The 71,943-nt window shown below is 38.8% G+C and overlaps 4 protein-coding genes and 2 pseudogenes across 7 annotated transcripts; 5 read left to right on the forward strand and 1 right to left on the reverse strand.

Moving 5' to 3' along the window:
* Positions 1-4,229: 4,229 nt before the first annotated feature.
* LOC104420912 lies at positions 4,230-6,243 on the forward strand (annotated as a pseudogene).
* An 11,274-nt stretch (positions 6,244-17,517) lies between these two features.
* On the forward strand, positions 17,518-19,744 carry LOC104420916 (flotillin-like protein 4). The gene is made up of 2 exons (XM_010032689.3): positions 17,518-18,493; positions 19,074-19,744. Exons 1-2 carry the CDS (start codon positions 17,567-17,569, stop codon positions 19,599-19,601), a joined length of 1,455 nt encoding a protein of 484 aa, XP_010030991.2. The 5' UTR covers positions 17,518-17,566; the 3' UTR covers positions 19,602-19,744.
* An 8,178-nt stretch (positions 19,745-27,922) lies between these two features.
* LOC104423307 lies at positions 27,923-29,697 on the forward strand (annotated as a pseudogene).
* Positions 29,698-32,862: 3,165 nt separating this feature from the next.
* Positions 32,863-38,243, forward strand: UXS1 (UDP-glucuronate decarboxylase 1). 4 transcript variants are annotated; one of them, XM_010032692.3, is made up of 13 exons: positions 32,863-33,017; positions 33,537-33,669; positions 34,620-34,706; positions 34,891-34,978; positions 35,521-35,612; positions 35,797-35,861; positions 35,942-36,030; positions 36,417-36,494; positions 36,602-36,695; positions 36,820-36,886; positions 36,988-37,051; positions 37,135-37,175; positions 37,672-38,243. In XM_010032692.3, the coding sequence occupies exons 2-13, from the start codon at positions 33,580-33,582 to the stop codon at positions 37,855-37,857; spliced, it is 1,041 nt and encodes a 346-aa protein (XP_010030994.2). In that variant the 5' UTR covers positions 32,863-33,017; positions 33,537-33,579; the 3' UTR covers positions 37,858-38,243.
* A 213-nt stretch (positions 38,244-38,456) lies between these two features.
* Positions 38,457-45,523, reverse strand: LOC104420917 (methionine--tRNA ligase, chloroplastic/mitochondrial). The gene is made up of 12 exons (XM_010032690.3): positions 45,137-45,523; positions 44,392-44,535; positions 44,129-44,278; positions 43,766-43,933; positions 42,618-42,742; positions 42,075-42,168; positions 41,038-41,136; positions 40,562-40,742; positions 40,348-40,463; positions 39,593-39,748; positions 39,094-39,222; positions 38,457-38,973 (listed from the first exon to the last, which is right to left on the reverse strand). The coding sequence occupies exons 1-12, from the start codon at positions 45,428-45,430 to the stop codon at positions 38,851-38,853; spliced, it is 1,779 nt and encodes a 592-aa protein (XP_010030992.2). The 5' UTR covers positions 45,431-45,523; the 3' UTR covers positions 38,457-38,850.
* A 19,414-nt stretch (positions 45,524-64,937) lies between these two features.
* Positions 64,938-65,855, forward strand: LOC104423310 (enoyl-CoA delta isomerase 1, peroxisomal-like). The gene has a single exon (XM_010035820.2). The coding sequence runs from the start codon at positions 64,973-64,975 to the stop codon at positions 65,723-65,725; it is 753 nt and encodes a 250-aa protein (XP_010034122.2). The 5' UTR covers positions 64,938-64,972; the 3' UTR covers positions 65,726-65,855.
* Positions 65,856-71,943: the final 6,088 nt, after the last annotated feature.

Below are 71,943 nucleotides of genomic sequence, written 5' to 3' on the forward strand. Positions count from 1 at the left end.
TTACTCTTTATCATGGAGACGAAAAATAAAGCAATTATGGTAGAAAGGATTCGTAGAAAACTCAAATTCCAGAACCTTTATTTGGTGGATCCAACAGGAATAGCGGGGGGATTGGCAATCATGTGGCAAGAGGAAATCGAATTGAAGGTGCAGGCAAGCTCAAAGCAATTTATAGATGTGCAGTGCATTGACCCTGATAGTAAACAAGGTATGCAGATTACCTTCGTCCACGCATCTACAGATTTTGGAGAGCGTCTGGCTTTATGGCAAGTGTTGGGAACCCTTAAACCTCCAACTTCTCAACCATGGATCCGCATGGGAGATTTCAATGAGATACGTTTGGGAGAAAGTTGGGAAAAAGAAGCGAGATAATAGACGAATCACAGCTTTCAGAAACATGATTAATGATCTATCTCTGATGGATGTCGACAGTCATGGATGCGCATACACATGGACAAATAAAAGGGAAGGGGCTGAATTAGTAAAGAAACGACTCGATCGAGTGCTCTGTTCCCTCGAGTGGAGAGTTACCTTTCATGAAGCAGAAGTGCAAGCCCTTCCAGCAATCGGTTCAGACCATAGCCCCCTAGTCCTTCGACTGCACCCTGGAGTAAAGACAAGAAAGAAACAGGTTCAAATTGGAAGCTTTCGGGACAGACAGAACATGCATAGTATCACGAACTCATCCAGCAAGTATGGGCAGAGAAAACAACTCCAACCTCCCCTTTTGCAGAGAAACTAGTGAGGACATCACAACAATTAATCAAATGGAGCAGAGAGAAGTTCGCAAATGCTTACACACAAATCAAACAGCTTAACCAAACCCTCACAACACTAACAAATCAAACAGAACAGCACACGACAAAGCAGAAAGTGCAGCAGATCATCAATCAAATCGATACATTGAGAAGGCAAGAAGAATAGTTCTAGGGAATGAGGTCACGCATCAAATGGTTGCATTGGGGAGATCAGAATACCCGGTTTTTCCATGCTACAACAGTCAACAGGAGGCAACAAAATCGAATCACAATGCTGCAATTAAAGGATAAAAGTTGGTGCAGAGAACCCCGGATGTTACAGCAACATATTCAATCTTACTATGAGAACCTATACAAGACTGAAGGGTCACGATACTACCAACCTATCCTACATCAATGCCCCTCCCCGATAACAGAGAATATAAATGAAGAACTGGTGGCAATACCTTCATTGGAAGAAATCCATGCAGCTGTTTTTCAACTGGGAGCTCTCAAGGCTCCTGGCCCTAATGGTTTCAATGGCACTTTCTACCAACAATCCTGGGAAAGCATCAAAGATGATCTGGCTCAGCTAGTACAGGAGTTTTTTCAGAAGGGTGTTCTCGACAATCGGCTAAATCAGACCCATATTGTGCTGATCCCAAAAGTTAAAAGCCGTGAAAATATCAGCCAATTTAGACCCATTAGCCTGTGCAACTTCAGTTATAAAATCATCTCAAAAATCTTGGCAAACAGACTTAAAAAGTGGCTGCCACTTATCATTGAACCGGAGCAGGGTGCGTTCGTTTCAGGGAGGCAAATTCAGGACAATATCTTCATCGTCCAGGAAGTTCTGCATCAACTGCGAACAAAAAAACAGGAAAAAACATCAGGCTATTCTGAAGCTTGATATGCAGAAAGCATACGATAGAATAGAATGTGATTTTGTGAGGGATGTCATGCTGCATATGGGGTTTCATGCCAAGTGGGTCTCCTTAATCATGCAATGTATATCCACCGTCACTTATAGCGTGAAAATCAATGGAGAACCTACCTCTTTCTTCCATCCTTCGCGAGGCCTCAGACAAGGTGATCCACTCTCACCTTATATATTCATTTTGATATCCAATGTGTTAACCTGGATGATGAAAAAAGCATTAGCAGATGGAACACTCAAAGGCATACAGTTAACCAGAAATTGTCCCAAATTATCACATCTAATGTTTGCCGATGATGCGATATTCTTTCTGGATGGAAATCTGACAGAGTGTCAGAATCTTGCCCAAATACTCAGTCAATATTGCTACGCTACAGGACATGCAATTAATCTAAATAAATCAGGGGTTTCTTTCAGTGGCAATTGTCCAAAAGTATTGAAACACAACTTGGCCACACAATTGAGAGTACCTGTTCTACAGAAAACAGGGAAGTACCTGGGTATACCTACCGAGTGGGGTCAATCCAAGAAAGAGTCTTTTGCGTGGATCCCTGGCCGAGTAAATGCAAAGTTAGCAGGTTGGAAGGAAAAATTACCGACAAAAGCGGGAAAGAAAGTGCTAATCAAGAGTGTTGTGCAATCCATACCTACTTATGCAATGTCTATCTTCAAGCTGCCTGTGTCCATTTGTAGAGCCATAGAACAACGTATTGCGTCATTTTGGTGGCAGAACGAAGATGCTAAAAGAGGGATGCATCGGAAAAGATGGGAAGTCTTGAAAACTCGAAAAGATGTAGGTGGCCTCGGGTTTAAAGATCTGCTCACCTTTAATAGAGCCATGTTAGGCAAGCAAGCATGGCGACTTGCCACCTCCCCATCAGCTCTATGGAGCAAAGTGTTGAAAGGGATTTATTTCCCCCACGGTGATGTCTGGACAGCTTCAAAGGGACACCGACCATCATGGGGTTGGCACAGTTTAATCCTCGGCAGAGACATCATAAAGAACAACACTAAATGGTTAGTAGGAGATGGAAAATCTATTCGAATCAGAGAAGACAGATGGCTCTCACAAGGAGTAATTGGCGGGGAAGTAAACCAAACAGAACCTATTTTAGTATCGGAATTGATCAACGCAGAATCCAGAGAATGGAAACAACAACTCATCCATCAACTGTACGAAGAAAATGTTGCAAAAGAGATTCTAGCAATTCCCTTAAGCCAACATCCACAGCTAGATATGCTTATATGGACGGGTAACAGAACAGGGCAATACTCTGTCAAGAGTGGATACAACAGAGCAATCATAAATACAAGTAAAACAGATCACAATCGTCCCTCGTGTTCATATCAACCACCACGCACCTTATGGACTCAAATCTGGAGTCTTGATGTGCCACCAAAGGTCCGATCTTTCCTCTGGAGCATATGTCAAAACGCCCTCCCAACGAGAGAAAACCTATATACAAGGAAAATAGTCAGCGATCCCCTATGTCCGCTATGCAGTACAAGTCCAGAAACCATAGAGCATCTTCTGTTTTTATGCAAATGGACCAAGAAAATCTGGGAAGACCCGGTGTTTATAACAATCAGACCAAGACGCAACATTAAACGAATAGATCAGTGGCTGGTTAACGCCTTTCGAAAAGATCAAGACTCACCTGATCTAGAGCTTACTGGTATGGTCTTGTGGAACGTCTAGAAGGCGAGAAATAGCTGGATTTTTGACAGAAAGCACCTAGACCAGAAGATCTGTTGACCACAGCACAGGACCAACAACTTTTGTTCAGCAGCAGAAAACCAAATCGAAATGAAAGGAAACCCAACCGAAACAAACCTGCTCACTAGAAGCCTCCTGTAGGGACGGATGTGAAACTAAACGTGGATGCGGCTTGGCGAGAAGGCGAATTTCTCTGTTCGGTCGCGGGCGTGATGCGCGATTCCGAAGGAAGAACCCTTAAGGGCTTCGCGGCCACCACTAGGGTTTCTTCGGCAAGTGAAGCTGAAGTAGAGGCGATTTCACATGGGATATTGTACACACACGAACTGAAGACGACGCACGTAGAGAACTCTGGAAGTCGAACTGATATGTGCTTCATTGAAAGTGACTGTTCCGCGATTGTTGAAATGGTGATGGGCCGGGCCGAACCTCCATGGAACCTAAAAGAAGTCGTCCAGCGATGTAGGAATGGGCTAGCCCGAAATAAAAATATTACGGTTATCCATTGTCCACGCCAAGCAAATGCCGCAGCGGATTGGATCGTTCGGAATCATCAACTCAACACTCTACCTACTAATTGGCTGCTTTCTCCTCCTTTTCCTCTCTGGAATATTTTATGTACCGATCTTTCTCCATCGATATTATGTAAGACTCCGAGTTAATCTAGTAAATGTCAGTTCTTTTCGACCAAAAAAAAAAGGATGTGGAAGATGATGCGAAGGTCAATCGATATTCCTTTCCTACTGATCAGCAAAGCCTACGAATGAATAACCTACAACCACTTCACACAACCTACAAGTAAGCCTTTCAGCTTGTTTTTGAGTAGTGAGAAGAGAACATGTACCGAGTAGTGAACGCTTCGGAATTCTTGGTCATCACCGGCTTTGGCATCTCCGACATAAAGATAGTGAAGAAGGGATGGGTCCTCCTTGGACAGTCCTGCGCTGTCTTCGATGTGACGCCAGTAAACTACACCTTCGAGCTCCAAGCCATGAGCACCGGGAAGCTCCCTTTCGTCCTCCCCCCGGTATTCACCATCGGGCCCCGTGTCGATGACGAGGCAAGCCTTGTGAAGTACGCGAAGCTCTTGTCCCCCCACGACAAGCTGTCCCACCACACCAAAGAGCTCGTCCAAGGGATCATTGAGGGAGAGACTTGAGTCCTCGCAGCCTCGATGACCATGGAAGAGATCTTCCGGGGCACCAAGGAGTTCAAGCAAGAGGTGTTCGGGAAAGTCCAGCTTGAGCTCAACCAATTTGGCTTGCTGATCTATAACGCGAACATTAAGCAACTGGTGGATCTCCCAAGGCATGAGTACTTCTCTTACTTGGGCCAATAGACGCATGTGGAGGCGGCGAACCAAGCAAAGGTTGACGTGTCGGAGGCCAGGATGAAGGGTGAGATTGGGGCCAAGCTTAGCAAAGCGCAAACTTTGCAAAACGCGGCAAAGATTGATGCAGAGACAAAGATAATTGCGACACAGAGACAGGGGGAGGGGAAGAAGGAGGAGATCAGGGTGAGAACACAAGTGATGGTCTATGAGAACGAAAGAGAGGCCAAGGTCGCGGAGGCTAACGCAGAGTTGGCAAAGAAGAAGGCAGGTTGGACTAAGGAGGCCGAGGTGGCGCAGGTGGAGGGCGCTAAATCAATGGCGCTGAGAGAGGCCCGGCTGCAGTGGGAGGTCGAGAGGATGAACGGCCTGACGCTGACGGAAAAGCTCAAGGCCGAGTTTTTGAGCCAGGCCATTGTAGATTACGAAACCAAGGTAAACCCGACATCTCTCTTGGCATAGTCTATTGATAATGTTAGGATTCTCTCTAATGGGATTTCGCTTTCAATGCGAATGCATCCTCTAGTCATCGGCAAGAAAGAATAGTAAAGTAGGACTAGAGAGAACAAAGGAAACTGTCATGCTTTATTTGGTTTACATTAGAAGACGCTTCGCTTGATGTTTGTAAAAAACATTACATCGTTCGTCTTGATCAAGGACCAATACCCCTATGTTTATATTCGAGCTGTTCCACATGTATAGGCGAGATGGAGCAAGAGTACCATAGGTTAAGTTAAAGGTACGTAAAATTAAGCAAACTATGTTTATATTCGGGCATGTAGCCTGGCATAGCAATTTAAAAGGCTGGTGACCTTCTAGAATCTCAAAATAATTGGTACTATGCTGGAATGTTGCTTCACACGTACGAGAATGTTGATGTTACATTTGGTGTCTCAAGAGGAGTCGGCCATAGTTTGTCAAGTAGATGGTTGGTTGAGGGGATGGAGACTGTGGTTATGATTGAACTCTCTCAAAGGACACTTGCATTTTTGAATCTAAATCTAAGGTACAAGAAGCAAACTGGGAGCTCTACAGGAAGCAGAAAGACATGGAAGCAGTCTTGTACGAGAAGGAGAAGGAGGCGGAGGCCTAGAAGGTGATTGCTGTGGCTGGCTTGTTCGCGAGGCAGCAGCTTGCCGATGTAGAGTTCTATGCCAAGAAGAGAGAGATCGAGGTACTTGTGGCATTGGCCCAAGCCCAGGGCACTTATCTGCAAACGCTGCTCGAAGCACTGGGGGGCGACTACGCCGCCCTCAGGGATTACATGATGATCAACAACAGTGTGTTCCAAGAGATGGCGAAAGTGAATGCGTAGGCCATCATGGGGCTGCAACCAAAGATCAGCATTTGGACTAGCGGTGAAGAAGGGGGCGACGGAAGCGGGAGCCGGACCGGCAATGCGATGAAGGACGTTGCTGGGGTTTACCTTATGTTGCCACCACTATTCAAGACGGTGGAGGAGCAAACTGGGATGCTCCCACCGGCGTGGATGGGCATGTCAAGTCCGTCCAATCCAAATTAAGTGGGAGTCAATTGAAAGCTAAGAGTTCTGCTTCAGCGTCACAAATAATTATGTTGAATTATGGAGGTGTGTTAATTTGGTCTTCTGGTTTTGTGAAGTACTAGAACGTGAATAATTTTTTTATTTGCGCACTATACTATCCTTATCAAAGTTTTATTGCTTGAAAAGCTTTCACGAATTTATTTCTGAACGATAATAATCATATTTCGTCGAAAATAAGACATCCTCGAAGCTTTCCTATGAAAATTGTCTCCCTTTCATCCAAGTTCAGCTCTCTCGTGTATGCGAGCTCTCTCTACCCTCTGGTAGTGATGTCTCCTCCCCAAAACCTAGACTCAGTCTAAATACCACAAATCTCTACTCCTTTTTGTCCTTGTTACAGATTGATTGACAAAAAACAAAAACCCTAAAGAATGTTTCGCCAGTTCTTTTTTGTTGAGTATGGTGGCATTCTACTCTTCACATAGTGCAGTAGCCTCGCTCGATCGGCAGGATCTACGACTTATGTGGCTTCAATCAAGGTTGGATTTCCTCCCTTTCGATCTGTGGGTAGAGTTAATGATGTCTGGATGAAGAAGCTCGTAATCTGGCTCTGGACTTCTGGCGTAGTGGTGGGTTGTTGAATACGATTCTGATCTGGAACAAATTCACCGTAGATGCTTCTGTGAAAAGGTGTGGATCCGGCTCTGATAAGGAGATATACTGAAAATCTTATTGAGCTCTCTGTCAGTAAGATGTTTGATAAAATGTCTGAGAGGGATTTAAGAAGTACTCAGAAATATTGACTGTTGCTATTAAGTTTTTTTTATGGTTTTTACATAGCATGGATAGAAAAGATGACAATGAGTTGCGGGTTGCAGCATTATGTAAACGATTAGGTCATTTGTGGTATGAGGAAGATGTAGTTGAAGTAAACCCGAAGATATCATTACAGAAAAGAGATGAATGTAAGAGAACAATTTTGGGTAAACTTTACTCAAAACCCAATGTCAACTTTCCAGCATTCTTCACAACTATAAAGAAAGCATGGAAAGTAGAGGCAGTAGAATGTGCACAAAAAGGACTAGGTCTCTTTACCTTTGTATTTCAATCAGAGGCGGAAAAGGATAGAATCCTAAAATCTGCACCTTGGTGTTATTCCAGTAATCTGCTTGTTCTAAAACAATGCGAGCCTAAAATTACAGAACACTGTTATGATTTTTCTAGAGCAGCCTTCAAGGTAAGAATTGGAGGAATCCCCCCTGGATGGAGGGTTGAAACAATTTACCATGATTTGGGGAAAAAACTCGGCCAGGTCCAGGAAATTAAGCTTGAAACCATGGGAAACCTGCAGCAAAAAGGAGGAAGAGTCAGAGTGGAAGTAGACTTAACTACTCCTCTGAAAGCAGGAACTATCTTGGATATTGGCCATAAATGGCTGTGGGTTGAATATAAATACGAAAGATTACCCCATTATTGTTACTCCTGTGGAAGAATAGGCCACTATGCACAAGATTGTTCAGAAATACCTTATGCAGAATCTCCATGGGCAATCAACAAAATTGGCTCCTACGGACCATGGCTGAAAGCAGAAGTCAGTGATCACAGCCCTTATTGGGAGGCCTTTTATGGCAACATTGAAGAAGACATTATAATAGAAGAAACCATACCTGAAGAACCTTCTCTAGGCAGCAAGCATGATCTAATTATAAGAGAGAAAGATCCAGAAATACGTCTTGAAGTATGCAGCAAAAGAAGAGCAGAAAGTTCCATGGAGCCGGAGATCTTGGAAACCCCTATCACAAATCAGCAGGTTATCAAAGATCATGGAAAACAGATCATTTGCTCAGATGCTTCAATACAAAATTCTTTGAAGATAGGAAAAAGCAGCAAAAAGAATATGAAAGTGTAGAAAACCAAAAAACAGAAATGCCTACCTGAACCTATACCTCTTATCATAGATGACTCAGGCATGACGGAGACCCCAATGAAGTTGCTTAAGGATGGCACAGATTGGGCTTTGGTGGCTAGCCCTAATAAGCCACCAAAGAAGACATGAAAATTATTAGCTGGAATTGTCAGGGGCTAGGCAACCCCCTGACAATCCAAGAGCTAAGAGCATTAATTGCTCTGGAAAGGCCCAGTATAGTTTTTCTAATGGAGACTAAAAACAAAGCAACGAGGGTGGAAAGTATATCCAGGAAACTTCAATTTCAGCACTTATTTTTAGAAAACCCAACGGGTATAGCAGGGGGGTTGGCGTTAATGTGGAATGAGGAAGTATCATTGCAAGTGCAAAGCAGTTCAAAACAATTTATAGATGTCAAATGCACTGAACCAGCCAGGAAATCAGTGATGCAGATTACTTTTATTCATGCATCCACAAATTTTGGTGAGAGGATACAACTATGGCAGCATTTGAAGACATTGAAACCCCACAGTTCCCACCCATGGATATGCTTGGGTGATTTTAACGAGATTCTATATGTATGGGAGAAGGTTGGGAGAAGGGAAGCAGATAATAAAAGAATCGCAGCATTTAGAGACATGCTTAATGAGTTATCCCTGATGGATATGGACAGTCAAGGATGTGCATTCACGTGGGCAAACAACAGAGAAGGGACGATCTTGTTAAAAAAGATTGGATAGGGCGTTATGTACCTTGGAATGGCGAGTACTCTTCCATGATGCAGAAATTCATGCTCTTCCAGCAATAGGCTCGGATCACAGTCCTCTTGTTCTGAGGCTATACCCTGCACAAAGGAAAAGAAGAAGAGAATTTAAAATGGAGGCTTTCTGGTTAGAAAATGAAGAATATCACGATGTTATTCACCATGCATGGACTAACACAGTCTATCCTCAGCCAACTTTCTCAGACAAGCTTCAGGAAACAGCAAAAAAATTGACACAGTGGAGTCAAAAAAAGTTTGCTCATGCACCCAGTAGGATAAGAGAGTTAACTCAGGCCCTAACAACAATAACCAATCAGTCACATTCAAACAGAAAGGAAGAGAAAAGCATCATCCACCGGATCGACACATTAAGAAAGCAGGAGGAACAATATTGGGGATTGAGGTCAAGAATTAAATGGTTACAGTGGGGAGACAAAAATACACGTTTCTTTCATGCTACAACAGTCCAAAGGAGGCGTCGAAATCACATTACGATGCTGAAAGTGGAAGAAGACAGATGGTGTCGGGATCTAGCAGAAATCAGGATTCACATTAAAAATTATTACAGCACCTTATATACAACAGCAGGGGAACATCATTATCAGCCAGTCTTATGCCAATGCCATACTCCTATTGATGATCGCATAAATGCATCGCTGGTGGCTAATCCCACGATGGAGGAAATCAAAACAACAGTTTATCAATTGGGAGCCTTGAAAGCGCCTGGCCCTGATGGGTTTAATGGTATGTTCTATCAAAATGATTGGGATATTATTCAGACTGACCTATTCCACCTGGTACAGAGCTTCTTCAACACAGGGGTTTTGGATCCTCATCTAAACCAAACATATATTGCCTTGATTCCCAAAGTGAAAAACCCTGAGACAATTTGTCAGTTTAGACCTATCAGTCTTTGCAATTTCAGTTATAAAATCATATCAAAACTACTTGCCAATAGATTGAAGCAATGGCTGCCAGAGATAATCGAACCTGAACAGAGTGCCTTTGTATAGGGGAGACAGATACGGGATAACATCCTAATAGTGCAGGAAGTGCTACACCAGCTGCGCATCACCAAAAGAAAGAAGAAACATCAGGCAGTACTTAAATTAGATATGCAGAAAGCATATGACAGAATTGAATGGGATTTTCTTCGGGATTGCATGCTGCAAATGGGTTTTTCAGAGAAATGGGTGGCTTTAATAATGCAATGCATCACAACAGTGACTTTCAACGTTAAGCTTAATGGAGAACCTACCCCGTTTTTTAGTCCTTCCAGAGGTCTAAGGCAAGGAGACCCATTGTCGCCTTATTTATTCATCCTAATCACTAATGTGTTAACTTGGTTGATGCAAAAAGCAGTAGCAGAAGGCAGCATACAAGGTATACAGCTCAACAGGTTCTGTCCTAAGCTTTCTCACCTTATGTTTGCGGATGATGTTATTTTCTTCATGGATGGGACTTTAAAGGAATGTCAGAATTTGACACTTACAATTAATCAGTATTGCTATGCAACGGGGCAAGCTGTCAACTTAAACAAGTTAGGCGTTTATTTTAGTAAGATTGTCCCCCACTACTTAAGAGGAATATGGCTCAAGAGCTGAGAGTGCCCGTTTTTGACAAGACAGGGAAATACCTAGGTATCCCTACAGAATGGGGACAATCTAAAAAAGAATTATTTGCATGGATACTCACCAGAGTGAATTCAAAGCTGGAGGGTTGGAAGGAAAAATTACTTACCAAAGCAGGAAAGGAGGTCCTGATTAAGAGTGTGGTGCAGGCCATCCCAACCTATGCCATGTCGATCTTCAAGCTACCCTTGTCCATCTGCAGAGCAATATAAAGGCGAATAGCGTCATTCTGGTGGCAGAAAGGAGACTCAAAGAAAGGAATTCACTGGAAGAATTGGGAAGCTATGAAGACAAGAAAGGATGAAGGAGGGATGGGGTTCAAAGACTTAATTACCTTCAATTGTGCAATGCTGGGCAAACAGGTCTGGCGTCTACACAAGTCCCCGGATGCGTTATGGAGCAAAGTTCTAAAGGGCACATACTTCCCTTATGGAGATATATGGAGTGCACAGAAGGGCCAGCGATCCTCTTGGGGCTGGCAAAGTATGCTGTTGGGGCGAGACTCTATGAAATCAGATGTGAAATGGTTAGTTGGGGATGGTAAATCAATCAAAATAAGGGAGGATAAATGGTTATCACAGGAGTTAACAGGGGAATCAGTAAACCCAACAGAACCAACTATGGTTGAAGATTTGATAAACGAAGATACCCGAACTTGGAAACATACTCTTATTCATCAGTACTTTGAAGAGAAAGTAGCAAGCGAGATTCTAGCTATTCCCTTGAGTAAAGATCCCAAACCAGACAGTAGAATATGGATAGGAAATTGCAAAGGAGAATTCATGGTGAAAAGTGGATACAATAGATCCCAATCATCGACTATTAGACCAAATTCACGAAAGCCTCGTGTTCTTACTAGCCCCCACGATCTTTATGGAGCAGATCCGGGAGTCTCTCGTCCCACCGAAAATCGAACCTTCCTCCGGAGCATTTGTCAAAGTGCCATTCCCACAAGGGAGAACCTCTACAAAAGAAGATCAGCTCGGATCCATTATGTTAGATATGTCATACGCATATTGAAACCACCGAACATCTCTTCCTATTCTGCAGGTGGACTAAAGAGATCTGGAAAAATATCCGGCTACAGGGGAAGAATATGTTGAAACAAATCAAAAGGATAGATCAGTGGCTTTCGGCAACATTCGCATCACGAAAGGGTTCACCTGAAAGAGAATTCATCGCAGGGATCCTATGGCAGATCTGGAAGGCTCGAAACGCACGGATCTTCAGAGGAAAAATCCCAAGCCCGACGGACGTCCTCGATCTCGCACAAACCCAGAATTTAGCTTTCAGCAGAGGAAGAAAGAAAAACACAAATCAGACCACATCTCAACGCTTATCAAAGGTCTGGACTCCATCGGGAAAATGTCAATTGAAAGTGAACGTCGACGCCTCATGGGTATCGGGAGAAAACCTCTGTTCTGTGGTCGGAATCGCAAGAGATGAAGAGGGATCTGTCGTTGATGGCTTTGCGGCGAGAGGCTAGGGCTTCTTCGTCGGCACAAGCGAAGCGGAAGCCCTTTTACACGGATTACGCTTTATCTTGAACTGGAAGTCGTCGTACGTGAAGACACGAAGTGAAGCAGTTTACCTTACCTGTGAAAGCGACAATTTAGCGGTGGTGAATTTCGTCATGGGCCGGGCCGAGATTCCATGGAATTTAAGAGAGATAATTCAACGCTGCCGACAAGAGCTCTTTCTGGGCCAAAACGTAACAGTAATCTACTGTCCGCGGGAGGCAAATCAGGCTGCTGATTGGCTAGTATGAAATCATCGTGCAAAGAAACTTCCTCCAAATTGGGTTCATAGACCCCCTCTATCTCTATGGAATATTTTAGTTTCCGAATGTAACCCATTGTTGTGTTCTAAGACTACTTAAGATAATGCATCAGTATCTTTTTTGACCAAAAAAAAAAAAAAATCCTGATGAAGATGGCGAGCATCGCAACCGTGACGTTGGTGTTGCATTCCAAAAGAACTAGGGGGCCAGCTTCAATCGTTCTCGTGCCAAGTGATCCACAGCTTATTGCCCGGTGCCTCCATCCAATGCAAGAGGTCACGCCTTGGATAACTGTTGCCCCCTTCTTTTTCGCAGGATTCCTGGGAATTTACTTACCCTTCATGGAGAAAAGATTGAGAAGCTCCAGAGAAATTCCTCTAATACGTCAGGACCAAATAATCTAATTCTGAAAAATAAAAAAGGAAGGAAATAAGGGGACCTATCGAGACCCAAACAAAAATATAAAGTGAATATAAATAAAAAAAATTTACTCTCACGGGCGAGTGGGCCCGCTTCCGCCTGCTAATTGGGCCTAAAAATTCAGCCTAGACATTTTAGTGGGCGGGTGCGCCGCACGCCCATGAGCTGCCCACCTGTTGATCAAATGTAGTTTAACACACCAAAGTTTGGCTTTTAGTCGCTCCTTTATTAGTGCCGTATCCTCATTTTATTTTTTGCATAGAATCATTGTTGTAATTATGGGTTAATGGATCAACGAAAGTGAGCAAAATGAGATATATTTCTTCATGTCATGTATTTCTTTAATTTGTGTATCTCTTGTATTCCTGTATTTTTAGTTCATGTATATCTTCAATACATGACCTCTCAAACTTTACAAATTGATTTGAACTATTTTTCATTCACAAGGAAAAAAAGGAAGAACGACACATCTCTTCACTTTATTTTTGTTTAAGTGTGCTGGTTTCATGAAAAGTTCAATTATCCTATTTGCATTGATTATAATATTTAAATAATAAAACACACATTTATCTAATAGCTTAAACTTTTACAATAGTTAGTAATGGTCTGACCAAATTTAACATGGTATTAGAGTTGGAGATCTTGAGTTCGAATTTTCCAGGCCATATTTGCCTCACAGTTAAATTTGGTGCTAATACAAACAGCTTCAAGGTGTCATATTTTGGGAGGTATAGTTCGTGAATATGCATATCACCATTTGTAAGAACTAATTGCTTTAAGAAAATTCAATAATTTATACCCCACCTCCTGTTTAATACTATTGTAATTGTATAAGAGCTGTGCAATTTCAAATTTGGTTTGTAATTGTATCTTCTTTACTTGTTAAGAAGAAATATTCAATATTTTTATCGCTTTATCAAAGTTATTTTTCCTGTTTAATGTTTTCAGGTTACAACAAACAATATTACGTATATATATTTTCCAACAATCTTATAGCGATTTGTTTCTTTACTGTTAATGGGTTTATTAGAAAATCAAGATGGCTAATAACAATCAAGTGCATAATAATGTCTAGAATGTTTCTAGAGATGTTCCTTTAGTCGGTTCGACCACAGCTATTGGAGAGATTCAGACCTCAAGGCCTAGTTTTGTGGCAATAAATGTTGCGGGCCTTCGGGTTAAGACCATTTATGGTGTTACACGCACTATTCGCATGGCTGATATATCCGGTATTGGTTTTTAAAATAGTATAGGTCAAATGACATATGATTCGATTTCTCAAGGGGTGGCTCAATAGACTTTGCCCACTTTGCTGGTACTACCTCTAGTAACACCAAATGAGAAAATTGGAGAAATTCACCACTGTAAGTTTTAAGCAGTGGTAGCAAAATATGTTTTTTCATCTGGTCATGCTGAATCTGATTAAGTACTTATAGGAGGTGTGCTTGTAATTAGTTTAGATGAGTGAGATGTCACAACACTCGAGGTGTTGGAGGCTTGGAAGCGCGGTGACTTTCTTATACCAAAACTATATTCTTAATTGTTTACTATTGGCCAGTGCAGGTTTCTTTCTTCATGCAATTAATATGTTCCGGTGACATTTAACCGGAGGCCATTTCTTTAACTAGATTTTTCTATGTCAGGCCGTTGTCAAAGACCGTGAGGTTTAATGTGTTGAAGGTGATTCTGGCGGGATCATCAGGCGGCGGTGGGAAGAAGGCCTTCACTGGAATGTAATTGAGTCAATTTTTACATTTTGGTTTTACATGTTGAGAGAAGATACTAGATTTGCTCTACTTGGAATTTACTATTGTTAGCTATCAAATTTTTGTCTGACCTTTTCTACCTCTTTCTTAATTGTCGATTTTTGGTTCACTTTTGGCCGAACCTACAAATTTTATGACATGGTGAATTCGTGTTTGTCTGATTTGCTTGTTATGTGGTGTTTGCTGTGATCTTTTTCTGGAAATAGTCATGAAAAGTCAGGTATTGCCTAATACCAAGCAAAATAATCGAAGATGGTACACTTAGAAGTTTTTTAGGCTGAAGTGGCGATACTGAGGATGTGTGGCGGAACATTTATTGTTTTCTCGATCAAGATGCTAACGGAATTCGTATTGTCTTTTACTTGGCTAAACCCCCTGAAGGTGTTCCAATATTTATGTCATAGTTCATGAATCATGTGCGAAAATCAATTGTTGCATGTTTTTATTTCTTGAATTCTCTGGTGGACCCTTTAGTTTTACTTGGACATGAAAAAATTGCCTCATTTCTATTAATTGGGTGCTTGTCCATCCCCAGCCTCTTCGGGATATTTTATAGGGATATTTTATATTCGGAATTATGTTTACCTTTATCATGTGCCTATCGTATTAATGAATGAAAGTAATCAACTGTTTTGTAACCAAAAAAAAAACCTTGAAACGATTTCTCTCAACAATGTGACACCAATTGAATGGCTTGCTGGATTAGTTTGCCAAGCAAGCCTGATTATCTGATGATTTTAAAGATGATGTGATGAATTATAATTCTGGGTACTTTGATTTGTTGATGGGTGTTCTCTGAAATGAAGAAACTTCTGCAAAAATGATGAAGTTGTGTGCACTTTTCCATGAAAAGGAAAGGTCATTGTGAATTACATTTGTTGATTTCTTAGGGTGTATGAGTTTGTCTGCTGGATATTTTACTAAAATCTGCAATAACTTGTATAAAGTAGAAACCACTTGTCATATTTGACCCCTAACTGAGCAGGTTTTGCCCCCACCGCCCCCCCCCTCCCCCCAAAAAAAAAACAAAACAAAACAAAAACCCACCCACAAACCACCAAAAAAAAAAAGAAAGTCAGCTGTGAGGGATCGGGACCTTCCTCCTATAGGAAATGGCGTTTGATTGTCAATGCTAGAGGAGCTTTCCTTTCAATTTCTCAAGTCAATGCATAAGATCTTGAAGAGCAAGCAGCTTCCTCAGACTGACCTGATAATCAATTTTTCTTTTTTTTGGTCAGAACCTGATAATCAGTTGAGGTGTTGACAGTATGTTTGTTTTTCATACCGAGATATCCTCTCTCTCTCTCTCTTTTTTTTTTGTTGCAGCAATCCGCTCCCATGCTGCAGAGAGTCAAATCTGAATGTCTCTGTTAATTACAAAGAGAAGAAGAGAAAATGCTCATAAATATTTTTTTTATGCAATGTGCGATCCATATCGAAATTAAGCGAGTCCTCTCGTCCACTCTGAATAAAAGTGAAATTCCTCCTCCTTTTCCCTATATATATATATAAAGGAAGATTTGAGGGAAATCTCGAGTTCCTAATTCCGATTTTTCCCGATAAAAGAAATCGGCTAAAACAAGTTAAAGAGGTATCCTAGACAAACTAGGGTTGGTGGAGAAGTCGTGCTTGACCTACCTCCTAATTTCCCTTTTTAGGATCGAGGAAAACGCGGAAACAGTTGGCAATTGCTATGGCGACCCAGACATGAATTGAATTGGAGTTCCTTCGTCGTTTCAAGATAGTTAATTTTTTTCCAATGGAACAAATAGCACACAATGCAGTTGAGATTTCATTATAAGGACTTGCGATATTTAATTTAGGCGAAGATGTGGTTCAACGCTATAATTAATCTACAATCCTTTTATTAATACGAAGGCAATATCTGTTGACGTGGGCTCCGTTTACCCGGTTGTAAAAAACACCCAACTTAATTCTTTTGAGATTTTTTTTTGAATTTTTAAGTTCGAATTATGTTATGCTAAACGGCGCTGATAGCTAGAATTTTTAATGGTACTGTTTTGACCAATAATTTTGAGTTTGCAAGAGGTGGACAACCCAAGGTGGATCCTTATTTTTCTAGTTTATGTAAGTCATAACATTCAAGTAATATGATATTCATAAGAAATTTGAGTGTGACTTTCAGATACATGATGGGCGTTGCTTCACTAGATAATAACAATATTTAATGAATGATAACATCTACTTACCTTTTTTCTATTTAAAGATACGGATTTAAGTGATTACATTCAAATAATAAGATATTTATGAATGTTTCAACTGTAACTTTTAAAATGGTAGATATCATTTCTGCCAAAAATCAATATCGGCCGATATTCCTCCAAATTTGGAAAGAAAATAAAAGCTAAGAACTCAAAGAATGCAAGTGCCATTTATACAGATTCTCAAAGATTTTAATAATATCCGCCAGATAATTGTGCGGTTGGTGCTAGCGCTAATCCATCGTTAAAATTCGAAAATTACCTAAAATAGAAAAGGTCAAATTGAAATCGCCAAAGATCACTAGGAGAAGATTACTAGGAGAATTCCATAGATAATGACGATGCCCAAGTCCGATGTTTCTTTTCCTACTGATCAACAAGGTGGAGTGAACCACTGGGGGTTCGCCCCAGTGGCCACCCTTCCAATATGGAAGGGGGAGGTCGGGTTCAAATCCCTCCACCTAGGGAGATGAGATGGGTAGTGAGACGCGTAAGTGACAAAAAAAAAAAAAAAAAAAACAAGGTGGAGTGGGTTGCGATTTCCACGCCCTTCCAATATGGAAGGAGGCGGGTTCAAATCCCCACCTCTCGGGGATGAGGGGTAGGAACGCGTAAGTTTCGAGTGTTGCGACTCCCACGCCTAGTGAGTGTAGAGTAGGCATAAAGTAGAACTGACAAAAAAAAAAAAAAAAAAAAAAAAACAAGGTGGAAGGCACCCGTTCTTATCTCCTCGTCTTCCTCGCTCATCACTTCTGTATAAATCCAACCTCCACAGCCTGCAGACACTTCACAGTTCACACAGCCTACGCACAAGCCCCCTTCTTAGTTCGTTTCCGAGACAGCGAGAAAAACCATGTACTGGGTTGCAAGCGCCTCCGAGTACCTGGTCATCACCGGGGTCGGCATCGCCGACATCAAGATAGCGAAGAAGGGATGGGTCCTTCCCGGTCAGTCCTGCGCCGTCTTCGACGTGTCGCCGGTCAATTACACGTTCGAGGTGCAGGCCATGAGCGCCGAGAAGCTGCCCTTCATCCTCCCAGCCGTGTTCACCATCGGTCCCAAGGTCGACGATGATGAGAGCCTCCACAAATATGCCAAACTCATCTCCCCCCACGACAAGCTCTCCAACCACGTGAAGGAGCTCGTCCAGGGGATCATCGAGGGGGAGACGCGTGTGCTGGCGGCCTCAATGACCATGGAAGAGATCTTCCGAGGCACCAAGGAGTTCAAGGGGGAGGTGTTTGAGAAGGTCCAGCTCGAGCTCAATCAGTTCGGCCTGCTGATCTATAACGCGAACGTGAAGCAGCTGGTGGATGTCCCGGGGCACGAGTACTTCTCTTACTTGGGCCAGAAGACGCAGATGGAGGCGGCGAACCAGGCCAAGATCGACGTGTCTGAGGCCAGGATGAAGGGCGAGATTGGGTCCAAGAGTAGGGAAGGGCAGACCTTGCAAAACGCGGCAAAGATTGACGCAGAGACGAAGATCATCGCTACGCAGAGGCAAGGGGAGGGGAAGAAGGAGGAGATCAGGGTGAGGACGCAGGTGAAGGTCTACGAGAATGAAAGGGAGGCCGAGGTCGCGGAGGCCAACTCCGAGCTGGCGAAGAAGAAGGCGGGTTGGACCAAGGAGGCCGAGGTGGCGCAGGTGGAGGCCGCCAAGTCGGTGGCGCTGAGGGAGGCCGAGCTTCAGAGGGAGGTCGAGAGGATGAACGCCCTGACACGGACCGAGAAGCTCAAGGCCGAGTTCCTGAGTAAGGCCAGCGTAGAGTACGAAACCAAGGTAAACCCCGCATCTCTCGGCGCCCTGCAAGTCAAGGGAACAAGGTTCCTAAACTGTCTTATAATCCGCATAGTCTATCGATAATGTCAGGATTCTCTTCAATAGAATTTCGCTTTCAATGCAATTGCATACCCTAGTCATCGTCAAGAAAGAGTTATAGGTACGACCGGATGGAACATAGGAAACTGTCATGCCTCATTCGGTTTACATCGGAAGATGCGCTTGATGTTTATGAATGACATTGCAATGTCCGTCATGATCAAGGACTGATACGCCTTAAGTCTATAGGCTAGTTTTTCGACATGTATAGGTACAATAGGTTAATTTAAAGGTACATAAAAGCGAAAGTTGAGGGCATATAGCCCGACATGTCAATTTGAAAGGTTAGTGACCTTTTAGAGTCTCAAAATAATTGGTTATATGCTGGAATGTTGCTTGACAAGAATGTTGATGTTACGTTTGGTGTCTAAAGAAGAGTCAACCATAGTCTGTCAAGAAAATAGTTGCTTGAGTGAACGGAAATTTCGGTTATGATTGAACTCTCTCAAGTGACGCTTCCTTTTTGGAACCTGAATCTAAGGTACAAGAAGCAAACTGGGAGCTGTACAGCAAGCAGAAAGCCGCGGAAGCAGTCCTGTACGAGAAGGAGAAGGAGGCGGAGGCCCAGAAGGCGATCGCCGAGGCCAGCTTCTACTCGAGGCAGCAGCTCGCCGACGCGGAGTTCTACGCCAAGAAGAGAGAGGCCGAGGCGCTCGTGGCATTGGCCCAAGCCCAGGGCACCTATCTGCGGACCCTGCTGGAGGCTTTGGGGGGCAACTACGCCGCCCTCAGGGATTACATGATGATCAACAACGGCGTGTTCCAACAGGTGGCGAAGGCGAACGCGGATGCCATCAAGGGGCTGCAGCCGAAGATCAGCATTTGGACCAGCGGCGGAGAAGGGGGCGACGGAAGCAGGAGCGGGACTGGCAACGCGATGAAGGACGTCGCCGGGGTTTACCGGATGCTGCCTCCGCTGTTCAAGACGGTGGAGGAGCAAACGGGGATGCTTCCGCCGGCGTGGATGGGCAGCTTGACCGACTCGTCCAGTCAGACTAATCCAAAATAAGTGGGAGCCGATCGAAGGCCAAGAGGTTGTGCTGCTTCGGCGCCATGTGACTCGAATATTTATTTGAGTTTTTGAGATTGTGTTAATTAGGTAGGTCTTTTGGTTTTGTGAAGTAGGAGAACATTTTGATGGAATATTTTCTATTTGCGCACTATACTATCCTGTTCAAAGTTTGAAAAGCTTTCACGAATTTAATTTTCGACGGACATATTCTGTGGAAAATTAAGAGATACAGTTGAAGCTTTCCTAGGAAAATTGTCTACCTTTCATCATGACGAAGATGGCGGAGCATCGCATTACCGATGTTGGTGTCGCATACCCACAGTAAGCCAGCTTCAGTCGTGATCATGCCTAGCGTTCCACACCTAATTGTCCAAAACCTCCATCCAATACTGAATGAGTGAGTAGGTGTAATTGGAAATCGGAAAACATTAAGAGAGTATTTGAGTGATTATAATTTCTATTATATCGCTTGTCTCTATAATGATATTTTGTGCTGCTCTATCGCGGACATATGTGCCGGTATTTGGACCGATCTACGTTTCATTTCCTTCATTCCATCTATTATCTGACTTGCTTGTCGTCCCAAATTTTCGTAATACTTATCATGTAGTAAAGATTGAAAAATCCTACAGAAAATCCTTTAATTCGTCAAGGACCAATAATCTATCTGGAAAAAAAAAACGGAAATTGGGGGGGACCTACTGAGACCCAAACAAAAATACGAATGGAGTGTAAAAAACAAATTTGCTCTCGTGGCCGAGCCGGGCCTCAAGGCCCTGGCCAAGGTCCGCTCCCGTCCACTGACCGGGCCTAAAAAGTTTAGCCCAGTTCGCTCATTTTGTGGGCGGGCCTGGGCAGGCCCGTGACTTGCCTCCCGCCCGCCCGCTGATCATGTGTATTTTGGACGCACCGAAGTTAGGCCTTTGACGGTTCATTCGTTAGTGTCGTGTCGTCATTTGGCCTCGAATAATAAGGCAATGAACTGGATTTTTAACACAATGTCGTGTAATGACTGTTGTCCCTCCATTGTGCATATGGAGAGCAAAATTAGAGGGATAAGTTTATTAGAAATTCTAAATCTTGTCACGAAATTATAATTGAGTTTTAAAATTTTCAATAAGTATAATTAAGTCCTAAAACTTGTTTAATTATTTTGATCAAGTCCTTCTGTTGATTGCACATTTTAACTTTTAGGAATCAATTGAATTTTCATGATAAATTTTAGAATTTGATTGTACTTTTTAAAACACAAATTTGGTCCATTACTTTCAACCAAATTTGTACTGTACGAATGCTTTCTAGTCCCAATCACGATTCTTTAGCAAAACGATGAAGCTGCTATGGTTATTCGATATCTGCTGTTTATTGACAATTGCCAACGTGGTAATTTTTATTTTTTATTTTTATCAATTTTTTATTTTTTCTCCCTTTTCTTTCTTCAATCACCATTTCTTCCTCCTTGGCACCATGTGTGTAATACATTCCTTTAGTGGCCAAGGGTGGGGAAAAGTATCAAAAATGTCATAAACTTATGATATTAGTATTAATTTAGTTATAAACCTTTCAAGTAAACCAATTTAGTTCTAAACCTTTTTATATTTGTGTCCAGGCAAATTTGTCGACCATGGTCATCGGCTGGTTGACGATTGCTAAAGTGGTAATTTTTAATTTTTTTATTAATTTTTTTCTTTCTCCCTTTATTTTCTTCAAGCTCTTGATTCATTTAGTTGTCGAAAAGGGTTGCGGCGAGGGCCACCAAGCCCTTGCCTAGTGGCAAGGGCGAGCTGCTAGAGGCTTATTGGCCATTGTCGGAGAAGAATGCGAAGAGGAAAAAGAAAAGGAAGAAGAAAAAAAAAAAAAAAAAAAAAACAGAAGAAAAGGAAAAAATGGCCATGTTAGCATTCATCAGCCGATCGACATTCACGTTAGAGTTGATAGGCCAAATTTGGTCAGATGGATTAAATTGGTATTAATGTAAAAATATTGATCCAATTGAAATATTTATAACTAAATTGGTACCGATACCATAAGTTTATGACTTTTTTTGATACTTTTCTCCATTTTGTGTATTTCTTAATATAAAATAACTTCTCTCCTACCACGCCACCACTTAAAAGGGTGGTGCAAATCTTCTTGCCAAATGCCCCCGTCCTTATTTATTTGCCCAGTCTTTTTGGGAGATGCCGATAGTCTCCCTAATGTATAGATGGACTAGGTTGATATGAGTTTTGGTTGAAGCTTTCGGGAACAAACTTATATATATATATATATAGCTAGATTTACGATCCTATTTTTGAGGTTGAATAAGGTATATCTCAGAATGCATCTTCATCACCAAGAAAGTTGCTCGTTGCGTGATATGATCACTCGAAATGTCTGGTGACCTCTACTCCCCTGATTAAGATCTAGATTTGAGAGTTTTTCTTCACTAAATCCATCCAGGCTTCTCCTATGCCTAGCCGTCCACCACCTCCTCCTCATCCGATCCCAACCCTTCTTCCTTCTTTGACTACATCGATGAGGTTGATTAGAGTAGGCGTTGATCGCCAATGATGACCGAGCTCAATGACCATGTCATCCGCGAGCTCTTCGCTACGCTCACCACCAGATCACCACGTCGCAATCCCTACGAAGCCGACCTGTTCCACGGGTTCACAGTGAAAGACTCACGTGGTTTGTTTTGCAGCCTCCGTGTATCTCTCATGTATCATTTGAGAAATGAATAAAAATTCAGACCGAAAAAGATCTTCCGAGATGCTCAATTTTCCTTCATCAGCGACGTCTAAAACATAATTAACATTGCGAATCAGAACTCGAGCTCCCAAAACAGAACTCACCAAATGCACATTAAGAGGGAACATATGGGGGCGACGACTCTTATTATGAATTTTTTAATAAAAAAAAGATTTCTTCCTAGTTTAAATTAGATAGAATCTTAATCTAGCTCCATAAAATTTGTCTTAGGATAAAAAACAATTCGCCTCTATAATCGCTGAGTTTAGTGCAATTCAAAGACCATATCCAAAAGCCATCACGCGGTTGGACGAAAGTTTAGAAGAATCGCACAAGCAGCCTCGGACAAGAACATGGGAAGAATTTTGGGATATTTTGTTGGCTGAATACCAAAGACCATATATCCAAAAGCCATCACTGACAAGAACATGGGAAGAATTTTGGGATATTTTGTTGGCTGAAATACCACGACGAAAGTTTAGAAGAATCGCAAAAACCTCATACGATATATATGTGACAAATTTATTTTAAATTAATCTTTCGATAACAAAAAAAACCCCAAACTAGTATGTCTCGACAAATTTACCCTCTATAAGTCTTCGTTAAAGCTTATAATCATATTGCTTAGTTAGTTGATATTTGGTAGTTGATGAATGCATTAATTTGAGGTTTTACCATACATTTGTTACGAATGTATTAGTTTGAGGCTTTTTGTTGCTGAAAAATTAGTCTGGGCGTTCCCATTTGAATTCGAGGATCCAAGAAATTTGATTTGCGAATACAAACCTAAGATTTCTGTTCTTTCTATTTTGTTCTTTTGTTGGGCGCTTTTGGGGAGAATCAAGTGACGAGATTGCACACTTATCTTTGTTAAATAGCTTCTCTCTAGACTCGTAGAATTCCATTCTCATTTTTTTTTTTGATTTTTTTCTGTGTCTCTATGTATAAGTGTTGCTGCTGATACTTTTTGTTTTGAAAATTTTCTTTTTATTTGATGGGAATTTGCAGGTCGCTCATGATTTATTCAATTTTTTAAGCGGTGGTTGTGAAATTTCTCATTTGGTTGGTGATAGTTTCTTAAATTTCTCATTAATCAATACTTTTTCAATGGACTTAAGCAAGTTCTTAAATGCTACATTTGACGGTCGGGATAAAATTTAAGATAGTATAAAATTTATCCTATCATGCATTTGGTACCTACTCAAGATATAATAAAGTCAAATATAAATGGGATATAACTTGTATAAAATTATCTTATATGAGAGGTGGGATAAAAGTGGATAAGATTTAGTTTTTCTCAAATAACAAATTCCCTAAATAAAAAAAAATTATATTTCAATATAAATAATATTTCATTTCTAATTTAAGAAATTCAAAATAACACAAAAAATAAATTTTTTAATTTAATCTTATTTTTATTTATATATTCGAATTTAATTGTATCTTATAATATAAATTCTATATATAAATATGTATTTATTACATATTTTAGGTGTTTGAGTATTTTAGGTATATTAGTACAAATATATATATATATATATATATATATATAATTAATAAGATATAAATATATATGATTTTGTTATTGCAATCATTAAACAATAGATAAGATATAACAAAATTTCCCAAATTTTATATCTCATCTTATCCAGTCTTATCTTGATTAGAAATTGAGATGACTAAACATATCCAAAAGGCTTTATCCCAGTTCAATTTCAACCTTGAGACTTTCAAGATGTAAAGCAACTGGAGTGTATTCCCTCTTCCCAAGGAAGAGAAAGATACATAAGGGAATTAGGAGGAGCGGGGCGTGTGGGCGCTAACACATTAAAAAGAATGTAGCCTAATAGTCCTCCTTATTGGAGAATAGGTGCAGACAATCCCTATTGGTTGGAAACAACCCCTGTCTTGGTGAGGTTACCCTGTGATCAAATCCTATGATCCAAGGCAAGCCGAGAAATTTGATTTGCGAAGGCAAACCTAAGATTTTTATTCTTTTGTTGGGCACTTTTTGGGAGAAGCAATTGACAAGATTGCAGATTTCTATTTGTTGAATGGCTTCCTCTAGACTCCTAGAGCTCCATTCTCAATTTTTTGGAATTTTTTTGTCTCTATGTTTAAGTGCTGCTACAGATAATTTTTGTTTTAAAATTTTCTTTTTGTCTGATGGGAATTTGCAGTTCTTCATGTGGTTGCTCATGATATATTCAATTTTAAGCAATAGTTGTGAAATTTCTCATTTGGTCGGTGAAAGTTTCTTAAATTTCTCATTAATCAATTTTTTTGCAATGAAGTCGCAATGTGGACTCCGTTTTTGCTTTTCTTCCCATGATGGCGCACTCCCAAGTTGAACCGGACGTTGCTCTTGCTCCTCCGAGGATGTGATTGAATCCCTTATTCGCACACGAAAACGCGTCCGGGGTTTTAATTTGTTTTATTCATTTAATTCTCCTAATTTTTTCTTTTATCAACCTTTTCTTTCTTAAAATTTTTTCCCTTCTTTTTTCTTTTAAAAAATTTAAAGTTCTTTTCTGATGTGGCACTTGGTGGGCGCCACATCACCATCATGTGTTTTAATAAAATAACAAAAAAAGCCATATCTGCATTTTTCATTAGTCAAATTATATAGAATTAACTGAGGAACTTGATTACACCAATTTAAAGAATTTCATTATTTAATGATTATTTTTAAATTTTTATAACTTAATTATACTTTTGCCACAAATTTTTAAAACTTCTGGTACAATTACCCCTTTATTTTGTTCCTTCTTTGCGGGGAGAGTTTCTAAATGTATTTTGTCCAAAAAATAATCAACTAAACATGTTAAGCAGTTTTCTTGAAAATTAGGGGTGGGGAGGCCGTGTGAGCTCCTCATTCCCTTTAAAGACCAAGGTTTGGTTTAATACTCTAATAATTTAACATCTGTGTTTAATAAGAAGGGAATATATATTGACGTGGGCATCGTTTATCTGATCCTTCCAACGGAATTTCCTTATTATTTTCGACAATTTTAAAAAAAAACTGACTAATTCTTTTTGAGAATTATCAAATTTTGAGGATGTATTGCGCTAACATAACGGGTTAGTTAGCTAAAATTTGTAATGGTGCTATTTCGACCACAAACTTTAGTTTGTAAGAGGTGGGCAATAGAAAGTGTATCTCTATCTTTCTAGTTTATGTAAAGAAACAAATTAGAAGTCACAATATTAAGAAATTTTAGTGCACTTTTAAATGCATGATGTATATTTCTCAATCAAATAATAATAATATGTAGTACGGAAAATTTTCAAATAAGGGTCCGAAGTGTTCTCATTTTTTCAAATAAGAGTCTAAAATGATCCTTATTTCAAATAAAGATCTGAAGTTACAATGTTAGTCTCTTTTTTTTGGTCGTCAAACATCAGCGCTTTGATTACTCATTCAGTCTTGGGAATAAAACACCCATTACATCAGTGCATAAAAGATCAAATAAAGCGGGGGGGATTTGATATCCAGTTCGGGGGTAAGGAGTTGTTCCGGCAAGCCTTGGCTATCCAATTTGCGGGCCGATTTGAGCTACGATGGCAGTGGGCCAGGGAAAGGCCCGGAAGTTGGGCGAGTTTGGCTTGGGCCCGGCTCACAATCAGTTGCAGTTCCCAGTTGAGTTTAGTCGAAGACTTCAACGCGTGCACCGGAGTTAAACAGTCAGAATGTACTTGAGGAGAGAGAAAGTGTCGGCTTGCGATGTACTTTAGGGCTTCGTCCATTGCAATCGCCTCCGCTTGAGGAGCCGAGGCCGCAGGAACCTACTTCGCGAAGCCATCCACCACGATGCCGCGGTGATCTCGACAGACACAGGCGATGGCTACTCTGTGTCGAGGAGGGTTGCTTCCATATCTTTCATCCGTGGATGTTGTTTCGTTGCCGGATCGGTTTCAAAGGAGGCGTCTTCTCTGTTGCGAGGGGGATTTGTTCCATTAGTGGGAGAGATGTTGATTGCCAGATCTGGATCAAAGGAGGCGTCTACGTTGATTCGAATCTTGCCTGGAGGAGGTGGATGCCATATTTCAGATAAGTGTTCTGTTTCCTTCTCTCTTTTGGGTGGTCTGTTCATGGCCCTATAACTCGCTGAGATCGCCTCTGCTCTGGCGATTGTTGAGTGCGGCCTCGGGTTTTGATGGCTGAAAATGAACTGATTTCTCTCCTTCCAAACGCTCCAAAGCAACACCGCAATGTTGTTAAATTTGCCCGAAGTAATTGGGTTCTGTTTGATTCTGCAGATCCATTCTTCGAACCGGGTGAGGCCAAACCTGGAGATTCGAAGATTCAGGGGAGATGAATTCCATACCTTGGCAGTCCATGGACATAGAAGAAGTGTATGCTTGGGCATTTCACAATGTCAGTCTTAAAGGACCTAACCTCACGGGCTAATCAATGGCATTTTCATCATTTAATTTTTTGAACTTGTTTTCCTTTTTTTTCCCTTTTTTCTTGTATTAGATGAAAAATAAATTAAAAAAAAGGAAGAGGAATGGAAAACGGCAAGCGCTTTGCAGGTCCCTATCATTACTGCCCCCACCATCGCCAGGAAGGGCTGGCCATGGTGGGATATAGTCGATCAACGGTCGGCAAGGGTCGCCGGCCCTCCCCTAGATTTGGTTGAGGGTTGCCACGAGTGAGGGTCAATCGGTGAGATTAGATCTTTATTTGAAACTGTTATGACTACTTCAGGTTTTTATTTAAAACTGTTATAACCACTTTATGCCCTTATTTAATAAAATGAGAGCACTTAAGGGTTTATTTGGAATTTTTCCTAATTAGTATGATAAAATCTATTTTCCTTTTTTTATATAAAGAAACATATTTAATTGATAACATTTAAATAATGAGAGATTTATGAATGATTCAACTGTAACTTTTAAAATAGTGCATATTATTCTCCGGCCAAGAATCGATCAAAGTGGATATTCCTCCAAATTTGGGGGAAAAAGAATTAATAACTCAAAAAGTTAAGTGCAACTTTTGACCTTGGCTTATGCTACCTAAGATTGATCTTGTAATATTTTTTAGGTCCTTGAATATCTTCATCCGTGAGAATCGATTCAACGGGGCTAATTTCACTTAGATTTGTTTCTTCTAAATAAAATAGGGAAATAGATCATATCATACTATATGATGTTTTTATTTGATCGAGCAATATCTATTGCGTGTTTAAAAGTTGCGCTAAAATTTCTTATGAATTTTGCATTAATTCGGTTTTTTACATAAAATAGAAAGATGGATTCGCTTCCGGTTGCCTACCTCTTACAAACTGAAATTAATGGAAAATATAGCACCGCCAAAATTCTATCTGACTGTACCGTTTTGCGAGCGCAAATCCATCCTCGAAATTTGGAAAATTCCCTAAAAGGAACGGATCAGATTTTTTCGGAATTGCCAAAGATAACAAGGAAAATTCCATTTCAAGGATGAGGAAGACGATGTGAAGGTCAATCGATATTCCTTTCCTACTGATCAGCAAAGCCTACGAATGAATAACCTACAACCACTTCACACAGCCCATGAGTAAGCCTTTCAGCTTGTTTTTGAGGAGTGAGAAGAGAACATGTACCGAGTAGCGAACGCTTCGAAATTCTTGGTCATCACTGGCTTTGGCATCTCCGACATAAAGATAGTGAAGAAGGGATGGGTCCTCCCTGGACAGTCCTGCGCTGTCTTCGATGTGACGCCGGTGAACTACACCTTCGAGCTCCAAGCCATGAGCGTCGAGAAGCTCCCTTTCGTCCTCCCCGTGGTATTCACCATCGGGCCCCGTGTCAATGACGAGGCAAGCCTCGTGAAGTACGCGAAGCTCTTGTCCCCCCACGACAAGCTGTCCCACCACGCCAAAGAGCTCGTCCAAAGGATCATTGAAGGAGAGACTCGAGTCCTCGCAGCCTCGATGACCATGGAAGAGATCTTCCGGGGCACCAAGGAGTTCAAGCAAGAGGTGTTCGGGAAAGTCCAGCTCGAGCTCAACCAATTTGGCCTGCTGATCTATAAGCGAACGTTAAGCAACTGGTGGATCTCCCAGGGCATGAGTACTTCTCTTACTTGGGCCAATAGACGCAGGTGGAGGCGGCGAACCAAGCAAAGGTTGACGTGTCGGAGGCTAGGATGAAGGGTGAGATTGGGGCCAAGCTTAGCAAAGCGCAAACTTTGCAAAACGCGGCAAAGATTGATGCAAAGACAAAGATAATTGCGACACAGAGACAGGGGGAGGGGAAGAAAGAGGAGATCAAGGTGAGAACACAAGTGATGGTCTATGAGAACGAAAGAGAGGCCGAGGTCGTAGAGGCTAACGCAGAGTTGGCAAAGAAGAAGGCAGGTTGGACTAAGGAGGCCGAGGTGGCGCAGGTGGAGGGCGCTAAATCAGTGGCGCTGAGAGAGGCCCAGCTGCAGTGGGAGGTCGAGAGGATGAACGGCCTGACGCTGACGAAAAAGCTCAAGGCCGAGTTTTGAGCCAGGCCACTGTAGATTACGAAACCAAGGTAAACCCGGCATCTCTTTTGGCATAGTCTATTGATAATGTTAGGATTCTCTCTAATGGGATTTCGCTTTCAATGCGAATGCATCCCCTAGTCATCGGCAAGAAAGAATAGTAAAGTAGGACCAGAGAGAACAAAGGAAACTGTCATGCTTTATTTGGTTTACATTAGAAGACGCTTCGCTTGATGTTTGTAAAAAACATTACATCATTCGTCCTAATCAAGGACCAATACCCCTATGTTTATATTCGAGCTGTTCCACATGTATAGGCGAGATGGAGCAAGAGTACCATAGGTTAAGTTAAAGGTATGTAAAATTAAGCAAACTATGTTTATATTCGGGCATGTAGCCTGACATAGCAATTTAAAAGGCTGGTGACCTTCTAGAATCTCAAAATAATTGGTACTATGCTAGAATGTTGCTTCACACGTACGAGAATGTTGATATTACATTTGGTGTCTCAAGAGGAGTCAGCCATAGTCTGTCAAGTAGATGGTTGGTTGAGGGGATGGAGACTGTGGTTATGATTGAACTCTCTCAAAGGACACTTGCATTTTTAAATCTAAATCTAAGGTACAAGAAACAAACTGGGAGCTCTATAGGAAGCAGAAAGACATGGAGGCAGTCCTGTACGAGAAGGAGAAGGAGGCGTAGGCCCAGAAGGCAATTACTGTGGCTGGCTTGTTCGCGAGGCAGCAACTTGCCGATGTAGAGTTCTATGCCAAGAAGAGAGAGACCGAGGCACTCGTGGCATTGGCCCAAGCCCAGGGCACTTATCTGCGAACGCTGCTCGAAGCACTGGGGGGCGACTACGCCACCCTCGGGGATTACATGATGGTTTTATTAAAGTGATGGGCCTAAGTTGGCCCGTTCGCCCATGTTGGGCCTAAAAGCCTGGCCCACAAGATTAAGGCCCATGGATGAAGGGATATGATGAAGGGACATGTTTCTTTTTTGGAGGGAACGTATATAAGAGGAGATAAAGAGGGAGGAATGCACCCTTTGTCATTATGTACGTTCCTCCTTCCTCTCTCCCTCCAAAAGAAAAACAGTGAGAAAAAGGCGACCCCATCTTCCCCTCAAGACCAATTGACGTCATCGGATCGAACATGATCGGTTTTTCTTCCTCATATTGGCGTCGGTGTTTAATCTGTGGTTAACAAGGTACGTTCAATTCTGTGATGCGCCTTAGGATCGATGATGCATGTGTTTTTCCCGGGCTTGTCTTCCGCATTCGTTTTAGGGGTTCGATTTAGTGTCGAATCCGATTTTTGGGAATCCGACAATCCCAACATTGGTATTAGAGACTTAGTTCATGTTTTCCCGACCCCTTTCATGTTTATGAATGATTTTTAATTGAATTTTCGCGAAATTAATCGGCCAACACCGATCGGGGCAAAAAATCCCGACATCCGAGCACTGTTCATCCATTTTTTCGAGTTTTTGTAATTTGAAATCGATTTCTTATGGCGTTGGATGGAAGGTCTCGTCAAGACGATCGCGACAAGTGGTGAAACGCCGCCAAAGGCCGCCGGACACGCCCCCACGCCCAATCGGAACAAACCGGTGCACGCGCCGATTCGCAGGGGAAGGCGCGTGCGAGGCACGCGCCAGCTGACGTCATGGTGACATCAGCTGCACGCGTGCCACACGTGCCAGATGGTCCATTCGACCGTCCCCGATCGTCCGTCCATCCGGTCCGACCCAATCGTGACCGTTGACCATTGACGCCCGCGACTATTGAACGTTGACTTTGACCGTTGACCAAAAAAAAAAGAGGAAAAGAATGTGTTTCTTTTTCCAATTAAGTCTATGTGGGTTATATGTGATCCCTTATTTGTTCTGCATTTGTTGCAGGAACAATGCATTCCCTTAGGTTGCGCACACCTGTTTGCGCAATTACCGATGAACAAAAGGAAATGCTTTCTAAATTGATAGCTGAGCTGAACTGATAGTAGCTTGCATAGAGCTTTAGCTACCTCCGAAATTCTACTTTAACACTTGATAAGGCTACATCCTTCTGCATTTTGCTCCTCCATGTTACCAAGTTTCCTCCCACAAATGTGAAATAGCCTAACGTAGACCTCCTATAAGAGACACTACTTGCCCAATCCGCATTCATAAATCCCTCTACCTCTAGGTGAGGTTCTTCACAAAAGAACAACCTTTTCCTAGAGCTAACTTCAAGAAGAGTTGAATCCGAACCACAACGTTCATTTTCATGGAAAGTAAGTATTTAACTTACGTAACATTACCCCTTTTTTTAGTGGAGGGAAAAAAAAAAGAAGATAGTTGTCCTTTCCTCGGATAGTAAGGCTGCGTTTGTTTTTACTTCTTTTTTCTGTTTTTAAACACTTTTTTTGTTTTTTTGTTCCTGGGAACAAAAAAAGAACAGAAATGCGTTTGGGTGCGTTTTTGTTCCAAAATTGTTTTTTTGTTTAAACACATCTGAATGTAAAACAAGAAACAAAAAAAAAGTTGTTTCTTGTTTCAAACAAAATTTAGAAACACTTTTTTTTTTTTCTTCTTTTTTCTTCTCTCTTTTTCTCCTTCTTTTCTTCTTCTTTTTTCTTTCTTTTTTCTTTGGCCGGTCGCCGGCCTCGCCCAGCCACGGCGAGGCTCGCCGACCCCCGGCGAGGCCGAGCCTCACCGTAGTTGGGCGAGGCCAACCTTGCGCTGGGTTGGGCGAGCTCGATCTCGCCCAAATCCGGTGAGGCCGAGCTCGCCCAGTGGCCGGCGAGCCTCGCCGTGGCTGGGCAAGGCCGCCGGCCCTCGTCGGCCGGTCGCCGGCCATGGCCGAGGCCGCGACCGGCCAAAAGAAGAAAAAAGAAAAAGGAAAAAGAAAAAATAAAAAAGAAAAATAAGAAAGAAAATATAAAAATAAAATAAAAATATTAAAAAATAAAAGAAATAAAAAAATTATACAAATTTACCAAACGTGTTTCTGTTTATTTTTTATTCCCGGAATAAGCTTACCAAACGCGTTTTTTTGTTCAAAAATTATTCCCCGGAACAGAAATAATTTTTTCTATTTTTGTTCCTGGAACAATTTTTAAACAGAAATGTTACCAAACGCGCCCTAATTCAATGAGCGGGTAGGTGGGTATTTGGGTTGTGTATAGAAATTTAATAGTTTGATTATTCTTTACCATTTTATGGAAAGTAGCTTGGAGAGGATTAAAAAGTGGATCGGATGAATTTATTTTTGAACCAAAAGTATAGATATATATCTATTAATTAGTTTCCTTTGTTTTTTTCTCCCTTAATGATGATCCTTCCAAGTAAGGATGATAGGTTTCATGGTAGGTAGGTTCTAGACTTGACCCTTGAAATTTACCATATTAAAATAGATTTCCAATTTTTGAATTCCGAATCCAACCTAATTTTTCCGCTTCGATTCTAGGATGTACTTGAGAATCTATTTTTATTTTGAACCTTTTCATTTTTTTAAAGCAAAATAATTTAGTAAAAAATGAACAAAGGCAAGCAAGAGAAGGCAAGTTATGAACAAGTTAGGATAAGCCACAAACAAGTAAGGAGGGGGAGGAGTCAAGAGTGAGAAAGAGTTGTGAAGTGATGAAGTGAGGTTAAAGAAAACAAGGAAAAAGAGAGAATGGAGAAAAAGATTTCAAGAGAAAAATTAAGATTTTTAGACTTTATGAAATCAGTTTCAAATTCAATCCGATCGGTCCGATTCTCGAATGATTTTTCGCTCGAAATTGAGAATTGGGAAGTTAAGAACTGGACAAGGTTCAAAGGGAATCAGAAGCCAAACCGGTTTTCAGAGTGGTCCGATCTAGATCTCTAGGAAAACCGGTTCAGTAGGACAGCCCATCCAAGAATATGCCATGGACAGGACAGGAAGCACTGGAAAACAGATAGGCCCATGACGTGTCGGGTGAAGATCGACTAGACCGGCATTTCTGACCGTCGGATCACCTCAGCCTCGCCGCCTGGTTCCCGCATTACACGGCCGCGATTCGCTCCATGTCGTCACGCAAGAGAGAGGGGAAAAAGAAGAAGTCCGTTCTAATCGCAGAGTATAAATTCGCGCGAGTCACACTCTCGTGTCGTCGCTCGTCCTCCCCGAATCTCGCGAATCTCTCTGTCTCGATCGGCGAAGACTTCGCCGTCGTCGTCGTCGTCGTCGTCTCTCCCGATCCCTCTCGAAGGTGAAATCTCGACCGGCGATCTCGCTCCGCAACTCCCTGAGTTTCCCCTCGTGCATGCGAGATTCAGATCTTGAAATTATTTAGAGTTCGGTGGCAGCTTTGACGTCGCTGCGGTGCGGTGGCGCTTTCGGCGTTCGCTGTCTCTCTTTTTTTCTTCTTTTTTTTGGGTCTTTGTTTACCGTGCGTTTTGAGACCTCGTGTTCATTTGTCAACTCGCTCGCCAACCGAAGGGTCGGTGTCGTTTGGTGGTGAATCGGCGATGTGCGAGCTAATTCCCCTGTTCTTGATCTGCTTATAAAGTAGTCATTTCAGCGGTTGGGTTGATGAGAGGAAAAAATAAGAAATCCCCGAAGATCTGAGAACCCTTTTGGGAGAGGTTTCGTGGGTTCTCGATTTCGATCAGGAATCTTTCTTGTTGGTTGTGCATTTTGGTTAGTTGGGTGTGTCTTCGTTTCCTGCGTGGGAAGACGAGCTCGCAGTGGTTGCTTTAGCCTTGAGATTGAATTGTTGTCGCTGCAGGGTTTGAAGTAGCAAGAGGAGGAGAAGGAGAAGAATCTGAAGAATGGCTAAGCAAGCTTCCAACGGTGAGAACCACTCGGTTGCGAAACCGCCTCCGACTCCGTCTCCTCTGCGTTTCTCCAAGTTTTTCCAGGTAATTGTAATGATGAGGCGGTATGTTATTTCCTCGCCTTGAGTTCGTCATTACTCTTGACCATGATATTTTTGTAGTCGTGGAGTGTGTCGGTGAAGTTTATTATTAGCTGTTTTTCTTTTTGGCGTCTTTTGTCTCTGTCTATCTGCTGAGACACATTCGGTATTTTTATGCGGTGGGACAAACATTTTTGAGATAGTGTTCTGTATTGGAATATGAGAACATGAATTTTGAGAAGTTTGCATATCGCATGCACTCTGTTTCTCTAACTGAAATAGTGAATGCGCTTCTTTCGATGGATCAGCAAGGTGTTACTCAAAGGGCACTGAATTTAGGGATCCTGAACTAGTCAAGTTCATCTTTTTATTGGAACTTAATGGTTTTATGGGTTTCAATAAGGAAGATAAATCACAAGTAGAATTATTTGCGTATTTCCAAAATGGAAGGTTCCTCTCTGCCCTCCTTGCCATGATTGGATGTTGTCTTGGTGGATGAACTGATTTCTTTCTTTGCATCTGAAATTTGCAATTTGAAGTCAATTAGCTTCTATTTTGAAATGGCTTCCAGTTCTTCCGAGAGTATGTATATATCAACTTTTCATGATATTAGAATTGGTGTCATAAATTAGTTTTAACTGAAATAGTTCTCTTCATCATTTACTAACCTTGGTTTATCTTTAAAATCATTGTACAGTTCTGTCTACTTGGTGTGTCTGGGATGGTATTGTTGCTGAAAGTTGGTCATTTTCCATTGGCTTTTTGTCTGCCATGTCTCTTGTTTATTTTGGGCTGCTCTTGTTCTGAAGTTTTTGTCTATTTGTGAATTTCTCTTATTAATTCATATTCAGGTGTATGTGTTTTTGGGCTACATTAGCCATTTATGAACCAAATGATTTTGGTCATTATGGTATATTTTTTTTTTACTGGACCTGTGGGGTTTTTGGTGTGCAGCCAAATATGAGGATTCTCGTTACTGGAGGAGCTGGATTTATTGGCTCTCACTTGGTGGACAAGTTGATGGAAAATGAAAAGAATGAGGTGATTACTTTCAGCAACTAAAGTGCAACCTTATATATATAGGGACCAATATTATTGAATTTGAACTTGGATTTGGGATTGATGCCTTGAAATAGCAGGCTGGGATTGGGAAAATCCGTTTATAAGGCAAGATAAATCAGATCTTATTGAGTTTTTAACTGATGCACATGCTTTCATGATTCAGGTTATTGTGGCTGACAACTTCTTCACTGGTACGAAAGAAAACCTTAAGAAATGGATTGGTCATCCAAGATTTGAGCTTATTCGTCATGGTATGTCTTATTTTGGATGTCATAGGTCTATGGGTTGCAGTTGCATTGTTAGAAGTCCTCTATGTTGTTTTTCAGACTAAGAGAAGTGCTGTTATATATGACATGCTGCCACTGCAACTCAGAGGAGCGTGTAATAAGATGCTATAATGTAATTTCCAAGTCAAACTAGCATTCATGGCAGGCATAAAAAGCATTTTGAATCCAGCAAGTGATGCTATCTCCTTGTTCTATACTCACCTTGCTCATGATGTCCTAATAAATTAAAGGACCGAGAATGACATTGCCTGAGAAAAGCTAAAAGAAAATACTTTGTATGCTTGAAAGTGTATCACCTAAAGGCGATTTAAACACTGACTTTTGCCAATTTCTTTACCTTTCATCCCAACACTAAGTTCCTTAGTGAGCAATTGGCTATTGCAATTGTGAGAGATAGGCTTAGCCATCTTTTTTAATTCTACTTAAGAAAGTGAATGGCGGTGATCCCTATTTGTCAATTGAGGTTATTTGAAGATTTCATTTTATCAGGCTATGTTTTAATGCAGATGTGACAGAGCCATTGCTAGTTGAGGTTGATCAAATTTACCATCTTGCCTGCCCTGCTTCTCCAATTTTTTACAAATATAATCCTGTAAAGGTGTGTAAATTTGTCTTGTCAAGCGGTAGCCTCCTGGAATTTATTTTATTCTATTATGGGCTACAGCCTCCTGGAGTTTGAGTTTTTAGTTTTAAATCCATCTTCATGTTAATAACTTGTCAAGTGTACTCTCTCAATTTGCCATAGTATCACTGATCTGAGGTTCTAACTATCTGATATGCAGACCATAAAGACCAATGTGATTGGAACTCTGAACATGTTGGGGCTCGCCAAGCGAGTTGGAGCAAGGTTCATACCTTCAATACCTTTTTCATTGAGATATCTTCCATTGATTGGCTGCTTTTCTCATCGAATAACTATGGCTGCAGGATTTTACTGACATCTACCTCAGAGGTGTATGGGGATCCTCTAGTGCATCCTCAAGATGAAAGCTATTGGGGAAATGTCAACCCAATTGGTAAGTCTACTCCACTGACTTACTAGCTAGTCTCTTTTACAATAGATAGATAATGTTGTTGTGCATCTACATATGAATACCTCTTTTAGCAGGTTCAGTTTGTGAAAGATTGGTGTGTGCTGATTGCACATCTATATTTGGCTTCTATAACTTTATGACATTCGCTTGAGAAGTTGAAAATCTACCAACATAAATATGCTGAATAGAGATTGTTTTGAGAAGTTTTCAAAATAGTAGTGGTACTTTATGCGGAATATATGTAGGTGGAAAGGGAAGCCTGCCAGGCCGATTATTCCCTAACCAATCCACCTTTTAAGACCAGGAGCATCAGTATTCTCAGAGACTCCTATTATATTGCTAGTGACTTACTCTTTAATTTCCTTCAGGTGTTAGAAGTTGCTATGACGAGGGGAAGCGAGTAGCGGAAACCTTGATGTTCGACTATCACAGGCAACATGGTATAGGTAAAGTGCTTTCTGCTTTATCCTCTTATACTTGGTTTGTGTTTTACTTTGTTTCAGGTTTCTTGTACTAAACTATTTATACTCTGAACCTACTTATTCTGTAACAGAGATAAGGGTTGCTAGAATTTTCAATACCTATGGCCCTCGCATGAACATCGATGATGGTCGTGTTGTGAGTAATTTCATCGCCCAAGCTGTGCGGTAAGTTTCTAATGCAATGGCGGAATTTGGTTTAGACCATCTTGAAGCTGCTCTTTTTAGTGCTGGCCTTTAGTACATGTATTATTCTCATGACCATGTATTACTTTGTTAATCAATTATACAGTGGCGAGCCGCTGACTGTGCAAGCTCCAGGAACACAAACTCGAAGCTTCTGTTATGTTTCTGACATGGTAAAAGCTTTTTTCCTCTTTTTTGTGGGAATTTGGGATGCAGAGGATTATGTTTAATTGTGACCCTGTGGAGTGACTAACTCTTTATCATAACACTGTAGGTTGATGGCCTCATTCGGCTCATGGAAGGAGAGAACACTGGGCCAATTAACATTGGGAATCCAGGTTATATTAGAGATCCGCGATGCATAAGTTTGGAAATGAGTATTTTTCCATGGTCCTAACGAGGCTTTTATCCAAACCTTTAGGTGAATTTACAATGATCGAGCTTGCTGAGACTGTTAAGGAGGTACTCTCTCTCTCTCTCTCTCTCTCTCTCTCTCGATGCACCATTCGTCAGTCCTGACTGCAAGCATTAGGTTATGATGATGCATACAGTTTTAGATTCTCTCTGCAAACTGTATTTGGTTTTGGTACTTTCACCGCTCATCTGATGCAGTGATTAAATCTGCTGACAATTATCTTAACATAACCCCGAATTATGATGCTATTTAGGGTGAAAAATTACATTATCACAGCTTACTTGCTGTGAGATTTATGGACAGCATTCTGGGAAAGTACATTCTTGTTTTAAGGGGTGGCATTGGCCCCCCTATTAAATCATTGGACATGGACATGAACAGTGGACAGCATTGTAGGAAAGTACATTCTTGTTTTAAAGGACGGCATTGGCCCCCCTATTAAATCATCACACGTGGCCATGATCTGTAGAAGTACATCAGAAACAACCAGACACATATACAAACAACAAAATGAGATGATTGCTTAAAATGTGACATTTGTAGCTCATTAATCCTGATGTGGAGATCACCATGGTGGAGAACACCCCGGATGATCCGCGCCAGAGGAAGCCAGACATCACAAAAGCTAAGGAGTTGCTCGGATGGGAGCCCAAGGTCAAGCTGCGAAATGGCCTTCCGCTGATGGAGGATGATTTCCGACTGAGGCTGGATAAACCCAGAAAAAATTGAACCTTGTCGGCTGAAGGGATGGAAGTTCGTAGGCAAAATGCAAAAGACAACAAGAAATGCAAAGTATCTTGGTGGCTTCAACGCCCTTAATTTGGTCATGCATACCATCTCTAGGTGGTTAATCTATACAATATGAGGAGGTGTCCTTTATCTTTACTCTTTGTTTTTGGTTGGAACTGAAAGGTCCTGTGATGCACGAGTTTCAGTTCGGCAATATGAAGGGAGCTGCTTTTTTTCATGTATCCTGGTTTGTGATTATTTGCCTGCACCAGTATGTCCTCATTTCCTAGCAACACTAGGGTTCATCGTAATTGTGCGAGCTTCCAATTTGCATCGGCAAAGTCAATTTCTTTCGCTGGAAGAGTTTCCGGATCGTGCTTGGACTACCTGTAGATTCTTCTGGGGATATATGATTCATTTGTAAAATTTAAATATATTCAATCGCAGTAATCTGCCCTATTGTTGTCTTAGATCTCAAGATCACACCCTCTAGTTTGCTGCTTTCTTTTTAGGTCTTTTTTGACCAATAAGCTTCTCCAGAAGTTAAGTAACGTCAGTCACCATCCATGCCTCCCTCCCCACAGTAAACTAGAAAACAGTGATCCGAAGTTTGCTCACTCTATTCACTTATGAGGATTGAATGGAAATTTAACGGAAGACTCTTAAAAGAGACTATCATAAATTACACGACCAATCCTCACGGCAAAGAGTAATGCAACTAATTCAACTCCGTTTGGTGTGACATGGCCAAGTTCTTATGTAGTACTACAGATTTTCCTGCACACGCCTCATTGCTCAAATTACGATAAACTACTATCGCTTGACCAGATGCCCTTATGAGGTAGTAGTACCGTAGATTAGATTGGCACTTTTATCTCACAGTGAGTGTAAAAAAAGATCTAAACCAAAATGCCGTCAAGAGCAAGATTATGCCCATCTGTTTGGTGTTTTCTAAGGAAAGTTCACTCCTGAATTGGGGTTACTCCATGTTGCTTATCTTCCCGCCCCAACTTTGGTACTTGAATCCTCTTCGACTTTGTTCTCTATCCTTGCAAAAACTGGTTTGGGTTGTGCCATGACCTGACCGCCCTTCAATCCGCCCCATCTCGTATCACTCTATAATCAAGGAAAAGCCACAAAAGAAAGATTCAATCAGTGAAGGAAATCAGGTACCAAATCCATGTACGAGGCAAAAGGTATAGCTGACTAAAGAGAGAGAGAGAGAGAGAGAGAGACCCAAGTTGCGGTGTTGAATTGATCTGCTGAGTAGCCCAGTTGCTCATATATTCTGAGACATAACCTGGGAGTAACAGGAGATAATGCAACAGCGATGATCCTCATTGCTTCCAGCACAATCACCAGATCCTAATTAGGGACAGGACCGTCAAAACTTAAATTCATAAAAAGGTACATCAATAATTTAACTGGAACACAAGGCATGAACACTGTAAGTTCGCTTAACTGAAAATGGATAGTAAATAGTGAGTTGTTTCAACCTAAAAAGGAAGATTTTCCAGCAATCAATCAAATTGGCGAGGTTCTAAATCCAGCAACTCGACAAGAATCTCATCTTTTCCGAGATCATTCCTTAAGAGCAGAAGTTACTATTTCGAATTCTCCTAAGGAGTTCAAGTATTGGAACAAAGAAATGCATGGTCAATGCAGCTATAATGGTGTTGAATTGTCTTATATTAGCTGAAAATTTTCTGGGAAGGAGAGACCAAAAAGGATTAACCTTTGCCGCAGCTTCTGAAGCAGCACCCCCTTGCTTAAATAGAGACCACGGTGCACGTTCATCAATATAGGAGTTCCCAGAACTTCCGATTTCTAGAACAGCTTCACATGCTGTGGAAAGTGATAGGTTTTCATAATGTATTCGTGCCTTTCCAACCTACAAAATAGAACAATGACTGGTAGAACATAAGCAGTACTAAATAGCAGAATCTTGTAAACTGACCCTGATGGTAAAAATTGAAAGACATTCTTAACTAACAACTGAAGAGAAATGGTCACCATGGAAGTTTTCATGACGCAAATGAAATACAGCAACCAAAACAGGGCATTTTGCTCATTTGATAAAAGAACAGATGTCATTTAGAAGATATACCAAATGACAATTTTTGTGATCCCGCTTCAACTTTAGTCCCAAAGCAAAACAGATACAAAATGGTGCAGTCATCAACAAACAAGCAAATGAATATATAATTGGGCACATTAATAAAACATCATTGTCACACAAAAGAGGGGAAAATATAGTGCAAACTAAAAATCCATGACTCCATGTCATGAGCAATTTTTACACTAGCATGAATTTATAAAGTATCGAATAAGTCTCTCTGCTTGGCCAGGGGAAGCAACGGTCTTTGATTAATGCACAAAAAGATGGTACAATGTTCAAGAAAGTGTGATAATTCACAGATACATTTGTCCTAGGAGTCCCATGGTACGACTTAATAATGCCATAAGATTCAAATGAAACACAAGCATTACCAGCATCTCCACTCTGTCCTTGAATGCATTTCCGTCAGCAGCAGTGGCTGAATCCACCACCAGTGTGGATTTGCAGTTCTTTCTCAGAAGCCCAAGCGTGCGGTTCAGAAGATTACCTGCAGAACAGAAGTTAGGAGGTATGCACAACTTAATAATGTATGCTAAACAGTAATGCCTGAAAGGAAAATAGAACAAAACCCGGTACTAGAATTACCGATACTATTGGCAAGATGTGCATTGACGGTATTGATAAAACGATCCTCAGAATAGTCACCATCACTGCCAAATTCCACCTCTCTGACGAAGAAGTACCTGACAGCATCAGACCCAAATCTATGAACCAAATCATTTGGTTCAAGAGTATTTCCAAGTGACTTCCCCATCTTCATACCATCCTAAAAGTTAAAACAAACTGCATGAAATAAAAATTAGGTATAAGAGATGAAGTAGCAGGCAGCCAAAAACTGGTTTATCAAAGCCAGCAGAACTTAATTAGATGCAACCCAACCACCGACACAACATTCACAGCAACTCTGACACACCCCCCCAAAAAAATAAAAAAAGGAAGATAAAAACATACAACTCAAAGTAAAGCAAAATCATGTGATGATTACATCTTGCTGCTTCACCATAAGGAATCAATAAACCAAATCACTAAAGAAAACAATGTAAGTTTTATGGTTTGACTACCTTCGTCAGGAATCCATGGCCAAAGACTTTTTTTGGAAGACTTAAACCAGCAGACATCAGCATAGCTGGCCAATAAACTGCATGGAAACGTAATATATCCTGTGAAGAACGAGAGGAAATCGTATATGTCATCGTAGCCCAAATTAGTCCAACAAAATAGGAGAAAAAGCCACCCACTCATTCTACAGAAGCAAAATGAACACATCTGAGGTAAGAACATGATAAGTCGACACTAAGAAATTAGCCATTTAGTTGAATGTAATCCAAGTCCAGACTTCAGTATCTTTTTCTTTTCGTTCAAATGTTTAAAAGCTGGAAAATGCTTAGGGATTCATGTAGCCCCATTTAACATCTAAAGGTTTGGCTCAGTTTAGTAAGACTAAACAGCAGCCTTACATCAAGTTAAGGAAAGGCACAGCACTACAATGCCATTACAGTCAGCTAAAGAAATATTTATTGAAGGATATCAGACTGAAACCCTATAAATGGTTATCAGAGTTCACCTGATAGCTGTCCAGTATAGCACATTAGGCATGATGGCAATGTGAGGCGCGAAGAAGAAAGATAAAGGTTTTTCATTCTTTATGTAAATGAATGAGCATATGGGCGAAGTATAAGCAAAAATGGCAAACTCAGACCAGCAAAAATTTGTATTTTGTGCTTAGGGGAGACGCATCACTAGAATCTACTAATTTCCGGAAGGGGCAAAAAAAAAAAAAACTACTCCTTATCTTTTGCTTTAACTCCCTGGAGATAAGTCTGGCATCCAATAGTTAGAGCTACAAGCAATGCAATAAAGAGGGAGTAAAATGCTTCAAAAAAATTTTGAGTGGGGATGAATCCAGTAAAAATATGGAGGACATGGAACGAAAATATGAAAGCATAGAGAACTACCTAAGATATCTAAAAGTTTCACAATGATTAATAAAAGATATATTGAACTTTCTCACAATGTGTAAACTAGGGACAAAATTCAGTAAACAGAGAACATGAAAAAAATTAAAAGGAGCACACTTCAGAGCAAAGCTATGGCTTACCTTGCCTATAAGATGTAGTGAAGCAGGCCAGCCTAAAGAAACAGTATCCTGCAAATCCGGTTGCTCATTTTCCCCCGAAAATGCAGATATATAACTGTTCAAAGGTAGAAAAAAGTGGTGATTAACAAAGTGTCAGTAATGCTCAATTGCTCACCTAGCCAAGTAAAAAGAGCCAGTGGATGCTTAAGATGCATTCCAAGTGTGACAACAAACAGCAGCGCTCGTACTTTTCACAAAATTGATTGACCTATTGCATTCTACTTGCAGTAGCAATTTCTAGGTTTTTTAATGAATAAATACAAACAATGCAGCAGACTAATTTAATAGAAAGTCAATTTAAGCAGGACAGAAATCTTTCCCAGCAGTTGACTACATAGCCTTGTGCTTGAGGCATTGTGAAAGTATGTCAGCATGCCAATAACTGCTCTCTTAAACTTTTGATAAGGACAATGAGACAAACATAAGTAGTTGTGCTTGCTATTATAGGATAAAAAACAAATTTCTTAGGTAAAACCTCATTCAGAAAGATGAAAGATGATTTACCCCAGTAAAGCATCAAACCAGACATAGATTGTTTGCTTTTTGTCATTAGGAACTGGAATACCCCAATCAACTGATGCGCGAGAAATGGAAAAATCTTTTAACCCACTTCTAATCCAACTTTGCACCTACAGAGAAGTTCAAATAAATGAGGTTCAGTGGATTAACATTAAAGGAAAAAGTAGTAGCTAATTGTAAAACTATCAAAAAACAATTGTTCTTTTTATTGGCACTCAAAAGGAGATACTTTTGAGTTCCTAGAATGGTTATAGTTGATGTTGATGGATTCTTGGCCCTGAAAAAAATGCTCAATTATGTTTTCACCTTTATTAGTAGAAAAAGAAGGCTTCAAAGATAATATGAACTGAACCACCTTATTCATGTCAATTGAACAAGCAAGCTGCTCAGCTTCATTCTATCCTAAGTGAGATGGCATGAAAACATGCCTTACAAACCTCTTCCACTGATTGTGATACAAATGAAAGCCAACAACATCACCAAATAATAGATACTGCGACTCATCACCGAACGGCCACTTCAATTGATTTGAGTTATGCCATAGCAAAACCTTCAGCTTTTATGACTGATTTCATCGTAAGACCCCAAGTTTGTGAATTATCTCCTCTCCTAAATAGTGACTTGAGAATTCTAAAAGCAGTAGCAGTAACCCCTCATGTTTGAAAAGTTTCAAAACACGGTCCAATACAGATTATGGCACTGTCCAGTAAGATGATCTTTGTTTTAAAGCCTCTTCATGTCAATGAAAATATTCTCCTAATTATCCAACACACTCCACAAGTAGCAATCATCTACTATGGAAGAAACAAAATAGCAATCATCCATGGTTAAGAAGGAGGCCAGATGTGCTTCATTTCCTTTCTTTTCTGCATAACTTTACTCTTTCCAGTCTACTGAAAAACTCAAGTAACATATCAAGCTTGCCTACAAATTTGTAAAAACAGAAATCGCAGAAGGAAGACATTTGTCTGAAGAGGCTACCACAGTCATCCAACTTTTATTAAAGCTTTGCTCACTGTTCTAAAAGCGATGCCCAACTCACATCAAGTGCATATAACAAGATTAATTCAGCTGAAAGAAGACAACAATGGAACATTGCCTTTCTTAAATAGAGAGGTTAGACATTGTCTCACCTCATTTAAACGAAATGGTGGCTGTATGAATTCTGGATTCTCTTCCAAAATTTCTTCCAAGGATTTCTGATACTTTGATAAGGCAAAAAAATAGTTATCCTCCTTTCTGCGGACACAGGGCTTCAGATGCATAGGACAACAGTTGTTATCCAGCAGATCTTTCTCATCCTAGAAAACATGCAAAGCCAACAACATTATTCTATGGCTTGTAATAAACTAGAAAGATCCTTTGTATTCTTTTTTCTGGAAAGAATTAGCAAAGGTAATAGCACTAATTGCACTGGAACAGTACCACTGACGGTCACAACCTATAGATCTGTGACCCCCAGAACAACATTGACAATGTAAGGTTTAAGGTCTTACCTTGTACTCTTCACAGTTGATGCAATATAGACCTTCGTAATCAGCTCGGTAAATGTCGCCATTCTCAAGGACCCTAGAATAGAACTGCTTAACAATTGCTTCATGTTTAGTATCAGTTGTCCGAATGAATCTATCATAAGCTATGTCCAACTGCATCCAGAAAAAAGAGAGGAACCACAAAGAATGTGAGCCCAGCATTAGAGCATGCACTATCATTAAGTCTGTCATAAATAAGAGAAAATGGTTAGATAACAGGCCATTACATCTTTCCAGAGAGCCTTGTAAGCTTGTGAAATTACGTCACAGTGTTCCCTAGGGCTTGAACCACAGGCACTAGCAGCTGTAGCAATCTTCTCACCGTGTTCATCGGTGCCTGTGATAAATATAACCTTTTTACCCAAGAGCCTCTGCCATCAAAAGGAAAAGTGAAGCAGAGTCATCAAGAAATTCTCGACTTGACAAGATCACAGAACAAGTCACTCCATTATCAAGACATAGCAATTATTAAGTAGAGAATCAAAAAGAATTATAAGTGTAAGCCTTTTAATCTGAAGTGACAGAACTTAGAACCAAGTCATTGTTTATGTAGAAGCCATTCCTGGAACCAATTTTCCAATCCAAACCCAGCTTAAACAAAAGAAAAATCAAATCTTGATGAATAAAGTGCATTAGCTTACCACGAAGAACCAATGTTAAAGAACGAATTACGAAGCAATAGCTTTGTCCGTGGAACAAAACTCATCCCCACCAGCTACAGGCAGACTCATTCATTTGCATCAAGGCAAAAGTTCAACCGCAATAAACCAGTACTCTTCATTCCTATCTACTCTGATAAAAGAAACAACCGACTATTGACACTGATCTCTACTCTTAATGACACCAAAAAGAGGATCAAGAAACATGGGTTTTGCCTTTACCGACGCCCACAACTCGCAGACAACCAAAAAACAACGAAAAAACAAAAAGGAACGTCGGCAACGAAAGACGAACAATGTCCGAAGGCAAAACCTGGAAGCGAGCGATGGCATCAGCAGCAATGGTGGTGTAGGCGCTGCCCATGTGAGGAGGGGCATTGACGTAGTAGAGCGGCGTGGTGAGGACAAAAGGGTCGGTCTCCGAAGCGCCGTTGCTCGAGCCAGCGCAGCACACAGCTCCACGAGTCGCCGCCGCCGACGAAGAAGGAGAAGAAGAAGAGAAAAGGGCGTGGCGGAACTGGAGGCGGGGCTTCGAAATGGAAGGCCTGGAGGCCACGGCGTGCCAGGGGCTCGCGAGCCACGCGCCGCAGCTTATCCTCGCCGCCATTGGCGGAGCAGGCGGAGGCTTCGCGCCGGTCGAAAGATCGAGCAAAGGCTTATCGCTGTTCGGTTCCTCTCTGCCTGCGTACAAGATAGGCGCTCCTTCGGACGGGAGGCGTTCGGGTGCTCTGCTCTTTTTATCCTCCGGCGCCCCGTTTCCGATGCATCGACCAATCAAATCTTTTTTTTTTTCTCACGACTTCTCTAATTAATACCATTAATTTCTAATATAGTTTAATCAGAGCTCATCTCTTTGATTACATGTAGGATTTTTTTTTTTAAATTAATCTTTTTCTTCCTCTGACATTTTTTTCTTGAATATATATATTGGCTTATTGTATTTCCTATTTTGATATTCCCCAACTTTTGTCACATATAATCCAAATTTTTTTCAATAAATTAAAGAGTTAATACGCTAAAAAAAACCAAAAATTGGTACATTTATAATAAATTTATCCTAAACTATTTTTTTAACTACCAAAAAATCAAATCGGTATACCTTTGACAAATTTACCAAAAACTGACACACTTGTAACAAATTTACCCTCTATTAATTTTCGTTAAATTTTATTGCCAAATTATTAAATTAAATGACACGTGACAATTAACTAGTATATCAATTTGAGATTTTACGCGCACAACTGAGTTAATGGTCTACTTAATTTTGAATAGAATTATTCCATATGAAAATGTAATAACATGCTATTTGTGGACACAAAATGTCTGTATTCTCTAAGTACAATGCGCACTCTTTAGCATTGTTGAAATAATTAAATAATAAACAACACATTTATTTAACAACTTAAGTTTTTAAAATAGTTGATTGTGATATTACAAAATCTCATATAATATCAAAGTTAGAGATCCTGAGTTTGAATTTTTCTAGCCCTCATTTGCCTCCCAATAAAATTTTCACAACTAATACTAGGCAAAATATTAGACTAAGAGTTATAGCAACTAAGTTTGAATCTTTCCAAGTCCCATTTGCCTTTCCAATTAAATTTTCATGCTTAATTTTAGGCAAAAGACTAGACTAAGGGTGCGTTTGGCACCAGCTTTGCCAAGTACCTTTGGGTACTCAAAGCCCATTTGCCCAAATATTGGGTGTTTGGGAAAAAATTTACACCTACCTTGAAGAAATGCTGACCTCCCAAGGCTGAAAGCCCAAGGCAGGTGAAGGGGTGCCTTGGGCTTTCAGCCTTTCTCGCATACAAGTGATACCGTTCACTTTTTTTATTTTCTTCCAAAAATATCCTCGCCTACTCTCGATTTTTCTGGTTTTGCCCTCGTTGTTGTCTGTTCATCTTCTTCTCCGTTGAAGGCCGACGATGTGTTCCTCGAAGCCGTGGGTGAGTGGCCGCCGACGGCTCGGCATGGTTGCGGTGGCCGTGCGACCGTCGCCGGGGGAGTGGTGCGACCGCCGCCCCGTCCGGGGTCGCGGCATCGCGTGGGTCGCGGCGAGGTTTGGGTCGCCGACCTTGCCGCGACCCAGATCCGAGGGCTGCGAGGTCCTCTCGCGACCTCGCCGCCGGATTCTTGGTCACGGCGGTTGCGGAGGTCGCGCGACCTCGCGCGACCCGCATCCGGGGCGCGCGGTCGCGTGACCCCACCGCGACCCGGATCCGGGGCCGCAAGGTCGCGGGGACCTCGCCGCCCGGATCGGGTCACGGCGGGTCGCGGGGACCCGCCGCCCTAGATCCGGGTCGCGGCGGGGTCGCGGGGCCTCGCCGCCCCAAATGCGGGTCGCGGCGGGGTCGCCCGACGTCCGGAGACCCCGCCGATGGTTTTCGGTGTTCGCCCGACGTCCGGCGACCCTCCGTGATGGTCTTCAGTGGTCGCCCGACGTCCGGCGACCCTCGCCGATGGTCTTCAGTGGTCGCCTGATGTCCGGTGACCCTCGCCAGTGGTCTTCGGTGGGACGTCCGCGGCCACTTGCCCTTCCCGACCATCCGCCCTTCCGATCAATTTTTTATTTATTTTTCTTTTGATAATTTTTTTTATCACCAAAGCACTTTGCAAATATAATTCCTCCAAACACCATTTTGCACAAAGATACTTCAAATGGGCTTTCAAACTACAATTTTACCAAACACACTTTGCATTTTGGAAAATACATTAAACTCAAAGGTCTTTGCATTTTGCTAAGGACTTTTCCCAAAAGCGTTCCCAAACGCACCCTAAATGTGAGGGAAATGTTGAAATATTTAAATAATAAATAATGCATTTATTTAACGATTTAACCTTTTTCTCTCATTCATAAATCTCATCTTAGTATTAGAGCCTTCGAGCCTTGTTAAGCCTTTTATTTCGTTCATAAATCTCAACTTGTTATCAGAGCCTTTGAGCCTTTATTCCTATGGCAACCTAAGTGCACCATGTGCATGCCAAATAAATTAATCCCCACATCTCAACAGTGTTCACTTTGCGCACACAAGTCTTATTTGAGGAAGTAGTTAATTGAGTTATTCCACAATAGTCGGTGGTTTGATGCTATCCACACCAACTGCGTTGCATAATCTAGCTTTTTTCATGGAGGAGGCTTTCTTTCGATACTAATCACATAGGTCACATCACTCAATAACTATTTTTCCAAGTTAGCCATATAAGTCATTTGATGCTACAACACTAGTTGTATAGGTCGCGTCGCTCATTTACTATTTTGTAAGCTAGTGACGTCGCCACTTGCTATTTCCACTCTAATCCTCAAAATTTTGCACAACTTGCCGCCCTCAAACAATCAAGATCTAGAGGATGCTACCTCACACACTGCCCCACCATGGATCAACAAGACTGCCCCGCAATGTTGTTAGAGGAACAAGTTTTTCGTGGCACTATTTGACGTTAATTCAAAGTCTAAGTGACAATGTCACCTTAAGTTTGAGAAAGGATGTTAGAGATATTAAGGGTGTTGGCAATATTAAAATATTTTTTAAAATGATTTAAGATATTTTTTCTAATTTTCTACATCTATTTTGATTATGCATTTCTGATTTGATTTCATTTTATTTCCTCTCTCTAGGCCTATAAATAGGCTCTTGATATACTCTTTTCAATATATTGAAATATACTTAAATCTCTTATTCTCTGTTTTGCATTCTTATTTCTAACTTGCACGAAGTCTGATGCATGTGAAACGTTTGGTTCGTATGCATTTAGTAAGGTTCTACCCATGAAATAACGAACGTAATTATCAAAGTTACCTTGCAATTAGCGCAAGAAAGAATAACTCACGTCTTCCTCGCTATTATAGAAAAAATATGTCCCCATCAAAATTGCAAGATGAGGCACCTAAGATGCCATCGATTTTCAGGCTTGTTCAGAAGGAATTGGGGTTGAAATTTTTTGCATTGAGAAAATTATTCAAAAAACATAAAAATATTTTATGGCTAATAATTTAGTTCTAAACTTTTTAATTTCGGTTAATTTAAACACAAACATTTTTACTATTTGCCAATATAGTCATTTTTATCAATTTTAGCTGAAAATTACTAACGTAGTGGTCTAATTAGTTTGGCACAATGCTGACTTTGATGATTTTTTCAATTTTTGAATGATATTCTGAATTTTTATTTTTTTACATTTACTTATCTATCTTCTTTTTCTATCTTATTTTTCCTATTTCCGTTAACCGATCACCGATGGATGAACCCTTGCAAAATTGGTCAAATTGACTACGTTGGAAGTTCGTCAGAAAGCTCAAAACTAAATTGACAAATTATAAAGTTCATAATGGGTTGTGGACTTTTTGGACAATTATCTCCTTTGCATTTGTCTACATTATATAGATAGACTTTTATATACAAAGATTTCATTAACAACTACTTGGAAGTTACTTTCATCCTCATGTTGGATGTAGCTGATTGAAAAAAAAAAATCTCTAGGTATGATTAACCTCCTTAAAAAATCCTCCTATTTTTAAACTATAATCTCAAACAAATAATAATAATAGTTGTTTTAAAAATAGCAATTAAGCCTGGATGAGCCGGCAGATGCACCCCCTGCATCTTTTCTAACAGAGAAGAAACATGTTTAGAACTGGTAATCCGTATTATGTCGTTTTGAAAAAAGGGCACACGAATATGACCAATTCATACACGATACATTTTTATACACGTGTCTTACTACTTTGACATGAATAGATATCTAACAAAGTGGGTCATAATGCTAGTAGGGACTAGTTTTGAATGTTCAACATTTGGCCAAATGTTGAAACTTATTTTTTTCTTCCAAAACTATCATCACTAATTTTTCAAATTTTTGATTTTGCTATCGTTATTATTTTTTTAAATGCTAAAAAAATCAAATATATATAAATGCTAAAAATATATATTGGTCTTTTTAAAATATATTTAAACATTTTATTTTTTAGCATATATATTTGATTTTTTTAACATTACTGTCAAAATTTATATTTAAAAAGTTGCATACATTATTTTTTTAATTTTAAACAAAAAATTTAAAAATTCTGACAAAATTTGGTCTATTCTTTAATATATATATATATATATATATATTAGAGATGAAATGGGGATTTGTCAAAAGGTTTTTCAAAGGGGATAAATTTTTTTAAGTATATGTTGAGATAATGGAGATGTATAATTTAAAGGATTTATCTTTCTTGAAGATTATAGTAATTCTCTTTTATCATCTCTATATATTTTCATGGAGATGTATAATTTAAATGATTTGTTTGGATATGACAATTATAAATTCTCCTTATTGGTGCTTTATAAACTTCACTGTATATATATTATGTTTATGATTTTTAGCATTACTTTCAATTTTATATTTAAAAATTTACATTAAAATTAAAATTAAAAAATTTCGATGAAGGATTTGATCTTTTTAAAATATATACATATATATGTATTTGATTTTTTTTTTTAGTATTGTTGTCAAAAATTTTATTTAAAAAGTTGCATACATTAAATTTTTTTAATTTTAAACAATAAAAAATTTCAAAATTCTAACAAAGGGTTTGATCTTTTTTAAAAATATATATGTATGTATGTATTTGATTTTTTGGCATTATTTTCAATTTTATATTTAGAAAGTTGCATACATTATTGTTTTCAATTTTAAACAAATAAAATTTTAAAATTTCATAGAAGGATTTGGTCTTTTTTAAAAAGAAAATGTATATATATATATATTTGATTTTTTTAGTATTATTGTGAAAATTATATTTAAAAAGTTGGATACATAATTTTTTTTTCTTCAATCTTAAGCAAATAAAAAATTAAAAAATTCCAATGAAGGGTTTGGTCTTTTTTTTTTTTTTATATATATATATATATATATATATATATATATATATATATATATGTATTTGAATTTTTAGTATTATTGTTAAAATTTATATTTAAAAGTTGCATACATTATTTTTTTCAATTTTAAAAATTAAAAATTTAAAAATTTTGATGAAGGGTTTAGTCTTTTAAAAAATTATATGTGTGTATTTGAATTTTTAGCATTATTTTCAAATTTATATTTAAAAATTTGCATACATTATTTTTTCAATTTTAAATAAATAAAATTTAAAAACTAAATTTACCCAAAAAGCTTTTCAAATGTATTTTTTACCAAACGGCATTTCTCTCAAAATTGCTTCTTAAAGCATAATTTACCAAAATGAAAAGTCATTTAGACTAAACTCTTTACATTTTCTCAATGGGTTTTCAAAATAGTGAACCAAACGCACCCATCAACAACGAGTGACAAGAGCGAGTCTGGCTGTCCTAGAAGGGTGAGCTAAACGAAAAGGGTGGGAGGAGGAGAGGGAGGGGCATCTTTTTTAAAAAACCATATCATAGAGGAAAACTGGAGAGAGTGAGAGAGAGGCGATCTTGTTCTAGAGTGACTGAAAACCACATTGCCAATGCTCGCTCGACTGAGGTGCTCGGCCAAAAGGGAGGTTCGGTCATTGTTGTAGAGAATGAACATCTCGCCGCTCAGAGGAGAAAAGCCCCGTGATCTCCCTAGTGTTTTGAACCCCATCACCGCCAATTTTTAGCGAACAGATACAAAACACTTTTCCCAAAACCTCTCATTGTGAAAATTATAAGTAAATCAACACGAACTAAGTTCCCACATGAAATATGTTGTTTAGAGTTCGTATCCATCATCTTTGATCCTAGGATCACCATAAATCTCGCTAACGTACTCTGGTGGTTGGTGGTGGTCTATCGGTTGTTAGGTGCCGAACCTGCTTGGTTGAGTCATGGTCGAACGATTTCTGGTTCGAGAAGAAAAAGAAACAAGTCACAGGGAAGAGAAAGGCCATCGAGGAAGAAGTAGGGAAGAAAAAGAGGATGCAGCAGAAAAAACAAAAGAGTGAAGAAGACAAAATGGAGAGAATAAAAGAAATTAAGAAAATCATCAAAAAATTAAAAAGTTAAAATTTTTTGATTTTTTTTTAAATTTTAGGTCAGATCCGGGTAGACAGATCATATAAATAATAAAAAAAGTCACCGGGTCAGATGGGTTAATACCCTGAAAAAAGGTCCGAAACCGTTCCCGAATATAATATTATTAATAGTAATAAACATATAAATAATAATAAAAACTGAAATAAAAAATTATGACGCATAAAATCCTAAATTAGTAAAACCTGTCACGCGTGTCATTTAAAGTAATAATTTGAGAATAAAATTTAATAAAAACTAACAGAGGGTAAAAAAATTAAAAATTCAGAAATTGGTAAAAGATTTTAAAATTTTTTTTAGGAAATAATAAAAATTTTAGAAAATTCGAAAAATCATTAAAAAATTTAGAAAATTCGGAAAAATTGTTAAAAATGGGAAAATCTAGAAACTAAAAAAATAATTTTAAAAATTTTAATTTAGAAAAATAAATAAATAAATTATAAAATCGCTAAAAAATTAAAATCTAAAATTGAACAAGCCTTTAGAGCTTTACAATAGGATTCTTTGTTTTATGTTGCATCTTTTTTTTTAGGGATGACATTATGATATTTTTGTGCTTTCCTTTTATGATTATAATTGATTGCTTATTTCAATATTCTAGGTATTACCAACTTGATCTAGAATGGTTAGGCAAACCTTAAGTTTCTTTTGGATCACTGTAATGGCATTAATTAGCATATAATCAAATAGACACCGAAAAAGCATTAATATTAGGGCTAACGTAATCGAATTCTCGAGTCTAGATGTCTAGTTGTATAAATACTTAGATATCTTCCCATATCTTACTTAGTTTTTAATCGACCGAAGAGGTTAGTGGCGACTCCATTGTTAAAATTTACATAAGCTTAATTGATTTATATTTTGAACACCCAATGTCAGGCAAGGTATGAATTTGGAAAAGCCCAAATTAATGGAAGGCTTTCGAGGGGTTAGGTCGTGATAGCTTGGCGACTCATTAGAGTTTTGTTTTTAAACCTTCGAGGACGGTAAAATCCCATTCGGTTTTGGGAATCGAATATTCGGACGTGTCACAATTCATTTTTAGGACCGTCTCATCGCTACATCAATTTATTAATGAAAGTCCGAAATTTCAAGAAAGAAATTATCGGAGGAAAAATCGAAGACTGGAAGAAAATAAAAGGGAATGAGAAAAGGAAAATAATAGAAATAAGAAAATTAGGTTTTCTTATTAAAGTATTATTTCCTTTCCCTTTTTCTTTTCTCTCTCTCTCTCTCTCTCCTCTCCCCTCCCCTTCGTGCGTAGCCCTCCCCACCGCCGAATGCCCCTTGCCAAATTGAAATTGGCTTCTCTTCTCTCTCTCTTCTCCTTACTTTTGACCAGTCAAATCCTCTTATCTCTTCTCTCTCTTATCCCTTCTTCTCTCTCCTCTCTCCTCTCCCTCGTAGCCGACTTCTTCTTCTTCCTTCTTCTTTGTGCGAACCAGAAGCTGAAGAAGACAGAAGCAGCGAGCATCACCGCCAGACGAAGACAGCAGCCGCTCGTCCCGCCGCCGCACCGCCGCCCGCGCGCTCGCCGCCGTTCCGCCGTCCGCGCACGCCCAGGCCGCGCGAACCAGCCGCTGTTCGCTCCTGTTCCAGCTCCGACCAGCCACCGTCCGGCCATCTCCGGCCACCGTTCGGACCGCCGGAGCTCCCCTTGCCCTCCGCCGGCTTCCCCTCGCCGCCCTAGCCGCCGGACGAGCTTCGTCCAGCCAAGAACAGTGACTGGAAAAATGGGTTTCCAGCACTGTTCAAGGCCGTTTTGGGCCGTTTCCCGGCCCCGAACCCGAGCCGTGCTTTGGGAAGTATCGTTCCTCGCGTCGCCGCCGTCGGATTGATCCGATTTGCGCGCGATTTGGTGAGTAATCTCACTAATCTTGGATTAGTTGGCTAATTATGCTTAAGGTTGGTTTAGATTTAATTAATTATGTTTAGGTTGTTAGATTAGAATAAATTAGCAATTATTAGTCAATTGTGATGCGATTTAAATAATTTGATTGCGCAATTAACAAGTAGACGTGGTCTACTAATTATTGGAAGTGCTTCGGGAATTTTCCCGACCCTTAGTGGGCTCCAATTAGGCTTTTCGGGCCTAAGTGGATTTTTTTGTATTTAAATATTAATTTTCGGAATTAAATTAAATAATTATTTATTTTCCGGAAATTCAACTGAGATGGCCTGGAACCGGAAAATTATGCTGATGACCGTGGTGAAGTCCGTTTATTTAATCGGGCTTTATTTTTGTACTAAATTGAATTTTTAATATTTATTAATTAATTATTTTTCGGAAATTAAGATTTTGATGGCCGATGACCGAAATCTCGTGCCGATCGTCGTGGCGCAGTCCGTTTATTTATTTGAGCTCTACGTTGTATGGAATTGAATAAATTGTGACATTTTAGGGATTTACCCTAAATTGATTGGAATCGATTGAGATTGAATTATCATTGGTGAATGGCCAAGTATGTTTATTCAGCATTTATAATGCTTTGTTGAGTTAATTTAATTATTTGATTGAGTATTGATTGGTGAATGGCCAGTATGTTTATTCAAAGATTTATAGGGCTTTGTTGAGTTGTAAAGGGAGTAGAATGATGAGAGTGAATCAAGTACTGGGATCGAACCAATCGAGACACGGTGTATGGACCTACGTGGTTCGGTGATTGGGACATCACTTGGCGAAACGGCGCCTTAAAGAACACACGTATCGGTCTAGTACATACATTATTATGGACCTACGTGGTTCGGTGATTGGGATATCATTGGCGAAAACGGCGCCTTAAAGAACGCACGTATCGGTCTAGTACTCACATTGTTATAGGCATGTGTGGTTCGGTGACGAGGGTGTGTCGGCGAAAACGGCGCGCCTTAAAGAACGCATACACTTGTCTATTAAACACATTGTTATAGGCATGTGTGGTTCGGTGATTATGGAACTCATCACGAAAACGGCGCCTTAAAGAACGCACACAATTGTCTAGTGAGTACATGGTTATATAGTCCTGGGATATCGCATTATAAAATGGACCTAATTATTATTTAATATATTTTCTTGACAGCGCATTCAAGAATGTGAGGTATGTCCTCGTGTTAAATGTTGATGCAAGATTGAAGTAACAAGGGATATAGTTTTTGCTAGTACTTTGTTTTGTAGGTTGATGTATAAAATGAATGGCTATGTGGATGATATTGAAGTGATGTTTGGATATAAACTGTTATGCTTGCTTTTATACATGCTTCAGCACTACACTTATGCACACACAACCTACGGTCAAACCCTGGTTGCACGCCACAAAATCTTTAGGAGGTATCAAGGATCGTTTGGACCATACGATTGTAATCAATACTAGTTGCTAGGGCCTAGAAGGAGAAAAAGATAAGAATTAGACATTTACAAAGTATTTTCTATTAATCAATACTAGGTTTGTATTAGCCTTTAGTATCTACTTGGCTTGCATTTTGACCATTACTTCACTTCAGAATATTTAAGTCTTTGTTATACTTTGCTCCTTTTAGTTATACTCAATTAGAAAGCGCCAAACCCAAAACCCAAATTTAAGCACGTTTTCCATTCCCTTACTAATTATCATAAATAACCATAGAAAAAGAACATATAAGGCCTAATAATTCCTCAAATAATATGTTTCAATGCGTAAGGATTGATGGACTAGGGCCATAATATAAATGCATCGATGATTCAAATCAAAATGCATAAGGATTGATGGACTAGTCCATTTACTATTGTTTGTTTGATCGACTAATCCTTTATATTCTTATGGGTGAAGAGTCAAATGTTTTAGCACTTCCTCATGGGGGAAGAATCAAGATAATTTTGAATCATAACTCTTGATTTTAATCAGAATCCTACTGTTGTTGCTGCCTCCAGGTATAGAAAAAACCGGAGCAAAAGCTACCATTACGATGAGACAAGCAACGGCAGTACAAGTTGTCGATGTTGTTTTCATCCATTGTCCCGCCTCTTTAAGCATATATTTGCGATTTTTAAGAAATTCTTCTCTAAATATTTGTCTACTTAGTAATGAAGATGTGATATCTTCTACAGAAAAATAGAAATCAGACTTATCAATATAAATGTAAATTCAAGAGAATGAAACAACACTACGGTGAACAGACCTTAAACGACTGTAGCTCCCTCTGCAGAATGAGAGCCTCTCCAGTAACATTTGCTTGTAGACTTACTTGTTATTTATGTTCATTTCTTTTGTTTTTTGGGATATTAAAGATTTTTCCTTGGAGATATCTTCGGAAGCCATGGCAACTGACAAAACAGCCCAGGAAGGTTGCAATCCCACTAATAGTATGTCAATTTCAATTTGTAACAGTTTTCAGTGCGTCTTGTGTTTCATGAGTTTCGACTTTTTTTAATTCAAAACATTTTAAATCACTGCATATAAATGATGACACAAACATTCAAATTTAGTCTTTTCATAATTTTAAAATTTTTAAGAATAAATTGAATTATAATTGAGAAAGCTATATAAAGAATATGCTTTTTCTACTTTCAAAGGGTAAACAAACTGGTATAAAAAAGTATGTTGAGTAAAGCATCGTCCTTCTTTTGCATTGAGTTTAATATGAACTTTGAAAAGGTGCAATTGTTACACTTGACCCAAAAAACTAGTGCAAAAGATTGAAGACATTTAATGTGTAACTTTTGTAGCCATGGCAACAAGCTGCGTGAAGGTAGTATATAGGGAATTGTTTGAAGCTGCCATCAAAGGTGATTTGAGAGCTGTCAATCAAATACTCAATCAAGATTCTGAAGCAGCGATGGCTAATGTTATAATCACAAGTGATCAACAGTATATTGCCCTAGTTGTTGCGGCTATAGCCGAACAAGATGAGATGGTTGAGAATTTGGTATATCGCATGAAGATTGTCATCTCTTTTTGCATAAGGCCCTCAAAGTTGCCCTCAAGGGAGGGAAAATTAGAATAGTAAAGGCAAAACTGGATAGGAACTCAGCATTAGAAAATTCATTATCTACTGCCTCATTGACTTCTTTTAAAAGTGCTCCTTTACAAAATGCGCTTCATTGGTATTTAGTCAAGATTATACAATCCCCACCATCTGATGATGCCATGAGGAACCTTATTTTTGCTGCCGTTCGGGTAGGATTTTTATACTCACAAATTTTGTCACATTTCATTCATTGTTAACTTGAATTAACTTTTCTTTTATTCTTGTGTTTTAAAAGATGTAGGATTATATTTAGCTCTCAAATATCTCAACCCAACGATGCCTAGTTAGCAACTATGCCACATCTTTTCTACAGCGGAGCTAAGCTCAATTTGTGCGAAAGATTAATATACAAATGTAAGTACTTCTTGCACTTCTTTTGTTGAATTTGTACAACTTGAGTAACTTATGGTGTTTACACTATTTGTTTCCATTTTAGGCATCCCTCTATGCTTGGTCAATACATCACTTGACAACTCCAAAAACATAAAGATGGCTTGAGGTACATTTGTTAATTTGTTTAATGAATGGACTAATATGATAGAAAGCATATCATTCATGAATCTTATTTACAAAAAAAAAAAATTAGGGGCAAGGACTGCATCTATCTATATAAATTAATATCTAAATCATCATCTATTATCTGATATAGCATTTGCAAAGTTAGTCCAAAAGTCAAACTCAATGTCAAATTGCCAAGTAGAATTATTGAGGATTGTAGATTTGGATTTCAGGTCATGGAGTTTGATTAGTCCAAGTTTCTCTAACATATCTAACATAATTAAATTTAAACATGCATTTTTGCGTTCGTCACCAATTTTTAATTGCTAAAATGATTCTTCTCTCCTCTTCATGGTAATGCAATAGTTAAGTGGAGATATCATTATAGAATCTTGCCTCAGGTAAATGAAATGCCATGTCATATACAAAAAAAAAAAAAAAGACCTTATTTCATCCGTTATTGAATTCTCTAAATTGGAAGTATAAAATGATAGTTTTAGTATATACTTTTGAGATTATGATATTAATATGAATAGGCTCTCAGCTATTATGTAATAATTTGATTTAATTCAATTAAAAATCTAAAGGATATGTATTCATCAAATGGATTTTTTAAAATACTTATTTGAAAATAGATTCGTTGATCCATCATTGAATTTAAGCATTAAAAAAAAAAAGAGTTCTTTTCTTTTCTCGACATTGTGTGTGTTCATGACTTTTTTTTTTTGGTTATCTGATGCATGCCTTTGGATTTTCAAGCTATTTGATTCTTCAATCTAAAATTGCTTATCTGATATTATGTGCAGTGTGGTCGCATAAAAGAGATTGGAGAATTAAAGTTGATCAATAATTGCTCTATTGAATTGGCAAATTTAGCTTTTGCCAACATGGAGACTTTTATGAGAACTCACCATATACTGGAGTTTCTTTTGAATTCAAGGGTTATCCTTAATATCATAGATTTTAAAATTTTCGAACTCCTCAAGGTACGTTTGAAACATTATCTAGAATTAACATGGTAGGAAAATTTAACAGAAGAATCGATAAAAGCAATTGTGAAAGCAAGATATGTCGATTCCTTTAGAATTCTCAATACACCACAACTAATTCAATTAGTTATCCTTTGCATGATTTAGATTATCTATACATGCATTAAACTCAGATGATAAACCATTCACCAAAAAAATAAATTTTACTTACAATAAACTTACCGTAGATCATGAGTTTTTTCAAGATAAATATTATAATATGAATTAGTTTTTAGGATCCTCTAAATTTTTATGTCTTGGAAAATGTGTTTTTAGTGAGTTTTTATTTCTCGTTGCCATTAATCTTATCCACAATATCATTCATAAAAAAAACTACATACAAAATTGATGCATTTTCACAATTTCACTTAATAATTACAACATAACTATATGTAAATGATAATAAATGGATTAACTTAATCATATCGGTTTCATCACTCAATACAATTAATCTTTAAGTTACAATTGATATAAAATATGAGTTCATAACGATATTACTATTATACTAATGCATTGCATGGATCTTTTCTTAATAGAAAGTACATCGATTAAACTTTATTGATAGACCTAATGGTTGGAAAATACATCGATTAAAATTTATTAATAGACCTAATGGTTGGGAAAAGGAAATTATATAATTTTTGTACGAAGTCCATATTATTATTATTCTTCTTTTTTTTTTTTGGGGCAAGAGCTTCCACCAACGGATGACCGACGATAGCCAAAACGCTCCTCCGGCCTCACTCTCTCATATCTCTCTCTCAAATCTCTCCCAAAAAACCTTTCTCGAGCCCTCCACAGCAGAAAAACCAGACCTTTATCCCTTTCTCGGTCCTTTTCCTCTCTCCTCAAGTACGACGTCGTCTCGCCCATACCGCATGACATTCCCTACGCGGGCATCGTGTGCGACAATCATTGCTAACGTCCTTGCCATCCTCGCTTTGTACAATCATCCTTTGTCTCCCTCTTCGAAAGAGAAAGAGATGGGCCAACACATGTGGGGAAAAAGTAAGCCTCTCCCAATATCGCAAACTGCGGGTGGGTCAAACTTATTTCTTTTGAAGAAATGAGCGGGATCGAGAATGATTGTCCCATTGGTGCAAACTGTGTATGGTCCAATCAATCCTCGATACATCCTAAGCATTCGTGGGGTGCAGCTAGGGTTTAACTGCAGATTATGTGTGCATATGTGTCGTGTTAAGCATATATAAAGGCAAGCACAACAATTGATATTCAAACAAAACTTCAATAACATCTATATAAGCATTCATTTCTTACACCAACCTACAAAACAAACATGTCAACAAACATTCCACCCCGTATAACTCTCAACCTACACCAACATTTAACACAATATGAATAGACTTACCTCATATCAAGAATGCTCTGCCATCAAACCACATTAGTTAACAAACAATCAAATTATTTAAATCATCAGCAGAGTTGTCAAACTATTGCAACTTGTCTTTTCCCCTTCAAACAGAAAATGTAGTAAATCCCCAGCAGAGTTGTCAAATTGTTGCGACAGTTACAAAAGAAGAGAAATGAACTAAATAACCTTAAAAAATCAATTATACTTTAGATGCTTTATATCATATGTTCGTGACTATTATCAGGCTCATTTTTTTTTGTGACCCGGGAACCACTGTGGAGATGCTTTATATCATATGTTTGTGATTGTTATTAGGTTCATTTTTTTGTGACCCGGGAACCACTTGTGACAGACTGGGCCACCACCACAGATCCAATCACGGATAAGTCGCGCAAATGCGATGCCTCTCGGATTCGAACTCTTTCCCTTCATGAGGGGGAGAGAGCCCGAAGCCAGCTGCGCCACTGTGGACGGTGGTTATCAAGCTCATTTATTGTATTGTATTAAACTCAGAAAAATTAATTTTATGAATCGATACATAAAATTCAGAACCGAATAATACAATTCAACTTTGAAACCACGGAATGATAGCTGCCATAACCATCACCACCTTAGTAAAAATACATAAAATACTAAACATATCCATAACTATCACGTGAAGTATGTGCCACTCATCAGCTCGATATACACCTATAGTGAACCCATCAACAAAAATCCGCAAAATATTTAGTCTCTCTTTGTTTCGTAAAAAATAAATGAATTGAGAAATATTTTCATAAATGATCTCTTGTATCGTTTACAAAAATGGATGGACAAAAAATATTTTCATTATTTACAAAAATATTTGTTCAAAATTTATTGTCTATAATAAAAATATTTCTCATTAATTAACAAGGTAAATGATCGTTATAGGGAAAAAAAATTCAAATAATTTATTTCAGTAACACAAATGGAACCTTACAAATAGAAGGAAGCCAATAAGCTAAATTCAAATCGAATCCATTTTTTCTTTTAAGAAAGATTAATATACCTAAACCTAAATTGAATGTACTTCTTAAAATCCCTAAACTATATATATTATATCTAAATTGAACTAAACTAAGTCTAATACTAAATCTAACAACCTAATCAAAGCCTATTTTCTAACCCATTTTCAATTTTTTAACAGCATAAGAGCGCTAAACTTGACCAGCTGGGAGTCATAAGAGTCGCGGGATGACGTGGTGGCATATTATAATAGTTCATGTGCTGTCTTCATGTTTTGTCACTAAAGACTCTGGGGATTTCTCTTACTATTACTTAAGTTACCCATGCATCCATTCTTGATGCTCCATAGACCTAAAATTAATGCTTTTATTTTGATGGAAATTTGACCGGTCACTTCTTTTACACCACAAAGCTCTTGCTTGTAGTGAGATGAATCAAAAGATTGGAATCTTGATTATTCTCTGCAGCAGTCTACAATCAACCATCAATTTCTGATACTGAAATTGCATTTTGAGCACCATAGTTGATGGCGATTAACTGTTTAGCATTTGAATATGTATTTGCATTCAATTGTCAAACTCATATATGCTTATTGAATTTGATCTGAAAAATTTAGACTAATTCAGATAGTGATTTTCTATTTAGCAGTTGGTGGTACAAACATATTCAAATTTTTGGCAAAAGGGACAATAATACCGGTTTAAGTTTGGACCAAATATTTTGAGTTTTTATTTGCTAGTATGATGATTTTCTACCTAATTTATATTTTCAACATCAAATCTATAATGCCACTCAGATCTCCTGGTTAACATGGTTTACCACACACATAGAGGGTGGGGGTTTGAGGACCGCTGAAGTAACTACAGAATTTTGACATTCTATTTTTCAGTTTATGCAGAGTGATTGAGGATTGACCAAAAATTTGAAGGTGAATTCACCTTTGGAGAATATTCAAATGTGAGGTATAATTGTAAAATATGATTTCTTTGTATCATAACTGGGGGATTTCATATACTTGAAACTAATTTTTTTTTCATCACCAAATATCGAATTTAGAGTTTTCCAAAAATTATGGATTTTAATATCTTTTTTATTTTTTGATTTTGTTTAATTACTACTGAATTTTTAAACGTTTTCCAAATTTTGGAATTTTCTAAAAGTTTTTGAATTTTCTTATTTTTTATATTTTGAATTTTTTAGGAAAATTTCGAATTTTTAAAAATATGTTCTGAGAGTTTTTGAATTTTTAATGTTTTCAGAAAGTTTTGAATTTTTATTTTTTTTCATATTTTCGAAAAAAAATTGAATTTTTAAAATATATTTTTAATATTAAATTTTATTGTATTAGGGTAAACAGGTTGGACCGGGTAAACTCGATCCGGCCCGTTGACCTTGATCTAAACTTGGATCCAACTTAATTTAAAAACTATTGCTTAAAACCTACTTTTTATTAATATTTTAATATTTTTTTTAATTCATTTTTTTTCTTTTTCTTTTTCTTCTCCTTCTTTCCTGGTCTCTGCACGCCCAAAGACTCCTAGACTAAACTCTCTTCCCAAACCACAACCGAACCAACCTCAACTTTCAGCGATCTCTCACCAACACTCACCACCGCTGGGCTACCGATTGCCGTTGTTCCTACACCTCAATCGGCGTCAATCGCCACCGACCCTGAACTGTGGTGACCGTTAACTCACTTATCGGAACCAAAAGAAAAAGACTCCAACTCAAATGGTAATTTGTGACGTATGATATGCATTCGAAAGGGCAACTAGGTTGGTTTTTTGGTTGAAAGGGAAGGGCTAAAGACCGACGCTAACGGTAGACCTACCTAGTTCTCGGGAAGGGCTAAAACGAATGAATGACAACGGCCAAAACGCTCCTTCGACCTTACTCTCTCGGATAGCTCTCTCACAAATCTCTCCAAAAACCCGTTCTTGAGCCCTCCACAGCAGAAAAACCAAAACCCTTGGAACGTTGCCTTCTTTACCTTTATCCAGTCTCGGTCCTTTTCCTCTCTCCTCCAATGTGACGCCAACTTGCCCCGTACCACACGACATTCCTTGCATCGCACGCAACAATCATCGCTAACATCCTCACCATCCTCACTTCATACAGTCATCCTTCGACCAACGTCCTCCCAGCTTTTGTCGCCACCCTTCTGTCTGAAGCAAAGAGAAGAGAAGAGAAGGGGAAGAGATGGATGGGCTGGGCCGGAAAGAGGAAGAGATGGGCCAACGTATGTAGGAGAAGAAGAAAAGAAGAAATGGGAAAAAGGAAGAAGGAGGGCCAAGCCAGTCCAACCTTGGGCCGCCCTATTCGTTCTTCTTTCAATTTTTTTTCCTTTTTTTTCACTCTTTTTTTAGTAATTAATTATTTTTTAATAATTTTAAAAAAATTGATAAATAACACTATTAATGCAAATTTCCCCAATATTTATACACGATGCATTTTAATGAAAATATACACGATGCACTTTAATGAAAATTATTTACTCCACTTACTTTACTCTTTTTCTTTCTTTGCTTGGAGACTGGACATGTCCTAAATAAAAGGACAAAATTTAGTTGTCAATAGACTACGTAAGATGTGGTGTGCTTCAATTGTATTGATTTTTTTCTTGGTCGAAACAGTTGTATTGATTTTTATTTTATTTTTTGGGTCAAAATGGTTGTATTGATTTATTTTTATTTTTTTGGTCGAAAAAATGGTTGTATTGATTGAGTAAAACTAAAAGGGATGAGTCCGGGGTTCTCCAAATAGGAAAAAAAAATTGTTAACCGCCTAATTCCTTTCCAATGTTTCTCCTTCGCCCTTGTATTACTGCCACAATCACGTTGCAAGCTCCGTCACACTTGATCCGATCCTCAATCTCAGTTTCAGGTTAGTTTGAGATCGAAAAAATCCCATGGGTCGTCGGGGTATAGTAAGACTATTAGTTACATCTAGAGTGTGTTATGTATTTAGTTTCTTCTTTTGTCTAATGACTTTTGTTACCCTAAATATGTTTTTGTTTAACTCTTCGTCCTCTTATAAATAAGTAGAGTCTGGCTGGTGTAACGGTAGGGCTTCTGTAACGGTAGGAACGGTCTAATCACAAGCGAAAAAAAATCCTTACTTGGAACACTTTGAATATGAAGAATGGAGAAGCAATTTAAATACCATAATACATATAATCATAATTAAAAAAATCATTCCTAATTTAATAGAAATAATGAATACTGTCTATTAAATTTTAAAGATGAAAAATATTTAAAATTTTATCTTTACAACTAATAATGAAATTACCATGCAATGAAATGGCTCCTCCTTCCTTTCTTTCACATCAAATTGCTATAGAGGGACTCTCCAATAACCTATAATCAAAAACCACTTATATAGATTATTGTAAAAAACGTATGAACTAAAGAATATATTAAGATAATAATAATAATAATAATTAGTTGATGAAAAATTATCCCATCAATGCAAATCTAGTAGATGAAGACATGGAACACAAACTCCCTGTCTGAATGAGATTAGGAAAAATAATTAAGCATTGTATGTCTAAAATATATAATGATGGACACCAATTAAAATTCAACGTCAACCACTATCTCTTACTTTTTTGTGATCAATGAAGTGAAGACTAAAGAATTCTTTTCCACAGTATTGTGTTCATCGATATCAAAATATTAAATGAAAAGAAGTTTGAAGTATATTAAATAATCACATTCCTATTTATTTTATTTGAGTTCCCCGAATGCTTTCTTTGATGGAAAATGGTAATTACTCCTTTAAAAGTTACAATTTAAAATTTTTAGTCGATTTGAACTTTTCTTTGACTGGAAAAACATCTACTTATTAGGAATTTTTTTATTTGTGATTGCATTACTATTGGCTAATCATCTTCCTTTTTAAATTCTCTAATCTAATGTTAAATTAAGCCGAGAAAATAGGAAGTGATGGTAAGTCAAAAGGGGAGGAAGAACCAATCGCCCAATTTCCTCAATAAAAAGTGTGGCTAACATTGTGCCGTGCATTTTGCAAAATGATGGTATCGTTAGCTAATCATATTCCAAATAAGTAATACCTTTATAAAACTTTTAGCGATTGTCCTAACCACGCCACATTGTTTTTTATTTCTATGTCATAATCAAACTTTTATTTTAATATTAGCAATAATTCTCATTGGTCTCCCACTTAAGTTGACTTCCCTCTGCTCATTGCTCGCGACCCCCATCTCCCTCCCGCACAGAATCGATCTGACCATTTTCATGGCGGACAACAAGCACGGCGAGGAGCAGCTCTGCACCCTCGAGAAGCGCGGCAACCTCTTCATCCTCACCCTCACCGGCACCGGCGAGCACCGCCTCAACCCCAACCTCACCTCCTCCCTCCGGTCCGCCCTCTCCCGCCTCCAAGCCGACCCCTCCGCCTCCTCCTCCGCCCTCATCACCACCGCCCACGGCAAGTTCTTCTCCAACGGCTACGACCTCGACTGGGCCCAGTCCTCCGAGCCCCGCCTCCAACTCATGTCCTCCTCCCTCCGCTCCCTCGTCCACGACCTCATCTGCCTCCCCATGCCGACCATCGCCGCCGTCACCGGCCACGCTTCCGCCGCCGGCATGATGCTGGCCCTCAGCCACGACTACGTGGTCATGCGGCGCGACCGGGGCTTCCTCTACATGAGCGAGATGGACATCGGGCTGGTGATCCCCAACTGGTTCATGGCCTTGATGAGGTCCAAGATCGGCGACCCGAGGGCCCGGAGCGAGGCGCTGATGCGGGCGGAGAAACTGACTGCCGAGGACGGGGTGAGAATGGGGATTGTTGAGTCGGCCCATGAAGGCGCGGAGGAGACGGTGGTGGCGGCGGCCGAGCTGGGGGAGGCGTTGGTCGCGAGGAAGTGGGATGGACACGTGTACGCTGGGAATCGGAGGGTGGTGCTGCGGGAGGTGCTGGAGGCCATCAGATCCGTTGAGACGGTCAAGAAAGTGGCGGAGGATAAGGCCCGGTCAAAATTGTAGTTGGGCTTTCTCTTGAGGCCCGTTTGGAGTGTTCCTGTGAAATCGTTCTGCCCGTTGGGCCCATTATTCGGTCCCACGAAATGGTTCCCGAAAGCTGGTATAATATGTAATATCATCTCTAGATTTTTAACTTGTGCGACACGATCCATGAACTTGGCCTCATATGCAATTTCTTCCATAATTTTTTTTTTTTTTTTTTTTTGTATTGAAAGGGGTGAAGCCCAAAAATTACAACAAAACTCTCCTAACGAAACAGGATCCAACCTGATCACCTATCAATAAAGGATTCAAACCTTTTGGTGGCCTCTCCAAGATTAAGGTGTCATTCACATCACATGAGTAAATGGCCCAATTTGCTAACCAATTAGCACATGAGTTTCCTTCCCCAAAGTTATATAGAATATGAATATGCTAGAAATACATAAAAAGTTTTCATATATGATAAATGAGCATGTCACCAAAGTTGAGAGTATGAGTTGAGATCTAGAGTAGTGAAATAGCAGCTTGTGAGTCTGCCTCCACAATAAGTTTGAGAATACCCAAAGAAATTGCCAATTTTCAATTTGGTCATTGAAATATTGAAAAATGTTCAATATAGTCCTTCTATTTGCTCAAATGACAATTTAGATGATAATTGATAATGCAAATTATTATATACTGAGTTGGGTTTCTAAAAATAACAAGTCAACATTGTCTATCCTTTTATCCGTCTATTTTATAAAATGAAAGAAACAAATTAGGGAGTTTTTTCTTTTCTAATTAAAGATGAATACACGTGTATCTTTTATTTCTGTCCATAAATCAAACTTAACAGTTTGGAAGCCAAACAATATGTTCCGTTAATTTGAATTAATGAAACAATGATATAAAATATCTTAATATAGTTTAAGGACTTTATGAAACATTTATCAATGGTCCAGAAATTACATTGAATAAATTAAAAATTTAGGGATAACATTGCATAATGAACCAAAGTTTAGGGATGATATTATGTGTTGAACCAAAGTTCAGAAATTATTTGCATCATTTTCCTTTTAAATGTATGAGATGTCTAAATATTGCAGTATAATAAGGTGGCAAAACAAGAACTCAAATCAAATTGTGTGCGCCACTTTTTTTTGTGTCCAATCTTTTCTTACATCTATTTTACAAGCCATTTTGTATGCTATATGCTATGCGTAGATTGCGAAATCCTACTCCTTCACTCATACGTCCCCACCCTAGCTCCTCGAGAAGTCCCACCTTCCCCTTCCCAAGTAGAAAGGGTTGCCACTAAGGCAACCTGTGGCTGATCGTGTGTGGCACTTGAAAAGTGAAGAATTAACAATTTTCTTTTTGCAATTATATGTTAATACCGATATATTTTGTCACGTACTTATAAACGAGTTCCCTTCCATGTGGTTTGTTCATAATTTGTTAATGAGAAATGTTCAAAAGCTACCATGGCATGGATGTTGCAATTTTCTGGGAAAACTTATCAAAATAGTTCTAAATCTATTGCACTTATATTAATTCAGTTTTAAATCTTTTAATTTGGTCAATTTATTCTTAAATATTTTGACAATTTATTAATGTAGCACATCTGATCAATTTTGAGTGAAAATCGATGATGTAAACACCAATCGTTTTACATGGCATCATTGGCGTTAACGTGGACAATTTTTTGCATTTTCTTTAATTTTTTATTTTTAAAATTTTAATTAATTTATTTATTTCCTTTATTGTTGCCAGCGATGGCTCCCCTTGCTTGTGGCAGTGAAGGTGGCCCTTGGCCAACCCCCTCCATAACGACCTAAATTTCCACAAAATTAAACATTGAATGATTATATAAATTAACTTCACTTCAATTCTTCAATAAATAATGAACTTATCCCCAATTGTATAAGTAATTTAACCGTGGCTAACATACTTCAAAACCTTATGTACAAAAACCCATCTTCACTTTTGCTACACATTTGATTCAATCCTTACTAGTGATCTTTGGAAGCATTAACCTAATGCTTCTGAATTCCTAACTCGACAAATTTGAGAAATATATTAGGGTGAGCCTAAGCTTTGTAAATGAACTCTCTAGGTTTGAGGTAGAAGATCAACTTACCACTCAACTTAGTATCAATAAAAACATCAACTCAAGCTATACAAAATAACAATGTATGACAAATGCATAAGCAAATGTTCTATCTTCACTATCATGATATGCTAGTGAAAACCATTAACAACATTGCAAGTTCATTCACTCAAAAGCAAGCATATGACATATTATTTAATGATGAACCATTATCACCTAGTAACTCACCACTATACACAAGAATATACATAGGCAAGATTATACTTATCATGGAGCTCACAAACACATACTATAATTGTCAGTGGCCAAAACCATCACATCTCGACTAAAGAGGCATTGTCACTCCAACTCATGGGGATGGAATCATACATGTCTTTTGCCATGCCTCAACCCATTCATCACAAGTGTCTTCTACATCAGTGATGATAAATACGTCACTATATATCCACATGATGATAGTCAACATACCACGACTACAAGAGCCATGTCATGCCTTGACAATGTAAGCCAAGTCATATCATGAACACAAAGCCCATGTCATACCATGACTATAGAGACATGTTATAATAGAATTTCATATCATCTCAATCTTATAGAGAACCGTATCATACACTAGAAGATCTTACTAACTCTAAAGTCTCATCCACATACTTATATAAGAGAATTCGCTCTATAGAGAATAGGCTGCAGCAAAGGTCTTAATCATATGACATCATTCACATACATTTCATAGCAACATAACAATTGCCATGCAATTAACAATAGACAATTAATAACATGCACTTCCCCACATATAACCTCATTCTTTCCATGCCAAGCCATCATTATTTAATTGGAAGCCATAGATAAGTGATCGGTAACTTAGGAATGGATGCTCATTATCGACCATAAACGTCAACAATTCAAAGAATTGACCACGTGAGTAACAACAACTCAAAGAATTAATCATGTGATTAATCAGCAACACTTAGCCATGGTAACTTAGTCAAATTACAAGAATATTATTATCATTTCTAATTTCGACACTTTCACATTTTCACATAATCAAGCAATATTAATTAAATTAAACACTAAGGGCCATTTATTTGTCATCCAAAATATACAAGTATTTTATTTACGCTATGGACATGCCACTTAATTTATAAAATTACCAAAACAACCTACTTTCAAGTTAATTATACAATTAGGACCAATTTTGCATAGTTAGACACATTGTCTAAATTGAGAAATTATCCCTCAAAAGAAATTAAACCGCCTATCAAAATAAGGTTCCCATGTTGTGAACAGCACCCAGAACTTTTAATTTTTGCAGATTTTTCCTTCAACTTGTTGAAATTGCAAATTTGACACTAAAGCTTCCAAACTCATTTTTTGAACTGGTTTGATTTCCCTTAATTAATATTACTTAATAACCCACTAATTAACACTAAAAATCATAAAATAACCCCATTAACTGCCCCATCTAAGTTATATAAATTTCGAAATTGCCCCTAATCTTGTCAAGAATTTACAAAAATACCCCTTATTATGCCTAGTTTTACCATTTTCATATTTTTTTTCCCATACAAGGTGCAATAAAACCTTTTTGTAGTCTCTCAAAGACATTCGAGGCATGAGGAAAGCTTTTGAATTTTAACCCAATAATCACAATAGCTTAACATATAATTATTGAAACTTACTTACACATAGAGTAAAATTTAAACTAACTAAACAAACAATCGAGCAACTAAACTCAAGAGTACTAAGTAGATCAATCTAACTTAGCCCTAGTGTTTTTCACTTACCTTGAACAAAAACTTGGACTACTCAAAATCTTAATCACCTTCAAAGCAAAATAACAAGAACAAACATTTACAACTCTCAATCGTTAAGAAAACAATAAAACTAGCTTGATAAGAAGAAAATGAAGTTCATGAATTTTAACCTAGAACTACTGGAAAGATGAGACTTAAAGCTCAAACAACTCAAAATGAACGAACTTTGGAACTTGATTGAAATTGAGGGGGAGCTTCGCTTGTTTTGAAAGGAAAAAGAGAATTGGCACTTGAAGACAAGAAGATGAAGTTAGGAATGTGTAAAACCGACCGCTCAAATTGGGCACTACTTAGTTTAGTCTTGTTTTTTAGAGTGTCAGTTCGGTTCCCGACTCCTAAAATTGAAACAAGTGCCTAGGTAGTCCAGTTTTCGATTCCAAGAGGAAACCAGACTAGGCCGACTACAAATACCTTTTTTTTTTTAATTACTTCTTCAGAAATACTAGTAAAAATGAACTAAATATAATCTCTTCCAATAGTACGACAAGTTATGACACATTAACTCTTCACTCATCATTGTTTCCTTTAATATCTTAAGATTTGTCACTTTCTCTCATTGTGCATGATAGTGACTAGTTCTTAGACTAGAATGACCGAACCGGAATTGATGATCCGATCCGACTCCCACTCTTAGGACCAAACAGTCCAGTCCCCACTTTCCAATTTTGGGAACCAGTTCTCATGGTCGGTTCCAATTCCACCTTGGAATCGGATCAGACCAAGAACTGATCACCTTTAGATGAAGCTGCTCTACCAAAGAGGAGAAGAGAAAATGAATTTTTCTTCATTCTTTACTTATTTTAAAGAATAGCTTCAACTCATGTTAATAAAATAGGCTTATTGGTATGATATAAAGTAACAAGAGTTAGAACATTATGTCATTCGTGATATCAAGCATGATGTAATTTGATAGGCTAAGTTCAATGTCGCCATTTTAGAGCATGAGTTATTACTCAAGTGACAAATGACAAGATTTTGGATAGAAATATGAAGATATTTGATTAGAAAGAGAGAGAAATAGCATCATTAGTCAAGTACAATACATGTATGAGGAAACATTATTTGAGTTGTAATTATTTCAAGTATTAATGAGAGATGGAGAAGACCTTCACTTGTCTTTTTCATGAGTTAAATTAATAGATATTAGTAAACCAAGGTTAAAAGCCATAATGACATTGGGGTCAAAACACTTGGTGGAGAATGAGAGAGAGAGAAGATAAGATAGCCCGAATAGATGCATGAACAAGAATCATTATTTGTTTGTAACTATTGAAGCAAAAGAATGAAGTCATGCTTGAGGTAAATCTATAGGTTAAAGTTATGGTTGAAAAGGAGAGAGATGTGGAGAATGAATGAGGACTTTTGGCTTGCAAACTTAAAGAGCATTAATGGGTTAGAGTTAAAAGAAGTTATGTAAGGAATGATGTAATTTGCAAGTAAGAAATTAGGAGATAAACTAAGGGATGTGGCACTCAAATTAGTGATAAAATGGCTAATAAATTATGGTTATCAGAGATAAAGAGAACACATGACAATTATCAACACCCTTATGGAGAAATATGAATCTTATTTCTATATAGCACAATATACATAATAAATACAATGAAAATTTAGATGTCACACCCTCTCACCATTGCTTGTGCTAGTATCTGGGCATTGACCGCCCACTAGCAAAAAGGAAAAAAAGAAAATAAAATTGTCATTGTTAGTATTGATTATGCCACATAGGACAATCGGCGCTGATTGGACCACCACATCAGCTTGTTTCGATCAAAAGTGATCCAAAAGATTATATTGGCAAATCGTGAATTTAAGTTTGAATTGGCAAAAATATAATAGGTTTATCCATTATTTTAATATAATTTTTCCCAATTTTCTATCAACATACATGAATTGACTAATATTGATAAAATTTGAGTACCTGTAGTTTTATGTATTTATTTTCAAAGAAAATAATTGAAATGTTCACATAATATAGGGATATTGTATCGGCGAGGCTTATATATTATAAATCTAAAATTTCACTAGTTGTGATATCTTATGTAGGCCTATTTCACTTTGACTATTTACGGAGAAAGAGGAGTAACTCCAAAGCTAGCGGTGTTGAATGGTGTGAAATTTGAAATACATTTTCCCTTTCTCCTATATTCCCAAACGAAGTGTAAAATAAAGCAACTCAAAAGTTCAAAAAAAGAGCTAATATTTATAAAATCCTTAGTATCAACCGTGATTTTCCAACAGTTGATGAACATAATCCTTAACTTGAGAGATGTGCAATTCATCATATAATATTCTAGAAATGGAAATAAAAGAGGAAAGATGGAGGTTAAGATTCG

This window comes from Eucalyptus grandis, chromosome 10 (assembly GCF_016545825.1).
Source record: "Eucalyptus grandis isolate ANBG69807.140 chromosome 10, ASM1654582v1, whole genome shotgun sequence".
Taxonomy (NCBI): domain Eukaryota; kingdom Viridiplantae; phylum Streptophyta; class Magnoliopsida; order Myrtales; family Myrtaceae; genus Eucalyptus; species Eucalyptus grandis.

Bases quoted from the DNA above. Each gene is read 5' to 3' on its own strand.
- LOC104420916 (XM_010032689.3), top strand. From the start codon at position 17,567: ATGTACTGGGTTGCAAGCGCCTCCGAGTACCTGGTCATCACCGGGGTC. The intron at 18,494-19,073 runs GTAAACCCCGCA...CCTGAATCTAAG, and splicing joins GCGTAGAGTACGAAACCAAG to GTACAAGAAGCAAACTGGGA.
- UXS1 (XM_010032692.3), top strand. From the start codon at position 33,580: ATGGCTAAGCAAGCTTCCAACGGTGAGAACCACTCGGTTGCGAAACCG. The intron at 35,862-35,941 runs GTTCATACCTTC...CTATGGCTGCAG, and splicing joins GCCAAGCGAGTTGGAGCAAG to GATTTTACTGACATCTACCT. The intron at 36,887-36,987 runs GTAAAAGCTTTT...ATAACACTGTAG, and splicing joins TCTGTTATGTTTCTGACATG to GTTGATGGCCTCATTCGGCT.
- LOC104420917 (XM_010032690.3), bottom strand. From the start codon at position 45,430: ATGGCGGCGAGGATAAGCTGCGGCGCGTGGCTCGCGAGCCCCTGGCAC. The intron at 44,536-45,136 runs GTTTTGCCTTCG...TTTTGATGGCAG, and splicing joins ATGCCATCGCTCGCTTCCAG to AGGCTCTTGGGTAAAAAGGT. The intron at 44,279-44,391 runs GTAATGGCCTGT...TTCTGGATGCAG, and splicing joins ACAAGGCTCTCTGGAAAGAT to TTGGACATAGCTTATGATAG.
- LOC104423310 (XM_010035820.2), top strand. From the start codon at position 64,973: ATGGCGGACAACAAGCACGGCGAGGAGCAGCTCTGCACCCTCGAGAAG.